General features: G+C 34.1%; 1 protein-coding gene and 1 long non-coding RNA gene across 2 annotated transcripts; both read right to left on the reverse strand.

Moving 5' to 3' along the window:
• Window positions 1–16,941: 16,941 nt before the first annotated feature.
• Window positions 16,942–20,728, reverse strand: LOC115983776. The gene is made up of 5 exons (XR_004090202.1): window positions 20,318–20,728; window positions 19,902–19,957; window positions 19,081–19,138; window positions 18,804–18,921; window positions 16,942–17,295 (listed from the first exon to the last, which is right to left on the reverse strand). It is a non-coding gene; the product is annotated as an uncharacterized LOC115983776 (long non-coding RNA).
• A 9,293-nt stretch (window positions 20,729–30,021) lies between these two features.
• Window positions 30,022–50,803, reverse strand: LOC115985939 (G-type lectin S-receptor-like serine/threonine-protein kinase CES101). The gene is made up of 9 exons (XM_031108823.1): window positions 50,701–50,803; window positions 48,882–50,056; window positions 45,988–46,020; window positions 31,821–31,925; window positions 31,537–31,727; window positions 31,236–31,446; window positions 30,874–31,111; window positions 30,566–30,716; window positions 30,022–30,475 (listed from the first exon to the last, which is right to left on the reverse strand). Exons 2-9 carry the CDS (start codon window positions 50,029–50,031, stop codon window positions 30,167–30,169), a joined length of 2,388 nt encoding a protein of 795 aa, XP_030964683.1. The 5' UTR covers window positions 50,032–50,056; window positions 50,701–50,803; the 3' UTR covers window positions 30,022–30,166.
• Between the last annotated feature and the right edge of the window lie 21,286 nt (window positions 50,804–72,089).

Genomic DNA, 72,089 nt, shown 5'->3' on the forward strand with positions numbered 1-72,089 from the left:
AACAGAGACTCACGGCTTGGCCTCGCGGGTGACTCGCGGCTGCAAGCCGCCAGACACAGCACACGTGCCAAGCATGCCGGAAGGTGAACAGTCATGCTAGCTGGAGCACTACAGGACAAAACAGGACAACTGGCCATACGGTTATCTCGCGACTGGATCTCACGACTTAGTCAAGCCGCGAGCCACCCCTGTTTTGTAAAACCTGACGTTTCACATTCCTCTCCCACTCCAGTATAAATACCCCTTTTACCCACAAATGTAAGAGAGCTTCCAGAGAGAATTTTGAGAGAGAAACCCTAAAGAAAAACAAGATTGATTCACCAACAATCTATACATTAGAGTCTCTTCAAATTCCTCAACTCTCTTCCTCTCCATTGTCAAATCCTTGAGAGGCATTTTACCAAACCTTGTTCTCACCATTTTCATTACTGTGAGAGAGCTGTTTGGATTTCTGGGAATCAGTTAGGAAGGAACCAATCTTCATTGGTTAATGCTACGGTCTAGTAGCGGAATCCGGGAAGCTAGAAAAGAAAAAGGTTCGGCGCAACCTCGTTGGAGCAAGAAGCTTGGAGGGCTTAGGTGCACTGGGTAGATTAGGCTTGGAGGGTCTATTGCTGTCCATGTATCCCAACTATATTTTCTAGTGGATTGTTTACCGCTTGGAGGGCGGCGGAGAGGTTTTACGCCGAGGGCTTCGGTTTCCTCTTCGATAACACATCGCGTGTTGTCTTTGTGTTTGCATCTTTCTTCCTCTTTATCTTTGCCTTTTTATTATCTGCTGTGGGTTGTGATTTTAATTTGGCTTAGATAGTTTTACCAATTCCATATTATAGCTTATGTTGAGTTTCCGCACACTAGTTGTTTGACATAATGCTTGAATTGGTTAAGTTGTAATTTGGGGGTCTAAACGTTCAAGGGTGTTTATACACATATTTGAACTTTCATATTTCATAAATTAAATTTAACTCAACAAAGTTTTACCATAATATTTAAATAATTTATAATTAATTTTAAACTAAATTTTTTTACAATCTCTTTTAATCATATGTCAAACAATTTAGAAAAAGAAACATATAACAAACATGAATATAAAAATAACTTAATTTAATTTTTTAAAGCCACCGTTATAAAAAAATATATATAATACCAAATCACTATTATAAAAATATTCACTATCATCATATATAAATTATAAATTAAAAATTAAAGTAAAATAGTATAGATGCAACTTCCAATGTCCAAGCTGGAAAACAGTTTCTGTCTTAAAATAAAATATAAATTAAAAAAAAAAAAACCATTATACACTAGTAGTAGATATAGTCTAGGGATGGCCATACTTATTAGGTAATGGATATCCAACTCTATCTGATCTAAATATTTCTAGTAATACCCGATTCTTCATAGGTAGAAGGTAATCAGGTAGGTTTTGGATATTACCTGAATTTTTCGGGTAGGGTTTGGATATTACCCATTTAACTAATTACTCTACCCAAACTCAACTCAGCTTAATTATTATGGGTAAACCCCAACCCATCCAATTACCCAATAATCAAAATTACCAAATTGTCCCTAAACTTGAAAATGACCAAAGTACTCCTAAAATCCTCTAAAATTGCTGAAATACACCCTAAACCTAATTTTGGTAATTTTTAAGTTTTGGGGTACTTTGGTCTTTTTTTAGATTTTGGGGGTATTTCAGTCTTTTTCTTTTTTGGTTTAGGGGGTATTTTTTTAAGGTTTCAAGGGTATTTTGGTCATTTTTAAGGTTTTGAGGGTACTTTGGTTATTTTTTAGGTTCCAGGGGTATTTCGGTCATAGGGTTAGGAGGTATTTTCTTAATTTTTAGTGGCTTTTGAGAATATTTGGTGATTTTAGAGATTTCAGGAGTATTTTGGTTATTTTAAAGGTTTCATGGGTATTGTGCTTATTTTAGAAATTTTGGGCATATTTTGGTCATTTTAGTGGTTTTTGAGCATATTTGGTGATTTTATAGAAATTGGGTTTGGGTTGGGTATGGATATCTATGGGTAAACAAATCAGGTAATAATTAGGAAAGATTTGCATTTTTGGTAGTATTACGGATTTGGTAAATTTGATATGGTGTTTGTATTTGGAGGTAAAATGGGTCAGGAATGGGCCAAAAATGCTATATTTTTTATTGGGTTTATTTGCACCAAAATTCTTTTTTTTTTTTTTTTGGTATTTCTAAACCATTTTTAAGTTTAATCATTAAACTAGTAGGGTTTTTTTTGTTCCTCAAATTCTTGAGGGGCTAGTATGTAAATTGCGAGATTATTTATGAGTTAGTATGTAAATATCAAGGTAATAATCAAAAGTATTTAACTAGAAATTTTCAAAATACACAGAGGATCTCTTTGGAACCCTTGCTTTGGGCACGCAAGTCTGGATTCCAGCCTACACAACCTCAATGTTGTGGGCGCAGGTTATATAGCCTACGTACATAAGCTAGAGATTTTGGAGCTCTATATGAAGATTTTCTTGTGGAAAATAAAGGTTCCACATCGAATGAGAACAAGTTTGCACTCCCTCTTTATCCATATAAAAGGCCTTAGAAGAACAATAATTATTTAAAAAAAAAAAAAAACAAACTAATTCCTAAACACACAAATACTTTAATTACATTCTCTCACCAAACTCAAACACATTACACTCTCTCACTAGAAGAACAATTATTAATTCCACTACAAGAACTACATTAGTAATGCCCAATGGTCTTCCCATTCAATAATATTATGCCATTCGGAACATGTTTTTGAGTCACATCATACTCATAAACTCTAGCCATATGAATAAATAAAAAGAAAAATCCTTAACCTTCACCCTCATTGCCCGTGACTCCACCACCACACATTAGGCCTTTTAATGGTCCGTAGGCTCTAAAACCATCAAGAAGTGAACATCTAAAATACGTACAAATAATAATTTCTTATAAACTAATCAAAGAGTTCATTGATTTAATTTTAAAGTTTCAAATATTTGTGATTAAAAAGACACAACAGTATAACGTCTGTCTGCCATAGATTGAGATCAGGTGCAATACCTACCTAAGGTATTGCACCTGATGCAATTCCTATGGAGGGTTGAGATTGATAGTTGCAAAAAGCAACTTTCAATCTCAACCTTTGATTAAAAAAGTTAAGAAAAAAATTGAAGTAAAGTAAAAAGTAAAACTTAAAAATGTAAAAAGTAAAAAAAAAATTGTGAGACATAGTAGGGTGAATTGCATCGAATCCTAATCCGTCTGCCACATCAGTATCTAAGTTGAGTTAGTAGCATTGACAGTGTTAGTGCAGATTTGAAAAAAAAAATTACATTTTGTTTCTTCATTTGGATTTTCTAAATGGCACTAAATAATATTTCTCAGCCATCCAAATAATATTGCACAATTAGGCTCATATATATATATATATATATATAATAAAAGAAAATCATACCCTTTAACGGGCACCCTTATTAGAAATGGCAAGTCATTCACTGTATAAACTTTAGGTTGTTTATTAGGAATTTTTGCCATAATTTTTATCCTTCTGTTAACATGTAATAGGCTGTGGGCTTTAGGCCCACCTTGTTTACTTGTATAGCACATATACTTGTACTCCACACTTTGCCTCCTATATAAAGGCACTCATGTATATTTTATTTCGTATGAAATACAATACTATAGATTCAGTATTTCTAACATGATATCAGAGCCACAGCTCTAATCCTCTAGTGTGCTGCACTTAAGCAGTCTTGTCTTCTTGGGTGTCATCCACTGCAGCCATCGTTGTCAAAATCACTACTATCTTCGCCACGACTACAATACATCAAGGACCACTGCTTGCCCCACCACCGCTTCTGCATCTCCAATCAAGGTTGCACCACCAGAAAGGACTCTCTCCGATCTACTCAAGTGCGAAAAATTGTCTCCATCAAACCACCCACGCACCCTCACGCGCCACTGAAAGTCTCGACAGTATCATCACGCATCACCACGCGCCGCCACTCTTCAACACGCACCTCCACGTGCTTCCACGCACTGACACGCGCTAGATTTGTATCTGTTGACATCATCGATTATGTCATCTACACCACGTCAGCCCTAGTGACGTCATCACTGCCACGTCATTGCTTATGTCATCCACAGGTAAACCGCTTACATCATATGATTACATCATCCACTAGTCAACTGCTTACGTCATCCTTTGACCAACCGCCATTGACTGTTCTACATTGACTTTTCTTGTTGACTTTGACCTTGTTGATCGTTGACTTTTTGTCAGAGTTGACTTTTTACAGTCTAGACGCTCCTGTAGATTTAATTTTTGCAATCCATTTTTGTATATTTTACTTCTAAATGAAGAATAAGGATAGGTCTTCTTTTTATTTCAACAATCGTCGTTGACAATCCAACAAACACTTTTGCAATTTTTGCAAATGTTTTGGCCATAATATTGAGACTTGCTATCAACGCAACAAATCAGCTGCTTCCATTTCTGCTGCTACTGTTGCTAACACTAAGAGTATCCAACCAATGACTCCCGTCTCCGCAAAGTCCAAGTCTTCTAGATCCACTCTCACCATTTCCACAGTTAACCTTCAAAACATCATCGCTAATACCATTCGTATGGTTGGTAATGCATCTTATTCCTTTTCTCTCTCAGTTACATCTAGTATGTCTCTTTCCTCTTGGCTTATGGATTCTGCTTGTTGCATCCTTGTGTTTCTCAACCTGAACCTGCACCACACCCTCTTAATATTCGCATAACTAATGGTTCCATAATGTTTGGTCATAATATAAGTTCTATCTCGACCTCCAACCTCTCAGTTCCTGGGGTCTTTAATGTTTCTAACCTTTCTTACAATTTATTTTCTGTGGGCTAATTAGTTGAGTTGGGTTATCGCATTACCTTTGATTATTCTGGGTGTATTATGTAGGATCCGAGGATGGGACAGGAACTTGGGACCAGTCCCAGAGTTGGGCGTATGTTTCCCGTGGACAACCTTCGTCTTCCACCTATTGCTCCTGCTTCTGTTGTTGCTGTAGCTGCTGTAGTTTCTTCTATTCCTTCCCTTACACTTTGGCATGCCCTACTTGGTCATGCATCTTCCTCTCGAGTATAACACTTGGCTTTTAGAGGTTTATTAGGTTCATTGTCCACTAAAAATTTTGATTGTGTTTCATGTCAGTTAGGAAAACAACTAGTTTTGCCTTTCAATACTAGTGAATCAATGTTCACAGATATCTTTGACCTAATTCATTTTGATGTCTAAGGGCCTTCCTTTGTCTCTAGTATTGGTGGATCTCGATATTTTGTTGTCTTTGTTGATGATTATTCCCGCTATAGCTGGATTTTTCATATGAAACATCGTTCTGAATTATTGCAAGTATATTATAATTTTGCAAAAATGGTTGAAACTCAGTTTTCCCAAATGAATTAAAATTTTTCGATTTGATAATGCTTTTGAATACACTCAATATGCTTTCCAAGCTATTTTGCATTCCTATGGCACTATTCATCAACTAATTTGTCCAAGTACCTCTTAGTAAAATGGTAGAGCCACACGAAAACTTCATCATATTCTTGACATTGTTCATGCTCTCCTTCTCTCTACCAAAGTTCCTGCTCCTTTTTGGGGCGAAGTTGCTTTTCATGCTATTAATCGCATTCCCAGTCCTGTCATCCAAAATCACACTTCATATGAGCGTCTTTTTAGGTCACGTCCAAACTATCACTACCTTCGCTCCTTTGGCTTTGCCTGTTTCGTTCTTCTTCAGCCACATGAGCATAACAAACTTGAGCTTCAGTCTAGACTTTATTGTTTTCTTGGCTATGGCAAAACTCAAAAGGGGTATCGGTGTTATGATCCAGTCTCTCATCGTCTTCGTATCTTTCGCAAATGTTGTCTATTGGGAACATCGCTCTTTTATCAAGCTCTCTCACTTTCGTGCCTCCCTGTCTACCTCCTTTGTCTTAGATTTTTTTCCAGATGAGCCACATATTCCTTCTATAGTTGCTCCTAATCCTTTTATAGACTTCTTTATCTGAACACCAGATATTTTTTATGCCTCTCCTAGAGCACCCTCTAATGAATAGGTAGAAGATAAATAGGTTGAAGACGAGCCACCCAACCCTGAGCTTGGGTCCCCTGCTCCTGCTCCGCCTAAAGATCTTGCACAGGACATTCCACCTCGTCACTCAACTCGGGTAAGATCCATTCCTGCACATTTACTTGACTATCACTGTTACACTGCTCTTGCTACACTACACGAGCCTCACACCTATCGTGAGACCTCCACTGACCTTTTATGGCAGATTGCAATGAAAGAGGAACTTAATGCATTATCTAAAAACCATACTTAGGATTTGGTGACTCTCCCACCTTGGAAATCTGTGATTGGTTGTAAGTGGATCTACAAGATCAAGACTCACTCTGATGGGTCCATTGAACGATATAAAGCTCCTCTTATTGCAAAAGGTTTTATTTTCTCAGTTAGCAGTTTGAGATGAAAGATCTTGGACATCTCAGCTACTCCTTAGGTCTTGAAATCATTTATTTTACAAATGTACTTTATATTACTCAAGCCAAGTATGCTTATGAACTTTTGTCTTGAGCTAGACTCACTGATAGCAAGAATTTTGACACTCTAGTTGAACTTAATGCACATCTGACTCCTTTAGGGGGAAAACCATTGTCTAATCCCTCTCTTTACAGACGCTTGGTTAGAAGCCTAGTTTATCTCACTATCACTCGTTTAGACATTTCCTATGTTGTTTGCTAGTATCTGTCTGCTCCACGATCGACTCTCTATGCTGCTATTCTGCGCATTCTTCGACATCTGAAGGGCACTCTCTTCCATGTCCTTTTCTACTTTGCTCATTCTCCTTTTGTTCTCCATGCATTCTCTGATGCTGATTGGGCAGGAGACCCCACTGATCACAGGTCCACCACTGGCTATTTCTTTCTTCTTGGTTCATCTTTGATTTCTTAGCGAAGCAAGAAATAAACCCTTGTGGCCCACTCTAGTACTGAAGCAGAATATCATGCCTTTACTGATACCACATCTAAGCTCCTTTGGCTACGATGGCTTCTTAAAGACTTAGGTGTGTCCACATCCTTTACTACTCCTCTTTATTGTGACAACCAGAGTGTCATTCATATTGCTCATAATGATGTCTTCCATGAACGGACTAAACACATCAAGATTGATTGTTATTTTATCCGTTATCATCTTATCTATGGTGCTCTCAAGCTATTCTTGGTCTCCTCTAAAGATCAACTTGCAGATATCTTCACCAAGTCACATCCTACGGGACGCCTTTGTGCTTTGGTTGACAACCTCTAGTTGGTCTCACACCCACCTTGAGTTTTTGGGGGGCTGTTAACGTATAATAGGCTGTGGGCTTTAGGCACACCTTGTTTACTTGTATAGCACATATACTTGTACTACACACTCTGCTTCCTATATAAAGGCACTTATGTATATTTTATTCCACGTGAAATACAACACTATTGATTCAATATTTTTAACACCTTCCAATAGAAAATGCCAGTTTTTTAGGCAAAGGTAACTGTATACTTTCATTATTCAACATATATAATATTTCTGACATGGTAGGGTAATCCATTGTAGCATCTTCCACGCATATGAGACTGACATGAATGCATCTTAATACTTGATATTCGACACATGAATCCCTTATTTTTGGATCAACTAACTCTAACACTTTACCTTCTTGACATAAATCCCATGCCTACAAAAATAAAATAGTTACTTAATATGTTGACAATGCAAAACTATCAAAATATATGATCCAAAGATGTGTGTGTATATGTTTATACACACACATTACATACATATCCTACTAGTTTGAGTGCATGATCGGCATCATAGAAGTTGTTGTTTTTTCTACCACACACAATTTCAAGCATTAAGACCCCAAAGCTATAGACATCAGATTTTATAGAGAACAGACCCTCCATAGCATACTCAGGGGGCATGTAACCACTCCACCAAAATAGAAGACAAACATTTTCATATGAAAATGAATTGATGAGCTTATAAGAGCAATAATGTTTAGCACTTTTAACTCTATGTAAAAATATTTTATGAATGATATGTAGTTAAATTACTATGTACCAACAATTCTATTAGTATTTGCTTCCAGATTCTTTTGGTTCGAAAATTCTTGCCATGCCAAAATCAGAAATCTTTGGACTCATACTTTCATCAAGGAGTATGTTATTGGTTTTTAAATCTCTATGAATTATTTTCAATCTTGAATACTTATGGAGATAGATCATTCCTTGAGCAATTCCTTCAATTATGTTGAAACGCTTCTTCCAATCTAGTAGCTTACTTCTATTTGAATCTGGCAATATAAAATTTATACATGATCATTCATCTACTTTATATAAAGTATTACTGATAAGTATATACATTCTCTAAAGAAAACAAATGAAGCCTAAAGATAAATAATTGAATGTTTTCTAAACCAAAGAGAAAGTAGTCCAAGCTTTTGTTGGGCGTGTATTCATAGATTAACATCTTTTCTTCTCAAAAAATGCAACAATCTAGAAGCTTAACAAGATTCATGTGTTGGAATTTAGATATGAGTATCAACTCATTCTTGAACTCAATTAGTCCTTGCCTTGAATTGTTTTTGATAGACATTTTATAGCTATTTTTTGTTCTATTTGCAGTGTTTACTGATGAGTTCAGAAAAATCATTAAGGCCATCCATTAATATGGATGACCTTGCATCATATTAGTAGACCATCATGAAAAAAGATGTAACCACTCAAGCACATTTAACACATTAAGATGGAAATTGTTACACATAGGGAAATAATTACCTGCAATCGATCAACTCTATTTTTCTTGCAAGTATAAACTAGTAAACATACTAAGAAGGTTTTGACGATATAATATAGAGAATATCTGAAATTGGGGAGTCGCTCTGAAGAAAACCGGCTTCTAAGGAGGGGGTGTATAAGAGCTTATAAACATATGGTTAATCTTCTACTTAATCCATGTGGGACACTAGAATTATAACAAAATCATACATAGATTTTTGTTGTGGTGAACTATTCTCAAGTTGGTTGTCTCTAAAGACCCCACTTTGCCATAACACCTGTTTTAATTTGTAGATCCGTTAGAGTACACTTCATTGAAGATGAAATTGCCCGAATCCAATAAAGTTGCAACAGTGTTATTGGTAGGTTGAGCCGAAGACCATAGCGTTATAGAATTCCCGCCTTGGCGCCTGATTTTCAATGCTCCAGCGTTGTTGTCAAAAGTAAGCGGGTCGGAGTAATTAGCAATACGAATGCCTGTATACCATATATATTGAGTGAGAACTCCAAAGCGAACCTCCAGTGGGAGAAACAAGCCAACTTGAGGAGTTGAGCGTATTACCTGATTTGAGTATGGCCTATATTATTTGCTGTTAGATCACTGATATGAGGAGTCCCCAAGGTCAAGGTCCTCAAGGATGAAAAGAAGAGCAAGAACAAAAATTTGACAAGGTGTATGTTGGTGGCCATGATTGACCACTGAATTCCTCCAGTTATAACTGATATGGAAATGCAAATAAAAAAGTATTTCTGATTTCAAATTTAAGTTGGGTGTTTCTATGGGAGAATCTTTGTGCAATCGGATTATTTCTTTGCTCTATGTTTATTTGTGCAGCCAGGTGGGTAAAAGTATACCCGTATAAATAAACTTTTAAAAATTAAATAATAATAAAGTAAACCACTTAAGATTTCAAATCACAGTCGCGTCCCACTTAACATGTTGGTAACAAAATTTATGTTTTTGAAAGAAAGATGTACAAAAGTAAAGGAGATTTTAACTTTAGGTTGTACTAGATATGTAAACGTACATTGAAAACATACAAGGTACAATATTATACACATTTGTAAAATGTATATAATATTGTATAATTTTTGCAAATTGTAAACATTTTATGTGTTTATTGTTAGAGGAAGTACAGAATTGGTGAAGAAAGAGAATGTGGAGTCTTTGAAATCTGAGAAAGAAGAAGTCTAATGGTTACTTCCCCAATGGTAACTTAAATAGAATCAAAACGGTGTCGTGTGGTTTAATGAATGAAATAGGAGGAAACAGGTTTTAGTGAAACGGTGCGTTTCCAGATTAATACAAATGCTGTCGTTTTGATTCTATCTTCCTCAGAGTTCCAGCTTCCAGCTTCAAGACTCATTCTGTTCTTCCAAGAGTTCAAGGTAGAGAGGAAGTTACAGGCTTCAATCATAATAGTCTTCCGTGAATTCAGGAGATGGTTATTGGGTTGTTACAATACAGTTAGAATTGATCTTCTAGAAGATTTAGATCTTTATGTATTTCTAGGCTCTATAAATAAGAGCTCTGTGTTATGTATTGCTCTTTGAGCTTGTATAATACAATTTTCTAAGTTTCCAGAAATTCTCTCTCTCTCTCTCTCTCTCTCTCTCTCTCTGTTATTGATTTTTCGCCATTGTTAAACATCTTCAAGCTCCAAATCTTTCATTGTATCAGAGCCAAGATCCATGGCTTCAACTACACCTACAGAATCTTCTCAATCTACTTTAATTCCATCATCCTCTACTCACACAACTCCATCTCCATCTCCGTTACTGTTACTCTCCAATATATCAAACTTAATGTCCATCAAGTTGGATTACACCAACTACATACCATGGAGACACCAACTAATCACGATATTGGAAGCATACTCATTGATTGAGCACATTGATGGTACAACTCTAAAACCATCTCCTTTCATACTTGGTGCTATAGGAATTCCAACTTCAGTTGTGAATCTTGAGTTCAATCTTGGGATATCAAAGATAAGGCCTTGCTTTCTTTGATCAATTCTACTCTCACTCCTCAAGTTTTCTCACTTGTTGTTGGTATCATAAGCTCAAGGGAGGTCTGGAATACTCTTGAACAGAGGTTCACCTCCATTTCAAGAGCTAACATACTGAATCTCAAACTTGAGCTTTAAAGTCTCAAGAAAGGAAGTGATTTTGTAAATAGTTTTTGTGTAGAAGATTAAAATTGCTCATGACATTCTTCTTGCAGTTGGAGTGGTTGTTGACAATGAAAAATTGATTTGCATTGTTCTCAGAGGACTTCCTAGGGATTTTGCTCATTTCTGTTCTGCAATTCGCACTAGAAGTGATCCTATCACTTATGAGCAACTAGCTATTATGTTGCAAAGTGAAGAACAAGCAATTATGGAGCACTTAGATTCAATTCCTCACTCTTTGCCCATGTTTTCCTCTAATAGCAAACCAAATGGAAATTCTCAGAATCCATCTCAGACTCATGGGTCTGGAAAAGGAAGAGGCAAAAACAGCTTCAATAGAGGAAGAGGTGGAGGTAGATTTAACTCTAATGGAGGTCAACAGTTCAAATCTCAGGCACCTCAAGGTTTTTCTCCTCATAACAATCAGAGTCATACACCTGCTCATGCTCCTAAGGCTGATCGTCCTACATGCTAGATTTGTTGGAAATCTGGACATTCTGCTTTGGACTGTTACCACAGAATGAATTTTTCTTATCAGGGAAAGAATCCCCCAGCTAAACTAACTGCCATGGCTAGTGCTACTAATGCTACTATCACTAATAATCAGGATCCTTGGCTTGTTGACTCTGGCACATCAGATCATCTTACTGCCAATCTTAACAACCTTGCAACTTAATCTCAATACAAAGGACCTGAACAAGTCATTGTGGGCAATGGTCAGGCTCTACCAATCAATCACATAGGTAACACTACCCTTCCCACTAAATATCACAACTTCATACTTAAAGATGTCTTACATGTCCCTAGAATAGCCATGAATCTCCTTTCTGTTCATAAGTTTTGTCTTCACAATAATTGTTCTTGCCACTTTGATGCAAATGAACTTAAAATTCAAGATATACCTACAAGGAGACTCCTCTACAGGGGCTTGAGTAAAAATGGAGTTTATCCAATTTACCCAAAGAACTTCCTCAAGCCAATTGTCTTCTAGTCTACTTCAGTACCATAACCTTCTTAGTCAACTCAATTCTCTTGTTTTCCTGCTGCTTTACATGTAAATAAGGTTAATAAATGGCGGTTGTAGCATCATAGGATAGGACACCCCAGTAATAAAGTGCTTACCACAACACTATCTTCTGTTTATGCATCTTGTATTTTACCAATCAGTGATTCTGTTACACATTGTAAGCATTGTCTCAATGGAAAAATGCATCAATTACCTTTTGATAAATCTGATTTTAAAGCTTCTAAACCACTTGAATTGATTCACTCTGATGTTTGGGGTTCGGCACCCACTACTTCCATTAATGATTTTCAATATTATGTTCTATTTGTTGATGATTACTCCAAATTTACCTGGCTTTTCCTTTTGAAGTTCAAGTCTGATGTTTTTGAAGTGTTTAAGTACTTTAAAGCTACAATAGAAAATCAACTTGACTCCAAAATAAAAATTTTGAGAACTGATAAAGGTGGTGAATTTACTTCTAATATGTTTAAAAGATTTTGTTCGTCCAATGGTATTATCCAGCATTTCACCTATCCTCATACTCCTCAGCAAAATGAGGTAGCTAAGAGGAAACATAGGCATTTAGTTGAGTGTGCTTTAACTATGTTATCACACTCTCAACTACCATCCTCATACTGGTCCTATGCCATATCTACAGCAGTCCATATTATTAACAAGCTTCCTACACTCAATCTTAAAAATCAGACTCTTTGGGAGTTGTTATTCCTCACCAAACCTGACATTTCTCATTTAAGGACCTTTGGTTGTATCTGCTTCCCTTTGCTTAGACCATACAATTCCAATAAACTTCAACCTTATACCACTTCTTGCATATTTCTTGGATACCCTGCTTATACCAAAGGTTACATATGTTTGAATCCTGTTACCTCACGGATATACATATCCAGACATGTCTTATTCAATGTACAGGAATTTCTTCCTTCACTGTCTTTATCCATTAATTCCACTACACCACCTGTGTCTACCTAGTCCCCTACATCTTCCTTCCTTTTTCTTGTGTCAGATAACTACATCCCTACCTCATCCATCCCATCTCAATCTAGTCTTTCTACACCTACCACTACTGCTCCTACTCCTAATGACCCTGTACCTACTCCTATTGAACCTGTCATTGCACCTGTCACTGAACCAGCCACTGCACCTGTCATTGAACCAATCACTGAACCTGTTGCTAATACTACTGTATCTCAACCTACTCAATCCCTATCCAATCCTACACCTGTTCCTCCTGTTTGCTCTTCTGTTCCACAGGTGGCTTCTATGTTTCAGGTTCCTTCTATTACCAATACACACTCTATGGTTACAAGGTCTAAGGTTGGCATTTTTAAGCCTAAAGCACTTGCTGCTCAGGCAAGTTCTGATGAGCCTTAGCCAGTGGTCAAGTCTACAAAGCCCTTCAAGCCTTCATCAAAGGGCTTGAAACCTGATTACACCTTAACTGAACCTCCCTCTTACAAGATTGCAGTCCAATATCCTTAGTGGTGTGCTGCAATGGCTGAGGAATTTGCTGCTTTGGAAAGACAAGGGACTTGGTCTTTAGTCCCTCCTTCTCCTTCTCAGAATGTAGTTGGCTGCAAGTGGGTATTCAAGCTTAAACTCAATAGTGATGGCAGTATCAATAGGTATAAGGCTAAATTGGTTGCCAAGGGCTTTCATCAACAATATGGTGTGGATTTTGAGGAGACATTTAGCCTTGTTGTTAAACCTCCCATAGTCAGAATTATCCTCTAACTTGATGTTCAATTTGACTAGCCTTTGAGACAGTTGGATGTTAGGAATGCTTTTCTTCATGGTTTCTTAAAGGAAGAAGTTTATATGGTGCAGCCTCTAGGGTATGTTGATCCATCATGTCCTAATTATGTGTGCAAACTTTGGAAGTCTCTCTATGGGCTTAAACAGGCACCTAGGGCCTAGTTTGAAAGATTTTCCACCCAACTTTTGCATATGGGGTTTCAACCTTCTCTTGCTGATTCCTCCTTATTCATTCTTCATCATGGCAAACTTGTGGTTTATCTCTTGGTCTACGTAGATGACATAGTAATCTCTGGGAACAATCCCAGGTTCTTGGATTCTTTAATTGCTCAATTAAGTGCTGCCTTTGAGCTTAAGGATTTGGGTCCTCTTCACTACTTTCTTGGGCTTCAAATCACCAGATCATCCAATGGATTGTTTCTTACTCAAACTAAATATGCTTAGGATTTTCTTCTTAAACTTCAAATGCAATCTTCCAAACCTGCCAGATCTCCTTGTGCTCCTCATCTTAGATTGGTTCCCAATGAGGGCTCTTTACTTTCTAATCCCCATGAATATCGAAGCTTAGTTGGCTTTCTACATTATTTGACTTTCACCAGACCTGATTTGAGCTTTGCTATGCACCAAGTTTGTCAATTTATGTCTTTCTCTACAGACATTCATCTTACTGCTACTAAGCGCATCCTCAGATACATTTATGGCACTCTCAATTTTGGCATTCTTCTTCAATCTAGTCCTATCTCTCTCTCTGCCTTTTCTGACTCAGATTGGGCAGGTGATCCTTTTGATATGCGCTCTACTACTGGCTTTATTGCCTACCTTGGGTACAACCCCATTACCTGGAGTGCTAAGAAACAAGATACTATTTCCAGATCTTCTACTAAATCTGAGTACCGTGACTTAGCATCTATTGCTGCTGAGCTGTGTTGGCTTCGTCAAGTGTTCAAAGATCTTGGCATCTTCCTTTCTTCTACTCGCAAGCTTTGGTGTGATAATGTATCTGCCTTGGCAATTGCCTCTAATCCTGTTTTCCATGCCCGCACCAAACATTTGGAGGTTGATTACCATTTTGTACGTGAAAAAGTTTTGCGCAAGGATCTTCAGGTTAAGTATATTGCTACTGGGGATCAACTCGCTGACTTTTTCACTAAAAGCCTTTCTACCTCTCAGTTTGTCTTTCTCAGGTCCAAAATCATAGTGTCTATTGACCCCATGGTTTTGAGGGGGGATATTAGAGGAAGTACAGAATTGGTGAAGACAGAGAATGTGGAGTCTTTGAAATCTAAGAAAGAAGAAGTCTAACGGCTACTTCCCCAACAGTAACTTAAATAGAATCAAAACGGTGTCCTGTGGTTTAATGAATGAAATAAAAGGAAACAGGTTTTAGTGAAATGGTGCATTTCAAGACTAATACAAACACTATCATTTTGATTCTATCTTCCTCAGAGTTCCAGCTTCCAGCTTCAAGACTCATTCTGTTCTTCCAAGAGTTCAAGGCAGAGAGGAAGTTACAGGCTTCGATCATAATAGCCTTCCGTGAATTTAGGAGATGGTTATTGGGTTGTTACAATATAGTTAGAATTGATCTTCTAGAAGATTTAGATCTTTATGTATTCTCAGGCTCTATAAATAAGAGCTATGTGTTATGTATTGCTCTTTGAGCTTGTATAAGACAATTTTCTAAGTTTCCAGAAATTCTCTCTTCCTTTCTTTCTTTCTCTCTCTCTCTCTCTCACTCTTTTTGTTATTGATTTTTTGCCATTGTTAAACATCTTCAAGCTCCAAATCTTTCATTTATAATGTAAGTTTATGTTGTTATTACAATATAAACGAAGGATTTTCTAAAAATAAAAATTATGACGACTACCTAATACCTAGTAATACGTTGTGGACTTGGCAAGCATAATTCTATTCCTATGATAGGAGATGGAAGGGTACCAAAAATTAATAAAAGAATATAAAATTATAAATTAATACCTTTTATTAAAAATACAAAACAAAACAAAAAAAACCAAAAGTAAATGCTAATAAATTGTAATCACTGATATTTCGTTTAAAAATTTAATTGATATGAAATTCTATATACTATTAGATACATGAATTAAAATTTTAACGTTGAAGTTGAATCTCCATTGAGATTTTGGAGCTGCATGCATGTGGATTTGAAATATTCGGAATATTAGAAGCAGAAGCAAATGAGGACTGAAGTGTACTCCAAATTTCTTGGGAGGAATTGAGACCAACAGTAAGGGCAGGATTCGCCGCGGGCGCGGGGGGTTGGGGGGATGCCCCCGACGCCCCAAAAATTCTCACGTACTATTACTATATATAGTACAAGTGACAATTATTTGCATACACAAGGACAATCAGCCTTTTAACATACATATATTACTGTGTATTATTTATTTTTTATTTATTTATTTTTTTTGAAGGGGGTACTGTGTATTAGTTCATCACAAGAAAACCCATTTCACATTCCCACGGCCCATTGCAACTATTTTAATAGAATAATGGGTCCCACCTTATAATAACTAGCGTTTGACCCACGCAATGCACGGGATCATTTTATAATTTAGGCTCACCTTTACATCACTCACACCATAAAACTCCTTTGATAGGTTTGACCTTTGTGTTGCAAAAATAATACCCCATCTGTTGTTAACATTAACAATCTTGGCTTTGCATGTCACCAATTAATTTGATCTATCTGTGACAAAATTGTATATATGTTAAGATTATGCTATTCCTTTTTATTTATTTAACAGATTAACAGCATTCCTAATACTTGAACAACTTGGACTTCAAAAAAGTAAAAAAGTAAGAGACCAAGCACAATAGATTAATAGGTTTCCTGATATTTAATTTTCCAAAAGTTGGCGATTTCCTATAATGGTTTGCATTTTGATTTTCTCAACATCAAATATTTGCCTTGTTCATGGCCTTCAGTTGTTATTTGTTAATGGCTTTGAAATTAGAAGCTTTTTAATGTAGCACCTATAAAAATGCATACTCATAGCATTCTCAATTTTCATCAATCTTATTCCCAAAATAAGGCTGCACTGAACAGTACGGCACTCTAACAAAGAAAAATGAATTACAATCTACAATTATAACTAAGTTCAAAATTAAAATCACATATATTAAAAAACTTAAATTCATGTTGATATAAGAGTCTTAGGATGCTCAGATTACAAAACCATAGCCTAAATACAGAAAATTAAATCTCTCATAATCTGAAATAAAACAGAAAATTAAGTAAATAAGAAAAGGGTACGGAGAATAGAACTTGGTGCATAATTCTTAAGCATTTTTTATGCTTCCAAGTCTTCTATTTTAGCAACTATTTTTCTATGATGGAAGAAAGTTATCCATCCAGCCCTTTAGGAGGTCCTTTGGGCTTAATTTCCTTTGTGACTTTTGGAATGTCAATGTCAAAGTTGATGTAGAGCTTTGTTGCCCATGTGAATGACAATCGATAGTTACCTACAAATATTTTAAATAAATTAGGCATTAACATTTGTCATGTTTTCATTTAAAGTATATGAGAATAATATCTAATAATATTTAAAAGAAACACTCAGACGATCAAATAGTTAAACTTAGAGGTGAGAAAAACATAACTTTCATTTCACAAAAATGATATAACTCTCATGCTCAACACATATTGCAAAGATCAAAACCACATCTATATTTCATACCCAACTGACAAAACACAAAGTAGCAAGGCACAGATTAATTAAGTTTAAATATAACTTAAGAAACCAAAATGCTCTAAACCAACAATACTCAAACTAAAGCAATTAACAACATTAATGGATTAGGAAATCTAAATAAAAATCATAATACTCTGTTGTTTCATATTGAGTAGAAAAGAAAGGGAAAGCATAACTTTTTTGGATGGACTTTTCGCTCTAGGTTAATACCATTGCTGGAGAAGTGTGTGACTCCAATAGGAGTGGAGTTCTCTGTCTCTTCTTTTGTGGTTCTTGTTCCAAAAGACAAAGACCTCTTTTTTTCATTTAGTAGCTATTGTGGCTCTTGATGTTTTAACTTTTAAGGGTAGAGGCAATTAAACAAAAGAATTGGAGAAATGAAGAGTTGTTTATTTGAGAAGGGGAAGAGCCGAAAAAGGAGAAAGGGAGAGAGAGAGAGTTATTAATTTAAGAGATTAAAAGAATCAATCAAGGAATTTAGACAGATGACTCCAATTTCAGATTTGAATTGAATAATAAATTGACATATGCATTCAAATTTACATAAATAAACCCACACTCATACTCAAATTAATAACCAACCCCCCATTCTCCTCCAAACAAATCACACAAACGATGCTTCAAAGGAAATTAATGACCAAAGCCTTAATTATATTTTGCATCCAAATTCAAAACCAAAGCCTTAATCATATGTTAGCAGCAAATTTGGAAATAAAATTTAAAACTTTAACTATAATATTTTGAAAGTTAAGATGGTGGCTTGAAGTTGTAAAATAGGGTGACACTGGTTTGACAGTGGTAAATTTCCTTAGATCTCTCTCTCAAGGAATTTTAATGATCTTGATTAAACCCTATAATCAACACAATAAGAAATAGAGAAAGCAGAAAGGTAAAGGAAACATTAACAAAAGACATTTTAGTTAAACATTAAAGAAAACCACAAAATAAATTAGAAAACAAATAGAAAGCCAGAGGTTATATAGTCCAAAGGAAAGCATCCAGAGGAGGAGCATAACACCATCAATTAACTATGCAATCAAAGTAACAGTATTTGAATAGGAAAAGCAATCATGGGAAAACAATGAACTGGGAATTGCAAAAACTACTGGCAAACACAGTATTTGAAGAAGGGAAAAAAATATGTTATGGCCTTGGGTATATATTGTTGAAGAAAATTCAAATAAGATATATGTAAAGAAACATCTAGAAGAAGTCCTATATTCAAATAGAAAAAATAACAAAATAACTCACATTAGAAATGTGTAAAAGAATAATTACCTGTTTAGTGACAGATTGTTGTACAGAGAGAAGTGGCATCCAGCAGCATAGATGTGGTTGATAACATAGTATGCAGATTGTAAAATTAATCACATAATAGCCCTGAACTGTTTCAATCCTAAAATCCAAAACAAAAACAAATAAACCAAAAAAAAAAAAATTCTAACCCAAATACCTAAATCAATCAATCCAACCAAATATCAAAACATAAAGAATATTTAACACTCAATTAAAAAGAAAATTACTGGTGACTGTTCAAATAAAATGGAAACTATACCTGGTAGTACTGTTTTTACTCAGATTGCTTCCAAGGATTTGCCTTTTCACCTACAAACCTAGAAAAGAAAAGTTAAAGAAAAAACCTTTAATTTTTTATTACACAGATTTGGAATAGAAATCAATCAATGACAAATGAAATTCACAACTGAATCCAAGAGAGAGTTAAATAAATAAACGCTGAATGGAACGATTGGAAACTCTTGGCCATGAATGCTCATTCAAGAAGCGTAAAAGAAATTGAAAAGATCAAAAATACTTTGCTCTCTATGTGATTGAAAAATCTTAACGGGTTCGTTATCTCAACTGAAGGCTTTTTTCTTCCTTTTCTTCTTTTAAAATATGGCAGCCATTGGCTAGAGAGACACAAAGACCTAAACTGAAACCAATCCAAACAAATATAAAAACACTTGATCAAATTTAATGCATAAACTGAAATGACCTAAATCGAAACCACTTCAAATAAAATATCAAATTATGATCATATTTAATGAACAAACTAAAAAAATGAAGAGAGAAACTTATCAATAGTGGTTCTGACATGATGATGGTGGGAGGATTGTTGTTAATGGGAAGTCTGCCTAATACTGACTTTGTTCTCTTTTTCTTCTTCTTCTTCTTCTTTTTTTTTTTTTTTTTTTTTTTTTTAGTAATAACCAATTTGTTAGTAACAAACGAAAAGGAAATTCATTTAGAAATAAATGCAATAGAAGATGGTTAATTGACAATCACAACTCCTTATCAATCCAACATGAGATCAAAACATGCATAACAGGGAAAAACAGTAATACATAAAGAAACAATAATTATAGCAGCAATTACATGACAAATTCCAACTCTTTTCGCCCTCCACCTGTTCTTTTATGCAACCAAACTCTCTGTATAAGGCCAATTTTTCAACAAATCCATTAGAAACAGATCAATATCAAGAAAATCATAAAATATGAATAATCCAAATAGGAAATAAGCCAGAGAACCATATCAGGGAGGTACCAAAACTTTATCACAACAAAACTAAATAATTTTATTCCCTTCTAAATTAATTTAAAAAAAAAAATCTAAGATTTCTGAATTGAAATTTATTTTCTTTCCCTCATTTTCTCAAAACCTAATAAACGAAATCCCCATCACAACCAATCAAAAACCATATCTAAAAACTCGAAACTTTTAATTTTCACACACTTTCTCAGAACCCAAATAGAAAACAAACACACACGGAGAGATAGAGAGAGCAATACCTTAGTACAATGTCGTTGTCTAGGGTTTGTTTTGGGTTTTCTTCTGTAGTAGTGGTAGGGTTGAAGTTGAGTTGGTCTGATGAATCGGTCGCCATTGTATGAGAGAATCGGAGATTGCGTGAGAATGGCACCTCTGATCGCTTACTTCTTTCTCATCTAAGTTTTGGATTTTGATCTTGGGGGAAGGATTTGGTTTTGATTTTTGGGTTTCTGAGAAGAGAGACTAGTTACGGGTTTCTCTCCTTTCTCCTTGAAATGTGTCGCCATTGTTGGGATCTCTTGCTCTCGCTCTCGCTCTCGGTCTCACTGTGTGTTAGGGTCTTCGATGCACCTCATATCTCTCTCCTTTCTCCGTGTACCACTCTCTCTTTCTTTTTTATTTTGTTTTAAGTGGTTAGTTTCTTTTTATACCCAGAGGCTCCAAACAGAGTTTTAACATTGTGAAAGATTGTAATTTATCGCTTTTTATATGGTAAATGTGGTAGCATTTGCAGGGGCCTTTTTTCCTAACGTGGCAGCACCTCGTTAAAGGCTTCTGCTATTATATATAGTATTAGATATTATAATAAAATAAAACCACTTGTACAGCCTACTTCTACACCACTATTTTGCCAAATAGAATTATGAAAAAAAAAAAAAATTACTTTCACTCACTAGTCACTAAAGCACTTCAAAAAAGTCAAGGAACATAAATTTTAATGCAACTTCTTATCACAATTGTTACATGACAAAGTGTGATTGTTAAAGAAAAAAATGGTGAGTTTATGTGTTAATATTGGTTAACCATTCACAATCTCCCATATCAGAGTTTTGACCAAAAAAGTTGTGAAATAATTTGTAATCTAGAACTACTCATAACACCTCTGTTTCATATAACAAATTTTTCTTTCCTTACCAACATGTTTTAGTCTCAAACCCAAGTTTTTTTACAAACCCAAATTTTAATTGTGGATGACAATTACATTTGCATATAGTTGTTTATTTATTTTGTTATTAATATCAATTAATACCTTTTCAATTTAATTTAACTCTCAATCTTGACTTTTGATCTTCCCCCCCTTAATGTAAAATCTTAGCTCCACCACTGGTAGGATCTCATCATAGACAGAGAGAGGATGATGTTGTAAAAGTTTTAAGCAAACAAACACGTTACTTTTTGAATGAAAGAAACTAAATACATTAGCTTCTTAATGAAAATCTCAAATCCATGAGGGGTTCCCTAAATTCATAAGGTGATAGGTTTCTAGAATCCACTAGAGAGAAGCAAAGTTTGAAATTTTATTAATTTGATAACTAAATTGCATTGGAGGCTATAGTGCGTTTAAATATAAAATTAAAAAATTTACGGCAGCTAGGAAAATGCTTTAAAAACCCTAATTCATGCTAATTGTTAAGAATATAAAGTGTGAGAAAGACTGAATAGTCTATATATTGATGTGTGTATAATAATGTACAATAGATGGCCTTATATAGGCTAGATATGTGTGCAGTACAAGTAAAATGAGTAAACTACAAGTACAGTATACTGGGCTAAGCCCAATGGGCTAAACTAGTCTAAGCTATACACTAACATCCCCCCTCAAACTCGAGGTGGCAAGGAGGAAGCCAACTGGAGTTTGGATATAAGATCTCGAAAACGACTAGGCGGGTGAGTCTTGGTAAAGATATCAGCAGGCTAGTCAGCAGAGGAGATGGAGAATAACTTGAGATTTCCTTTCTTAAGATGCTAGCGAGTGATGTGGCAGTCAATCTCAATATGCTTAGTGCGTTCATGGAAGATATCATTATGAGCAATGTAGATAGCACTACGATCGTCACAATAAAGAGGAGTGGCAATGAGCTGTGGAGCATCCATGTCAGCCAAGAGCCAGCGAAGCCAAACGAGCTCACAAGTGGTGTCGGCAAGGGCACGATACTCAGCCTCAGTACTGGAACGAGAAACCACATCCTGCTTCTTGCTGCGCCACGAGACCAGAGAAGTACCTAACAGGAAACAGAAACCTATGATAGAGCATCGATCAGTCGGATCACCTGCCCAGTCAGTATCTGAATAAGCATGAAGCTCGAGAGAAGATCGAGAGGAGTAATGCAAACCATGATAAAGTGTGCCTTTGACATATCGGAGAATCCGAAGAACAGCAGCATAGTGGACAGAACGAGGTGCATCCATGAACTTACTAACCATACCCACAGCATGTGAAATATCCAGACGAGTAACAGTGAGATAGATCAAACTGCCAACCAACTGACGATAGCGAGTAGCATCGGATATAGGTTCACCGTCCAAGGGTGTGAGCTTTGCATTGTATTCCAAAGGAGTGGAAACAGTCTTGTTATCGGTGACACCGGCTTTGGAGAGAAGATCAGAAGCATATTTAGCCTAGGAAAGATAGTATCCATCAGAGGATGAGGTAACCTCAAGCTCAAGAAAATAGCTGAGAGTCCCTAGATCTTTCATCTCAAAATGCTGACTAAGGAAGTGCTGAAGAGAGCGGATACCTGCAGAATCATCTCCAGTAATAATCATATCATCAACATAAAGAAGAATAAGAGTGATACCAGTAGAGGATCTTCGAACAAAGAGAGCAGTGTCATGAGGACTCGAAGTGAAACCCTGCTAAGCAACAACTGAGCTAAACTTTTCAAACCAAGCTCGAGGAGCCTGCTTGAGGCCATAAAGAGCACGATGAAGGCGGCAAACTTGATTGCCTGAGTGTGGATAGCCAGGGGGTGGTTGCATGTACACTTCTTCATGGAGGTCTCCATTGAGGAAAGCATTCTTCACATCCATTTGATAAAGAGGCCAACGGCTAACAACAGCCACAACAATGAGACATCTAACAGATGTAAGACGAGCAACAGGAGCAAATGTTTCCTCATAGTCAATACCATACTCCTGAGTAAAGGCCTTGGCAACTAGGCGAGCCTTGTATCGTTCAACAGATCCATCAGCCTTGGTCTTGATCTTGTAAACCCACCTACAACCTACTACAGACTGACCAGGAGGCAAATCAACCATATCCCAAGTGTGATTTTTATGAAGGGCATCTAGTTCTTCATTCATAGCTTGCTGCCAAAGAGGGTCAGTATGAGCCTCACGATAGGTGTGAGGTTCATAGAGAGTGGCAAGAGCAAAAGAGCAATGATAATCAGTGAGATAAGGGGGAGGAATGCTTACCCGAGTGGAACGACAAAGTTCAGGACCAATAGGAATGCCGGAGACAGAACTGGAGATGAGTCGTCTGGAGAGGCAGTCGATGTTGAAGAATCCTCCACAAGTTCAGGATAGAGAGGGAGGAAAAGATCAGTAAAAATGGGAGACTCTGAGGAAGAAGATGCAGGAAACTGCTGAAGACTCTTGAAAGGACGATGTTCCCAAAACTCAACATGACGGGAGACATGAAGGCGACGAGAAATGGGATCATAGCAGCGAAACCCTTTTTGAGACACACCATAACTAAGGAAACAACAGAGACGAGTACGAGGTTGGAGCTTTGTTTGTTCATGAGGAGGAAGAGAGACAAAGCAAGCACAACCAAAAACCCGAAGAGAGGAGTAGTCAGGAGTTTGACCATAGAGAAGCTCAATGGTGATTTGTTGTGTGTAGTTGGTGAAGGAATACGATTAATGGTGTGCACAGCAGCGAGTGCGGCCTCACCCCAAAAGCGCTCGGGAAGAGAGGCAGAAATGAGAAGGGTGCGGACAACATCAAGAATGTGACGATGTTTTCGTTCTGCACGACCATTTTGTTGAGAGGTGTAAGGACAAGACCGCTGAGGAAGAGTACCATGTCTGTCTAAAAAGGATAGGAAAGATTTATCATTATATTCTTGAGCATTATCTGATCGAAAGACTTTAACAGTGCGATTGAACTGTGTTTCAATCATTTTATGAAATGTTTGGTAAATAGACACAAGTTCATACCTATGGTGAAGCAGATAAATCCAAGTATACCGAGAAAAATCATCCACAAATATGACAAAATATTTAGATCCCCCCTCAGTGGGAGCAGGTGCAGGACCCCAAATATCAAAATGTATAAGATCAAAAGGGGCAGAAGAAAAGGAGTCACTTTTATTAAAGCGCAATTTTGTTTGTTTGCCAAAATGACAGGAAGTACAATAAAATTTTTGAAACTGAACTGAACCTAAATGACCTTGAGAAGCTAACAATTGAAGACGAGATAAGGATGGATGACCAAGACAAGCATGCCATAGATCAGGTGAGGAGGTGGTAGTGGTAGCAGCTGCATAAACAACTTGTGAAGGAATCTTCAAGTCATGAACCTCAAACATGCGACCAACCTTACGGCCTGTCCCAAGCACTTGACCCGTCCGAGGATCCTGCACATCCACACCATGATTAGTAGATAGAAGATCTACGCCTAATTAGCAAAGTTGACCAACAGAAAGCAAATTGAGGGATAACTTTGGAATATGAAAAGTGTTACTAAGGGATAAACAAGGAGAAGAGATTGTTCCTTTATGACTAACAGGCATAGAAGTTCCATCAGCAGTGTAAATGGTGATTGGATGTTCTAAGAGTGCTTTATCAGAAAATTGGGATTCATCAAGAGTCATATGGTTACAACATGCAGTATCAAAAAACCAAGGTTGTTTACCTGAGGTGACAGAAAGGGCAGTGGAAGTGCGGGATAAAACCTGTTGAACAACTGCCTCAATATCAGCTGTAGTAAGTGAGGAAGCCAAAGATGGACCTGTAGGAACTGATGGATCTGAAGGACATACAGCAGCTGCCTGAGGAAGAGAAGCTTTATTCTGCTCTTGCACAAATTTATGTAGCTTACGACAAACAGAGATTTCATGGCCTTTGGCATGGCAAAACTTGCAGTGAGTACCTTTGGAAGACTGAGAGGTGGGACGCCCGAAGTTTATTCGCGGAGGAGCAGTGAATGCAACAATGGGAGGCTGTGGTGAGGGTGTAGCCAATACATGATCAGATGATGTCATGTGATAAGTAGGCCGACGATTCTCCTCAGAAATGAGCTCCTTTACTGCAGCATCAAGAGAAGGAGCAGGAGACCGGCTAAGTAGAGAAGCCCTAGTAGGCTCAAAATCCTCACGTAAACCCATCATGAAGTGCATAAATCTACGACGATCCTGATATTTGACAAAGAGCTCAATGTACTTAGAACACACCAGTGGAGGATCTGCAGCAGAGAGTTGTTCCCACATAGTAGAAGTCTGAGAATAAAAATTAGAAATAGACTGACCTGTCTCTTGGCGCATTTGATAAAGTTTTGATTCAATGTGAAACTCCAAGCTTGAATCATTAGTGCAGTTATAACGATCGGCCAAAAATTTCCAAGCAACCTCAGCAGTTTCAAGACGAGGAAGAAGATTATGAATGGAGGGAATAGAGGTATTGATAAACCAAGACAAGATCTTACTTTGAATACTCTCCCATTCCTCTAGACGTTCTTCATAATCATCTGTTATAACAGCAGTCTTGGAAGACTCTTCAGCAGCTGTGGCTTTGGACTTAGGGTTTGGTACTGGCTTAGGAATTGAACCAGTCACATATCTCCACAGTTTATGACCCTTGAGAAAGACAGTCATATTCTGAGACCATGCATGATAGCTAGTAGGACCATCCAACATGATGGTGATAGGACGTATGATATCTCGTTCACTTTGTTAAGCCATAATGAAGAAAATGACCAAAAAGTGAGATTTAGATACCTCAAATGCAGAAACGGAGCCCAAAATCAGAATCTATGCGAAAAACTGAGCAAGACAGGTCCTGTTGAAAAATTTTGACTTGGTCAACGGTCAACGGTCAAGTCAACGGTCAGGTCAAAGTCAACGTTCACGGTCAGGTCTGGTCAAGTCAATGGTCAACGGATGACGTGTGCTGACGTGGCAGTGTGACGTCACACTAGGGCTGACGTGGCAGTTCGTGAAACGAAGTTGGCGTGTGGGGCGCGTGTGAGCGCGTGGGGCGCGTGGAGGACGTTTGGTCTGGCGCGTGGGGCGCGTGAGTGAGAGTGACGGCGCGTGGTAGCACGTGGAGCGCGTTCTCGTGAGGCAGAAACTTCAGGCGACGCGTGGAGGCACGTGTGAAGTGTTTTCTGGCCATTTTTGGTTGGGTTTTGCTCGGGATTGTCTGTTCTGTCACTCAATGCCTTTTCTTTGACAGTTGGATGAGCAGAACAATGAGATCCGAGAGTTGCTGGGACTGTGGGCGTGATGGCGGTGACTTGCTTCTGACAGTGGCTACTAGATGAAGGCGAGGGCAGCGGAAGAACACCAGAGATGTCCACAGGAACCAGAAAGTCAGAGGAATGACTCTAATACCATGTTAAGAATATAAAGTGTGAGAAAGACTAAATAGTCTGTATATTGATGTATGTATAATAATGTACAATAGAGAGCCTTATATAGGCTAGATATGTGTGCAGTACAAGTAAAAGGAGTAAACTACAAGTACAGTATACTAGGCTAAGCCCAATGGGCTAAACTAGTCTAAGCTATACACTAACACTAATCACATAACTAGGTGGCAAAATAGTAAATTTTACCAAAAATAGAAAAATTGAGATAATTTCGAAAATTGAAACTACTTTCTTTAAGAGATGTCTCAAAACAAATAAGACTTTATTTTGACTTTTAAACTAAAACTTATTAAAGAAAACAAATGTTACTAAAAATGATAAAATCATTGTTTTGGGGCCTATCAAAAGACTGTTTCCCTTTAGCCCTCCAAATTTCATGCAATTCTGATATTGTTGCCCCGATGAGTTTTACTGACACCCCCAATGAGTTTCAGTGCTCTCGCTACTCTAGGAAGGCCTATATTGTCTGTTCCACATCAGAGTAGGAAACTCATAAGAATTTGATCTTGATGAGTCAAAGAAAGGAAGGCATAACTTGTGATGAATCCAAGAAAGGAAGGTATCTCAAGTCTACTATATAAGCAAGCATATAGCACATTTTCCAAGACTACAGGAGAGTTATGTATTTATACACAAATCTAAAAATTTTCAAACTCTCTTAAAACATCAACTGAGACCTATATTTATACAAAAGATTCGGTGATCAAAGTGAGGCAAATCTTTGAGATATTTTCCTGGAGTCATGAATAGGGAGTTCATGTTCAAAAAATCAAGAATAGAATTTGTGGATCTTGAAGCTATGTGTGGTCATATCATGAGTAAATACTACATGAGGTAGTATTAGATTTGGGGTTAAATTTTTTATATAAACCACATGAGGTAGTATTACATGTACAAAATTTATGTGTTGCCTTGAGGATTGATAAATCTCCATAAGGTTTTTACTAAGAAACGGTTTGTTTCATCAATTTTTCTGTGTCATTAGTTTGGTATCTATATGTGATCTATGTATATGTATATGTGATGTTATTCAACTCAGATGCAAAGCATAATTAATTACTGGGCTAAGAATTGGTTAACTTTATTACTATTGGGACCTAAAACCCTAACAAGACTACTAAGGTTACCAGTGGGGAAACCGGGGTACCCATGTCCCAAGTTTATCCCTAATAAAACCTCTTAGTTTGCTTTTCTTGGATTCTCTTTGGAGTTAATTAATGTTTAATCAACAAAAGTGTGAAAGCGTGAGATCCAAGACACTGAAGATAAATGGGATTCCTAGTGCGCCTAAGAGGTTTTGCACCAAGGTAATTTTTTATTTATTTTTACATGTTTTGGTCATAGATGAAGGATTTTTCACGGAGATTGGATTTCATTTCGAAAATTAAAAGAATTGCAGGGTTACACAGATGATCCAAATAGAAATATAAAGACAATTGTCCAGGAATGCAGTATACTCTATCTTTACCCTAGCGTTAAGTTTACTCTAGGATTGAATAGAATAGGAGAAGCAGAAGGGAAAATTCGTCATTTTAAGACTGCACCGAATATTGTGAGCCCAATAACAGTTATAGAGGGCATGAGTTCGCATCTTCTGGGGCAGGTTGGCCGTATCTATTCTTTATTAGGAGCAGTATGCTTTTCACTCGACCTTCTTAAAACTTGAAACAGTGAAGTCGGTAAATGATAAAATAAAAATAATATTTTTCTTTGGAAAACTAGGCTTTTGGATGACAATTTCGTGATTGACCCCAAAGACGGTCAATTTTTTGTCTATTTTTTCATGTGGAATTATGACTAAGATAACATAACATGAACTCCTTCGTGGAAAAGTACCATAGGAAAATACGAAGATAAATGAGGGCCCCAGCTTCAATATAATAATGATTATTACAATAAGGACATAAGAACAAAAATTAATTGAAGATTTTATAATGTTCTAGCTGTTCCCCCCCACCCCCCCCTCCCCTCCCCCCCATATATATATATATATAGCAGGTTCTTTTTTACCCAAAAGAGCGCACAACAAAGATAATCTCGGCAATAGAATAGATTACATAATACTGTACTCCCAAATTAATTCTACCCTTTCGTTACAGAATCAGCAGATCTCCAAAGGTGAATTTATTTCCTCCTGACAAACATACAAGATAATTAACGAAAGAAAATTGAACCATTTATCAGGCATCCATATCTAAAATGGACAACCTGTTCACCATATAAACTTCCGTTCTTTATTATTACTTTTTTTTTTTTTTTTAATACAATATAGAAATTGTACTTTAGCATAATTTAAATGTATATGTGGGTGAAATTCACTATTAGAGACTTGAACTCCGACCTTTGCCATCCATATCCCACAAGCACTTATATTTATAGAGGGATTATCGCGTCAAGGGTACGTGGTGATGGTTGTTTATTATTAATATTTGCTACAATTGTTTTCCCTGTAATAGAAATCTTTAGATTCGTATACTTTGATTAAGGAGTGGAGCATGTTTTTGGCTTTTAAATCTCTATAGATTACTTTCAATCTTGAATATAAAACTGTACTCCCAAATTAATTCTACCCTTTCGTTACAAGAATCAGCAGATCTCCAAAGGTGAATTTATTTCCTCCTGACAAACATACAAGATAATTAACGAAAGAAAATTGAACCATTTATCAGGCATCCATATCTAAAATGGACAACCTGTTCACCATATAAACTTCCGTTCTTTATTATTACTTTTTTTTTTTTTTTTAATACAATATAGAAATTGTACTTTAGCATAATTTAAATGTATATGTGGGTGAAATTCACTATTAGAGACTTGAACTCCGACCTTTGCCATCCATATCCCACAAGCACTTATATTTATAGAGGGATTATCGCGTCAAGGGTACGTGGTGATGGTTGTTTATTATTAATATTTGCTACAATTGTTTTCCCTGTAATAGAAATCTTTAGATTCGTATACTTTGATTAAGGAGTGGAGCATGTTTTTGGCTTTTAAATCTCTATAGATTACTTTCAATCTTGAATATTTATGGACATATATCAATCCTTGAACAATTCCTTAAATAATGTTAAAACATTTCTTCCAATTGTAGCTTGCTTCTATTTGAATCTGGCTAATATAAAAATTTATGTATAATCAATAATCTACTTTATATAAAGTAATGTAGATTAATATATAAATCTTTTGGAGAGAAAAAAAAAAAAAAAAAAAAGCATAACAAGATTGAATGTTTTACAAACCTAATCAAAATAGTCTTAAGTTTTTGTTTGGCATATATTCATAGACCACTATCATTTCTTCTCCAAAATGTAACAAAATAAAAGCATAACAAGATATGAGTGTCAACTCATTCTTAAACTCAATTAATTCTTGTCCTGAATTTCTTGATAGTCACATTTTGGCTATTTCTCAACCAGTTGGCTGTTACTTGTCATCTCACGGTTACTCCACACCTAATACACATGCAACATAACAAAAGAAAATCATTCTCTCTATCGTGGATCCATATCAGAAATGGATATTTCATTTGCCGTATGAACTGTAGATTCTTTCTTAGCAATAGTTGCCCCAACTGGTTTCCTTCCATTAGAAAAGGCTGGTTTTTTAGGCAAAGGCAATTGTGTACTTTCATTTGTCAACATAGATAGCATATCTGACATGGTAGGGCGATCAACAGCACCTTCTTCCACACATAAGAGGCTGACATGAATGCATCTTAGCACTTGATTTGCAACAAATGAATCACTAATTGTTGGATCAACTAGGTCAAGTCCTTTATCTTCTTTCCACAAGTCCCATGCCTAAAAAAAAGGTAATAGTTATTTAAAATGTTGGATACACAGAACTATGAAAATGTAGATGATCCAAAGTTTTATATTTGTATTACATACATATCCAACTAGATTGAGCACAAGGTCAGACTGATTGAAGCTGTTGTTTCTTCTACCACTCACGATTTCAAGCATCAAGACACCAAAGCTATAGACATCAGATTTTATAGAGAACACACCCTCCATAGCGTACTCAGGAGACATGTAACCACTACACCAAAACATGAAACAAATATTTGCATTTCACATATGAATGAATGAGCTTATAAGAGTGGAAATGTTTAATTAGCAGCCAAATAAATGCAAGTTGTTAACTTTTTTTTTTCTTTTTTTCTTTTTTTCACATGAAGGATGTGTAGTTAACTTACTATGTCCCAACAATTCTATTAGTATTTGCTTCTAGTTCATTTTGTTTGAAAATTCTTGCCATGCCAAAATCAGAGATCTTCGGATTCATACTTTCATCAAGGAGTATGTTGCCAGCTTTTAAATCTCTATGAATTACTTTTAACCTTGAATACTTATGGAGATAGATCAATCCTTGAGCGATTCCTTCGATTATGTTGAAACGTTTATTCCAATCTAGTAACTTGCTTCTATTTGAATCTGGTCAATATAAAAAGATATAAATGGTCAATAATATACTTTATATAAAGTACAACAGATAATTATATATATTCATTGTGAAAAAAATAAAGTCTTCAGAAAAAAATTTAAATGCTTTTCAAACCAAATAAGAAGTAGTCCAAGCTTTTATTGGGCATGTATTCATAGATTAACATCCTTTCTTCTCCAAAAATGCAACAACCCAGAAGCTTAACAAGATTAGTGTGTTGGAGTTTAGATATGAGTATCAACTCATTCTTAAACTCAATTATTCCTTGCCCTGAAATTCTTGATAGTCGCTTTACGGCTATTTCTTGACCTGTTGGTAGTTTTCCCTGTTGTGATGATCAAATAAGGTATAAGCCAATGTTAGATATAAGTTAGTTTAAACATCTCTCTTCATAGTTTTTTTTTTTAGAGATTACCTTGTAAACAGGTCCAAATCCCCCCTCTCCAAGCTTGCTTTCTAATGAGAAATTGTTTGTGGCGGTTGTTATACATTCGTAACTAAATACGCTTACATTATGTGCTTTCTTTCTATTATTTGGAATTCCATTTTCTCCAATAGATATCTCTGAACTAAGCAATTTTTTGTCATCATTTGTGTCATTAATACCTGTATAAATTTACATAAATTCATAACTTCCATTTGGGTAACAAATAATCAAGAAATAATCCAACGTGTACAATCTATATGTGAACCATCTACCTTGAAGTACAATTATTCTCCTTCTATGTAGATAACACAATATACAGAAAAAAATTACATGCAGTGCAATGGCGCCGATGGCAATCCATAGCCACTTAGTTTTTCCTGCATTTAGTCATAAGTATATAGGCATCAATAATTATTTGAAAAACCCTCTCTCTCTCTCTCTCTCTCTCTCTCTCTCTCCTTGTGATTTTGAAAATTATATATTACTAGTTTATAACCTTATGTTTTATGTACAAATACAATTAAAGATAATCGCAGTTAACACGTACATACACATATGTAATATATTTGTCTCTACCTAATTAGAGACGGACCGTTCATATTCATAGTTTTGTGTTCATATTCATAGTTTTGTATAAATGACTTATAAATTTGAATTATTTTAGTTATACAAAACAATGGCTCATAAAAGTAAAATTGTTTAAACTATCTCTTATTTTAATTTTATATATAGATTTAGATATATGAATAATTTTTTTATAATTTTTTTATATTAGACTTCTCTTTTTCTACACTAAATTAACGCACTAAGCACAAAATTTAAAAAACTTAGATAGGACATGTGGCCGAAAATTAGACTATAATTAAACTTTAGCCATATATACATATATATACACACACAAACACACACACACACACACACATTATTGGATGAGAAACATATCAGATATGAGAGTATGAAATAATACTCTCATTGAAGTTTTTACTGATTTACTCATATATTTCGACTTTTTGTTTTATATAGAATTGTGGCAACACTTAGAATTCTTTTAAATTTGTTAGGGACAGATTCATGTAATTGGCTAATCCTTTGACAAAATGTACTTTACTTGTAATTTGGTAGATCTAGGATGGGTTTAGTACTTCAAGAAACAAGTGTTCAAGTTAAGTATTGAAGTCATGCAAGTCTGACCAAGAAACAAGTGAAGGAAGTGCTATTCATTAAAACTCGATAGCAATCTTGACAGAAAGACTTCTATCGAGATTAATGTTGAAGCTTGACACAAGCTGTATCTGTTGAGAATTACGAAATTAGGTTTTCCAGATCTAATTACACACATATCTATGAGTATTTGTGTAGGGTTTCTTTTCTCACAACCCTAGACATATATAAGGATTATTTTAAGAGTTGTCATAAGAGATGCAAGGTAATGCAAAGTGATAATATATGCATATTGTGACCAGAGGCAAAAATTTCTCTAACTCATCATTCTTTCTGTAGAAGCTACTGCGTCTTTACACCAAGGGTTTTGTGACCAAGGAGTTTCCTAATCTTCATTGTTGATGAATTAAAGAACTTTGCAGTCAACATCCTCAAGTTGGTGTGTTAGTCACGTATTGGGATCCGTGTATAATTGGTTAGTCACGTATTGGAATTCGTCCATTGAACGAAGAGATTGCCACTACAATACAAGTCCAATTGGGTATTGGTGTAAGGGTTCAACTGTAAGTTGGTATTGGGTACTAGGATTCCTTTTACTTGTAACCGCTTGTGATTGATAATAGTAGATTCTTGGGAGTGGTGACCTTAAATTCACTCGGTGGGGTTTTGCCTTGGTGGTTTTTCTCATTCGTAAACAAATCACCTGTGTCAAAGTTATTTTCCGCTACATTTAGTATAATTGGTGACTTGTTTGTGCTACCACACTATTGCATGTAATTTGAAAAATTAATTAACTTGGGTAATTAATTAATTTGCAAAGGAGTCAATTCATTTTAACCCAACAGGTGGTATCAGAGCGGGCACACTTTGATTAGGTTTTAATCTTTGCTATGTGATCCATTGACCCCTATTTGTCATGGAAAGAGGACAGTCTTTTATTATACCTCCTTTATTTAATGACAATAACTATGCATACTGGAAAGTACGAATGAGAACTTTCTTGCAGTCTTTAGATGAGAATGTGTGGCAAACTGTGGAGATTGGTGAGACTAAGTCAAAGGAAGCGCCGGCTGATTGGGATGATCCAAAGATCAAAGCGACAAACTTCAATAGTAGAGCATTGAATGCCATTTTCAGTGTGTTCATGAATGAGGAGTTTAAGAAAATATTCTCAACTAAAACTGCAAAGGAAGCACGAACCATTCTCTAGACGACCTAAGAAGGGACTAAGGCTGTCAAGGATTCAAAGCTCCAAAGGCTCACTACTAGCTTTGTGGAGATAAAGATGGAGGAGGATGAGTCATTTGATAAGTTCTATGCCAAGCTGAAGGACATAGTCAACTCAGCCTTTAATCTTAGGAAAACTATTCCTGAACCCAAAGTTATGAGAAAGGTGTTGAGGTCTCTGCCTGAAAGATTCCATGCGAAGATCACTGCCATTGAAGAATCAAAAGATATTGACTCCATTCCTTCGATAGAGCTGATTGGCAACTTGCAAACCTATGAATTGGGTTTGACTAGACTTGGAAAGGAATCAAAAGTAAGAGTATGGCATTGAAGGCCAAGAGTAATGAGACCGATGAGTCTTTAGATGATGAAGATTCCAAGATGAAGTCCTACATCACTAGGTAGTTCAAGAAGTTCATGAAGAATGTCAATGGGAAAGGTTTTGATAAAGACCATAAGTAATCCAGTTCTTCACAATTCAGAAGCCAAGATAGAGGAAAGAAGGATGCTAAGGAAGGCAGTCAGTATACTATTCCCTTTGGACCAAAGTGCTTTGGATGTCAAGGTTTTGAACACATGAAACAAGAATGTCCAACATATCTCAAGTCAATTGGGAAAAGTAAGGCTCTTGCTGCTACCTTAAGTGCTTTCACTAACACAATGGATCCTACTGAGGGGATCGTAGAAGCAGTAGATGAAGAAAAGGACTTGGTAGAATCAAAATTTGAGAAAATGGATGATCAAGATGACATCCATACAGCCTATGCTAAGTTGTTCAAGGTTTCCGAGAAGCATGAGAAATTGTATAGGTTGGCCACTAAGAAGCTGAGTGATGTAGAACTAGATTGAGAGCTCTCTACCAAGGTTGATGAAGCCAACCAAGTCATTGGAGTACTGCGATTTGAGAACAATTTCTTGGTTGAAAGAACCAAGAAGTTTGAAGCGGAGCTGTTTCAAGTCAGAGCTCAATTGGAGAGGACTTTTAGTGCAAAGCACGATAAGATGCTAAGTTTTCAAAAAGCTGCTTCTGACAAAATCGATTTGGGGTACGATTTCTCTTCTCCTAATATTGCCTCCTCTAGTACAACTGTGTTTTTCTCACCTGCTGATAATTTTAATTTTGAGAACAATGAATTTGAAACTGAAATAGCTAGTGAGAACTTAGATAAGGACAAATCTATTCTTGGAGCACCCTCTAAGGTTGAAAAGAAAGAGATTAGAAACCCTAGCACTAAGAAGGCAAACAACAAAAAGTCTCAACAAAAGAAGCCGCATTTCAATCATCACTATGGAGCTTCAGGGTATACTCGTCCAAATTGCTATAAGTGGTTAGCCACTCAATAAAGCAATAGTATGGTCTCATCTGGAAGTCAGAATCATTTTTCATCCTCTCTTACTCCTCTTGGAGATCTTCTCAAGGCCCTTATGCTCCTTTTGAACTTGAACGGTTTCAATTATTTCCCCTCTCCTCAGGATCAAAGGTTCGCGCATAGGAAAGGTTCTTCCAAGATGTGGAAGGAAAAATGCTCAAAGTGATTTAGTCACATTCTCTCTCACTCTCTTATGTTTGCATTACTTATTTGTTTTGCTTTTAACTTTTGAGCCAGTCTAGTTTTATGCTTTGTGTGTTTCTTTATGTTTTTGTTTGGTTGCTTTTCAGTTTTTGCTTTATTTGTTTTTCATAAAAAAAAAAAAAAAAAAATCAGAAAAATAGAAAAACAGTGTGTGTATGTGTATATTGGTACTTGTGTAACTTGGATGGCTATTGAAACAAAGTTTTCTAAACTTCGTATCTCTTGTAGCTTAGATGAGCATCTCAATGCACAACTAAGCAAGTGAGCTTTGTGGCTCATGTTTGTGATGAGTACGATTAAGATTATCTCTTATATCTTTACACTCATACTAGAAATCCTAAGAGAAAGGCATAAATAATCATCTCACCACTAAAGCCCACCAATCATGTATAACATCTGTGTGCTTCGGCATAGCAAAATTGTGATATTTTTGGCTTACATAATTGGGTATTTCTTCTCTCTCTTATATGCCCATGCATGATATGTTCAGAAAGTAAAATATGCAAAGAAAAATAAAAGCAAAAAGATCAAAACGCTTTTAAAAATGGTTACAAGCATGTTTCTAGGAGATGTGGGAGTTATAGGAAGTACCTCGAAGGTTATAGTCCTCATCAAGTAGTTATGATTGTGTGTGAATGTATTTGATTCTCTCTAATCTCAAATCTTCATAATATGAGACACTTATGCACTCTTGCAATGTTTTACACACAACACGCAAAAATTATTTGCTACTTTTGATACATGTGTAGGTACAATGTGATTTGGCCATCACAAGAAATACGTGTTAATATATACTCACTAAACTATCTTAACTTATTTTTGAAATATAAAATTGGTTAGACTTGTTTTGTTTGTGTGTGTGTGAGTGCTTTTTTTTTTTTTTTTTAGATCTATGGATACTTAACATGTTGGTTGGATCTTTGTTTGAGTAGCTTGCTTGTTGCATTCATCTCTTTGTGTTTTGCTCCCTTGAAAAACCTCTTTTTTGCATCCTTGATAGCTTCTTAATACGATCTCGAGATTTCTGGGTTTCTCCTCGATAGATTCTCAACAAATTCTTCGATCCATCGAGCCATTTTTCAGAACCTTCTGTCTACCCGATATATTCTCAATACTCGATCCATTGAAGTGAGTTTTATCGTCGAAAAATCCTCGATAGCACCTCGATAGATTCATTTTTGTTGAGAATTAGTGCTGAACAGATACTTTGATCCATCGAGCTGCGTTTTCTATAAATAGTTGAGGCACGAATTAGATTTCATTTTTTCACTCTTCTCTCTCAAAGGATCTAATTCTCTCTCGCCCTAAACCTCTTTCTCTCACTCAAATCTCCTCACTCACTCCTATTTCAGCCTAGATAAAGTCTCAATCCATTGGTAAGTGTTCTTAAACCGTCACTTTTCATGCATTCATTCATTTTAGACCTAGGTTTTGGGTTTTTTGAAATTTTTTTGGGGTTTTTGAGATTTTTGTGAAATTTCTGGGTTGGGTTGTGTTGATTTGATGTTATATGCTTATGCATTGCATTCTCATTGCATTATAATGATGTTTCATGCATTTTAGGCTTGTGTGCTTGATTAAAATTGTGAGTGCTATTAGTTTAAATTGGGTTTCTACCCATGATATTTTTAAATTTTGCACGTCACATGTTCATGCATAAGTTTTTTTTTTTTTTTGGTTGTGATGTGTTCTCTCTCTCTCTCTCTCTCAGATAGACTGCACTATGACACCCAAAGTGCGTAAATCCACTTCGACTCAGAATCCTCTTGGTTCCGGGTCTTCTTCTTCCTCTGATCCTATTCCCCCTCTTCATGTTTGGTTTCGTGATAAGAAGGCTCAAAAGGACTTTTTGGTGAACTTCTAGAAATGTGGCGTTCATTTGGAACGCCAAGTTATTCTGTTGGATTTTTCTGACACTCCTCTCCCTGCTGTCATTCGGACTCGGGGCTGGGAATCTCTTCTTAAGAGAACCTTGAGGTGTCCTATCATGTTTATATAGGAGTTTTACTCCAATATACACGGTATCGATACCTCTATACCTCAGTTTTCTATGACATTCTGAGGTACACGTATCGTAGTTGCCCCGGATCTTATATCTAAGGTACTACATGTTTCGAGGGTAGCGCATCTTGACTACCCCGGCTGTGAGTGTCTTCAGACTGTGTCCAGAGACAAGCTTCTCTCTCACTTCAGTGAGACTCCTTCCTCATAAGGTGGTAAGCTAAACACCCCATGCTCGAGCTTTGCAAAAGGCCCGAGGTTCCTTAACATGGTGATGACATTCACTCTTACTCCTTTGTCTCACTATAACTCTATCATTGAGTCTCATGCTCACTTTCTTTTGTCTCTTCTAAAGGACCTCTCTATAGACTTTCCCTCTCACTTCATCACATCTATTCTAGATATGTATCAGGATACGACTTCATGTGATAAGCTTATCTTTCTTTCGGCTATCATGCGTATCCTTCGACACTTCATCATTAACATTCCTGACTCTCCTTTCTTTACCACCATGGGTACCATCAACGCTGGTTCTGTTCAGCAAAGTGAGAACCAGCTTCAACCGATGCGGCCAAGGACGGAGACAGATGATCTTGCTGCTTCTACAGTTCCTCCCTCCTTCTCGGCTCCTTCCACCTTTGCTCCTTCGGCAACTGGTGTGACCCTGGAGGCCATCATGGTACAGTTTCAACACATGTATGCTCGTTTTGACTCTCTTATCGATGAGATGTGTTAGATGAACACTCGAGTCAGTCGCATCGCCCTGTCAATAGGCTCGCCTTGGTGGTTTCGCTCATTCTCTATCTCTTTCTCCAGAGGCTTCAGCTGATGAGGATGATGATGCTGGTGATGATGTGGATGATGCTAGCTCTTCCAGTGATGTTGAGATGACAACCTCTTAGTGACTTGCCTTTTGTCATTCATGACAAAAAAGGGAAGTAGTTTTGGGTTTGAAAGTAGTCTTGTACTTAGGGGGAGAGTTAGTATAGGACATTTTTTTATGGAGGGAGTGTTTATAATTTTTGAGGGATGTAGTGAGGTTTGCATGTACTTTTCTTTTCTTTCTTTATATTAGCCCCTTGTATACCAATCTTGTGTCCATTTATTTTATAACATACATTGTACCTTATTTTCATATAAATGATGATGAAGTATGTTTTTCTTCACCTACCTCTACATATGTTCTTTCTTTTCTATCTTTATACACATGTTTATTTATGTATGCAATCTTTATTTCTGTTTCACACATGATGCGTTGATAAGTTTTGTTTAAGTGTTTCAGAAAGACAGGTTGTGAAAGTCTACCATGCCATGAACTCTCTTCTTACAAAGTTTTTCAAGAGTTTATGTTAGGGTTGACTTTATTTTGTATTTCAACAAGTGATTATGAGTTTAGTGATTTCAGACTTCTCTCATGATTCATTTGTTTATTATGATTTGTCACGGATTGCCAAAGGGGGAGATTGTTAGGGACATATTTATGTAATTGGCTAATCCTTTGACGAAATGCACTTTACATGTAATTGAATAGATCTAGGATGAGTTTAGTACTTCAAGAAACAAGTGTTCAAGTTAAGTATTGAAGTCATGCGAGTCTAACCAAGAAACAAGTGAAGGAAGTGTTGTTCATTAAAACTTGACAACAATCTTGAAAGAAAGACTTCTATCGAGATTTAATGTTAAAGCTTGACAAAAGCTCGACACAAGCATTATCAGTTGAGAATTACGAAATCATGTTTTCCAGATCTGATTACATGCATATCCATGAGTATTTGTGTAGGGTTTCTTTTCTCACAACTCCAAACATATATAAAAATTATTTTAAGAGCCGTCACAAGAGATGTAAAGTGATGCAAAATGATAATACATGCATATTGTGACCAGAGGCAGAAATTGCTCTAGTTCATCATTCTCTCTGTAGAAGCTATTGAGTCTTTACGCCAAGGGTTTTGTGACCAAGATACTTCTTGATCTTCATTGTTGATGAACTGAAGAACTTTGCAGCCAACATTTTCCTCAAGTTGGTGTGTTAGTCATGTACTGGAATCCGTGCATCATTAGTTAGTCACGTACTAGAATTCGTTTATTGAACGGAGAGATGCCGCTATAATACAAGTTCAATTAGGTATTGGGGTAAGGGTTCAACTGTAGGTTGGTATTGGGTATTGGGATTCATTGAATAGTTGAATTCTCTAGGATTAGAAAAAAAAAATTACTCTCAAATATAAAATTCATAAAATAGTATCATTCTTTTATTAAAACAAATGAAAAAGTCAAACACCGAAAGATACCTCTCATATCATTTAAATTGTGGTAATTATCCAAATCAAACCTTTTGTTAGGTAGAGTACTGTTCTTCTTCTTTCAATAATTTATTTATTTATTTTTTTTTTTGGGTTACCAGATGTGCATCATTTAATGTTTGTTACCAGAAGTTAAAGTACCAAATTATTGTTATTATTATTATTATTGTGGCGACATTATTTCTTTTAATTTTTTGTTAGAGTATTAAATAAATTAACTTGTTATATTTTAGGTTTGGAGAGTTTGCTTTGGAAAATTTGTTAGTTGCAAGAGGTTTAGTGGTGGCAAACCATGACAAAGTACAAAAGTTTTATTAAGTTCAAGAAAATGACCCAAGTTCAAGTCAAGAAAGACACAAGTTCAACACATGAAAAATAATGATTATTATTATTATTACTATTATTGGAATCTCGAGTTCATCTCGATTGATCAAGATTGGAAAAATTAGTAACAAAAAAAAGTCCATAACTTATTTGTTTCAAGCCCGATTTGTGATCCATTTGTTACTCCATTACAAGGAAATTATAAGCCATCTATAGAAAGGCTTTGGAGACAGATTTTTTTTTTCTTTATTTTTTGGTATAGCTAGGGTATTCATAATGGAGTTCTCTCAGTTCCACCAAATCGGGGACATTCAAAGTAGATGTGAAAATCAATTGGGGAAGAAGTTGAAGTCATACTTCCAATCACAAACTTGCTACTGTGAATCAAATCTTCAAGAGTTTGTTGGATTCAGTCAGAGGTTTTGGTCATAAACACTACTATGTCATTCGTGAAGGACTTCACTAATATAAGAGTTTAGAGGTTCGAAAGCAGAAGATTTCTATTGTAAGTCATCTACGAGTTATAGAGTCTAGGTAAAGAATTTACTTAGTGTTAGGTTCTAAATGTTTAGAACAATTGGCAAATCGTGAACACAAACTTGTTTAGATATAGATCTTAGACTCTATAGGTATTATTAAACAATGCTCAAGGTGATTCAAGTCAAGATTTAAGAACATACAAGTTGCAAGAAAAAGATTTCATAATCTGTCTGGTTCGATCGATCAAGAGACAGGCTCGACCGATCGAAATTTGTATTTGAAGAATTTTAATAAAGCCCAAATAGCAGCTCAAGCCCATTAAGGATTAGGGTTTCTAATCTACTTCTCCCAATATATAAAGGAATCCCTAAGCACATTTTTATAAGACTTTTAGAGAGAGAAGAGTGTGCCTCTTTTGTATTTAGGGTTTTGTACCTAAAAAGCTCTCTCTCATATCTTCTACCGGTGTTATTACTTGAAGAATCTCAAGATCCGGTATTGTAGAAATTGTTGCTTTCTCTAGTCATCAAAGGTCCTGATGATCTAAACCTTCAAGGGTGGTCTTGGAGTTACAAACAGGAGAGTTTGTGTTGCTAAACCTTTGAGTGGGATCTCAAAGTCACAAACGTGGGTGTTTGTGTTTTGCAAAATCCAAGAAAGAAGAAGTCTGTGGTCTCGGAGCTTGCAGGTGATTGTGTTAGTAAGTTTCTACTGGTGGGTAGCAATTGGATGTTAGTGGTCTAAGTCGCTATTGTAAAACTTCGATTCTTTCATAGTGGATTCAGTTTTACCTTGAGGATAGCTAGGTTAAATCCTCCCTAGGTTTTTACTGGTTTGGTTTCCTGGGTCATCATATCTTTGTGTTCTTTATATTCCGCACTTTACATTGATATGATTATATGATTGTGTTAACCTAGATCTGAAATTTGGACTAAGTAATCACTTGGCTAATTTACTAGGTTAATCCAATTGTGTTTTAAGGAGTCTAAAAATGTACACTTAGATTATAAACTTCTCTCAATATAGTGGATTTTCATTTGAGAAGGTTACCACCCCCCCCCCCCTCATTGGTTTTTACTTTGGGAAAAATTCCTCAGTTGTTTTTCCTAGGTCACCAAACTTGGGTTATGTTATTTCAATTGCATTTATAATTTTAAACAAAATTGGTGTTGATTGTTTAACCAAAGCCTTAAGCATAATTTGATTAACGAATTACTTGGCGTAAAACTAGTTAATCAATACAACTGAGGTCTAAAAACCCTATCAATTGGTATTATACTAGGTATACTCAGATTGGAATTTATTTTCTTGAATGTGATGCTTGACCCTTGTTTAATGGATCGTGGATGCTCTTTGACTATATCCCCACTCTTTGATGGTTCAAGCTATGCTTATTGGAATGTGCACATGAGAGTATTCTTAAAATCACAAGGTGAGGATGTGTTATGACAGGCTGGACTCCACCTGAAGAGCTCTATGATCAATGGAAAAAAAAAAAAAAAAAAAAGTGGCTAAGGCTGAACTTAATAGTAAAAGCTTGAATGCAATATTTATTGTCGTGTTTCAAGAAAAGTTTAGGCAATTTTCTAATGTAGAAATTACTAAAGAAGCCTGGACCATCTTAGAAACCACATATGAGGGAACTTCGTCTATTAAGAACTCAAAACTTTCAAATGTTTACCTCTAGGTTTGAAGAGCTTAGGATCTAAGAAGATGAAAATTTTGATGAATTTTATATCAAGCTAAATGACATAGTCAACTCTAACTTCAACCTAGGTGAGAGGTATTCTAAATGCAAAATTGTAAGGAAAATCCTTAGGTCCTTATTTGAAAGATTTAAGCCTAGATTCACCGAAAGTAGATGGCATGTGGAGGTAGAATCCTTCTAGACTTATGGGATGACATTACCCTAGGGAGGAAGAGAGTGATGATGTGGAAAATCTTCATATTACCAATGTAGGGAATTAATATGAAATTCCCAAACCTGTGAGAAACAAAATAGAGAAAACACACGTCCAAGAAAAATAATCACACACACAAGATAGTATTTACGTGGTTCGCAAATTTGCCTACGTCCGTGGAGTTGTAGGGATTTCACTATTATCAGGGAAAAATACAAAGTGCGGCAGAAAATCTCCCATTAAAAACCACGCAACATTATTTCTGGTCGGGTCGTCATTCGAATCAAACACAACTAGGCTCCACAAAGCCCAACAACCAACTAGATGGCATATGGAGGAATAGCCTAGTGCATGGCTAACCTTAGTGGGAAAATGAAGATTTAACATAGGTGGGTTTTATTTAAGCAAATCATAAGCACGTTTCCAAGCATGAAATATGGGAATACTTCTAGGAATTGGAGTAGGATCACTTGAAAGAGGGGATACTGAAACCTCTATTTCCTATCATGGGAGGGAGTCCACAAGCTTGGCTCATACATGTTTAATTAGAGTTTATTTAAGGGAGAATTCTTTAAAAAAAAAAAAAAGAGTTTTAATTTAAGTCCTTTAAATTATGTTCTTGCTTATAAATTGCATTTATGTTCAAGTTCGTTAAAATATGTTCTTACCTATAACTTCCCTTTACATTCAAGTTCTTTAAATTATGTTCATCCTTGCTTTCAATTCATGTCTTTTACCTTTAAGCTCTCCTCATTTTCCTTGTTATCATTCTCATGGGTACAAGGGTTCAAGGGAGCTACCTCTCTAGCTAGCACCTTGAACCTTAGATTACCAAAAAATAAGAAGTTTGGGTAAACAAACTTCCAAAATTGTGTTTCCAAAAAGATAAAAAAGACCCAAATGACCATCCTTCACCACCCCCCCCCCCCCTTAAAATTGGTCTTTACAAGGAATAAAATGCAATCAATGCCATTTTCAAAATCCTTTTCCAAAAGGAGGTTAAGTTTAGGTTTTTTCCTTACATAAAAATGAATAAAAACCATGGTTTTCACTAAAACCATGGAAACCCATTTCTTAAAAACCTTTTTAAAAAATGATTTTGACCTAAGTTTTGGGCATTTTCTTTCAAAAACATGGGATTTCATTTTTCCTAAAATAAAATGATTTTATTCCTAAACTCCTATTCTTTCAAAACCCCTTTTTCAACTAAGCTTTTTTGCCTTAAAAGATGAACAAAACCACAGTTTTCTTTAAAACCATGAAAACCCTTTTCTTAAAAACCTTTCTTTTTTAATGATTTTAGATCCAAATCTTGGGAATTTTCTTTCTGAAAATATTGGAAATTCTTTTTCCTAAAACAAGTTTTCCAAAATGTCGTTGAAACCAATATGGCTTCAAAAATTCTTTTTCCCAAATTAAGTTTGTACTCATCTTGTTTCTAAATGGTTTTAATTTCAAGAATTTATTTTTTCAAAACCCACATTCTTCATATGAGTTTCCCTTAAAAGTGAGTAAATCCATGAATTTTTATATCAAAACCATGGAAATCCATTTTAAACGCAAACCCTATTTTACTCATAGGTCTAGATTTCAACTTTGGGTATGATTTTCTAAAAGGCATGGTAACAAGTTTTCAAAATGGTTTTTGAATCTTAAATTTTTGCTACTTTTAAGGCTTATAAAAGTTCTTTTTACTCTCCAAAAACACATTTTCTTAAAATTAGCACTTTTTTATGCTTTCTCATCAAAGAAAAAAAAAATATATATATATATATATATATGTATTTTTTTCCCCCAAAAGGTCAAGAGATTTTTCCAAAAGAAAACACTCATCTTTTTGAAAGAAAATAAAAAGAGTTCTTTTTTACATAAATTTTTTTGAATCGTTTGATTACACATTTTTGTTGAGATTTGTGTCTATGATTCACATCCATTGAATCAATAGACTCCTATCAAGCAAACATGTTCCCCCTTCCCCTCCCCATACACTAACCAATTTTGGGTTTGTTGTGTTTTGCATGAGAATGAGCTCAGAAAATAAGTTTGCATATTGATTAAAAGTGCATATGATGACATCATTCCTCTCTTCTCTTTTAGCTTCTTTAAAGTTATATTTCACACAATATATATATGGTAAATATTATACTCATAGGTTAGTTATACATATTTAATTTAGTTTTCACATGCTTCTTACATATATTCACTTGTTATTTAATGTATAAACAAATACTCACATGATATGTATATATATTATTTGAACAAAAATATTTCAAAAAACCGAAATGCTAAGTATTTAATTTTAATTTTTTTCCCTAAAATGTGTACATTGTGGTCAAATTGAAATGAGATACAATCCTTTGGATAGGTGGTGTGGGGTGCTGAGCACCTTCCCCACCCGTAACTGAACTTCCGAGTCCAAAATCTTAGGTTTGAGACGTTGTTTTACCTTAATTAATTAATAACTAGTGAATCGGCTTTTTTAATTAAATAGGTAAAACAAATTAGACAAATAGGTGATTAATCACACCTTAATCCAATGGTTGGTTTTGACTCGTTTAAAAAAAAAAAAAAACAAACAAACAAACTCACACACCCACACACACACCCTTCACCTAAAAACACATGCACACATACGACACCAAGCACCATTGTGGAAATGCTCCAAGGGACGGACCCGAGAGGGTCTTGTACCCGCGTCGAAGGGCATCCACAATAGTTTGAACCTTAGACTTGTTGCTGTAAATCAAATCTATAAGAGGTTTTGGGAGTTGATATGAGGTTTCGGTCAAGAACACTTATACATCATCTGTGAAGGCATTCATACATGAATAGTTCAAAGATTTTGAAGTAGTAAAAGGTTTCTGTTGTAAGTCACCTATGGGTTGTAGAGTCTAGATAAATGTTTTACTTAGACTGTAACTTCTCTCAATATAGTGGATTGTCTTTTGGGAAGGTTTTCCTCGAGTAGTTTTTAATTTGGGACAATTTGTTCCATTAGTTTTCCTTGTGGGTTATGTTATTTCCGATGCATTTACTATTTTACATAATATTGGTGTTGATTGTTTAACCAAAGCCTTAACCATAATTTAATTAACTAATTACTTGGTTGAAAATTGGTTAAGTGGTATTGCAGGGGTCTAAAAACCCTAACAAACACTTTCTTGAATTGTAGAAGAACAGATATTGGAAACAAAATCTAAAGAAATCACACACACACACACACACAAAAAAAAAAAAGTTAAGAAAATCTATAACACTTAAAAGACTACATTTTCTTAAAAAATGTTCTTTTTTTTTGGGGGGGCGGGGGGTGTTGTCATAGCAATCAGCTTCATTTATTTCAAAAAAAAAAAAAAATTATAAATAAAAAACCTAACCTTCATCTCAACTGAATTAGACCTACAAACTAGTATTTTTTTTAATTCATTTTAAAAATAGAGTGAAAACGAAATTAAAGAAAGCACGAACCTGACTGAGTAGTTGAATTCTCTCGGATTGGAACTGGAAGGAAAAAAAGGATAAAACCTTAAATAAAAATTCATAAAACACTATCATACTTTTATTAATTAAAAATAAAATTATAACAGACAAACACATATAGATCAGATACATCTCATATCATTTAAATTGTGGTAATTGCCCAAATAAAACCTTTGTTAGGTCGTCTACTGTTCTTCTTTCAATTGTTTTTTTTTTTTTTTTTTTGGTGATAGTCAATCATTTAATGTTTGATACCAAAAGTTAAAATACAAAACTTTTTTTTTTTTTCCATTTTAAACATTTAAATTTGTATAAATGTTTTTAAAAATTATTAATAACGTGGCTGTTGTTTATTAAATTCTACGTCGACTCTTCGTTCCAAACTTGAAATATTTATGTTATTCTTGTCAAGATATTTAACTGAATATCTTGAAAAAAGAATAACATAAATGTTGTGGGATTGGCTCAGGGGTTGGTAGCGCGAATCAAACTTATCCGCTAGAGGTGTTAAGTTAGTTTCAGTATTTATATTTTTTTCAATTTGATTTCTATCAAGTCTTTTGCTTAGGAGTGTAGTGGGCAACTAAGTGTGTGTTTGGCTCCAACTTAAAAAACCAGTTTATTTTACTATTCAACTTACTTTTATTACTATTCATGGGTCCTATTGGACTTTTTGATACTATTTATGGGTCCTACTGTACTATTTCAGCTAACTTTTACATTTATTTATAATACTTTTAGTAAAGAGTTTTCAGTTTCAGAAAAATAAACGGATTCCAAAGAGACCGTAAGTCTTTATTTTATCTTTCAGACATTGTGGAGTCCTTTTAATTTTTATCTAGAAATTAGAAAAAATTTTGGTTGTCAAAGTTGGTGAAGCTCTGTTGTGTGGTTCAAGTTCAAAGAAACAAAAAGACCCCCAAAAAAAAAACATATGCCAAAGAGAGAGGTTACACCAAAGATGTGTGGCAAAAAACAATATTTTAATAACATTGTTAGCCATGTCATATTTTTCCATCCATCACTTAAAGGTAAGGATCTTTTAGACATAATACCAAAAGGTTAAGGACTAAATTAACACATTTGAACGGTTAAGGACCAAATTGACAAACAATATAAAGGTTAGAAACCAAATATGTAGTTTACCCAATTTATTATTATCATTATTATTATTATTATTATTTTGAGAAAGTGTAGTAGTTAATTTGGTTTGATATATCTAATAGGGAAGGGCTTGTGTCTAGTGAAAGTAATCACTGGACATGTCAAGATTTGGATACGTGTCAGCAATCCAACGTGTCCAGTGATAATTTTCACTGGACACAAGCTGCACCTGTCTAATATATCTGACCGATACTGCAATACAACTGGGTCTCGAAAATCTAATATTTCATATATCTATCTCTAATGCCCCCACAACCCTACCACAACAGTTATCTCATTTTCTAACAAAACACTTCCAATTACCTAGTAGATGTAAAGCTAAAGTTTCTTTAAAAGAAACATATGTGATCAAAAGGATCAATTTAAGAGATATTTTCCTATCAATTTGGATTTCTATACATCAACATCCTCCGTTGTAACAGAAAATCTGAAAACCGATCAGCTTAAAAAATAAATAAAAAAATAAATAAAAAAAATTCAGTATATATATCAGTTGCTGCTGGCTGGATTTTATTTTATTTATTTTTTAAACAAAATAATTAACTGATGGTCACTAATATGAAAGAGAGAGAGAGAGAGGGTATACCTTCCATGACATAAAACTCAAGAAAATTATGGTTTTGAGAGCAAGATTGAAGAAGAAGGTGAACATCAATGAGAATGAGAGATTGTGTGTGTTTGGGTTTTATGAAGTGCACGGTTTTGATTGTATTTATTTAACTATGATTAAACTGTTGTAGGCTTTCACTAAGGCAAATTTATCACATTATAGTGTTGAGAAATGTTATGTCCACAACATTTTCACAATACTATACTATCACAATAAATCCTATGTGGCAGGATTGTTATTTGCTATTACTAGTGGGCAAGAAAGTAATTTCAATAGTGGGTTGAAATTAAAAACTTGTCACAACCTACTAATTAAGATTTGTTGTGAAAATCTTGTAAACATATATGTTGTGAAAATGCATATCACTTCTCATATAGCGATACCACTTGTCATTATGAATTAACTCTCTAAATTTTTTTTTTTTTTTTTTAAAGATAATCAACTTCTGCTTTTATATAAATCATTAATTAGATATTAGATATTGAATATATTTTTTTTTAATTTTCAATTTATGGTTCTCTATCATTAATGCAACTCTAAAAACTTGAGGTAATAGGTTGGGACTCCAACTAATATACAACCATTTGAAGTCCACGCCTTACTAATATGAAAACTTCTATTTAGGCTATAAATGATGTGAGACAAACAGAGCCAACTCCTTTTAAATTTAATTCAAACAAGATTTATAAGTTGAGATCCATCTTAATTATTATTAAACTATTTTACATTTTCAAATTTGCTAATTTTCTTGATGAACAAGTATGTATTTTTTCACAATTTGCTTGATTAATTTATTTTGACAATATGTAGTAAACACTAAGATCAAGATATTTTACCCCTTAATGAGATAGAATGATTTTATATAATAAACTTATAAAAACTAGGTTCACCAATCATGGATTGTTAAAAGATGTATATAATTTTACTACAATTGACTATTTATGTTATCATCAATAAATTAAAAGTATTAATTTGATATGTTATGGACTTATTTACAAACTTTGAATAATTCAAACTTAAATCTACATACGTATATTTTCAACATTTATATATTATTATTTAAACTAGTTTATTGTTCATAGCATACGTAAAGAACTGGTAAACTTACCGGTCTCAGTCTGAGAAGGCTTTGGTGATAGAATATAGACTTGGTCTGAATTTTCCATATCGGTTGGTGTGAAGTTCGAAATAGTTGTCCAAAATCGGCATCCAGTCCAATTTCCAAGTAGAGTAGTATAAGCTACACAGCTACAGCTGGCCGAGCAATTAGCTTTACAATCAATCATGCCAAGATTTGGATCTGGAATAGTATAGCTCGCATCACCATTTACAAGATAACTACGATTAAGTTCAACTGTGTAACCAGGTTGCCTACACACTGACAGGTTCCACTTCTGACATCCTCCATCAATGTTATAGCCGTAACATTCATCTGTTCGGGCCATGGATTTTTGACCTTCATGTAATCTCCCCATATCTGTAAGGGTCCACTGCGATGGCTGAATTTGATTTTCAGAGTCGAAAGAGAAGGATTCTTCATCATCATTTGAAACAATGTTGAAATGATACATAGATGTTAGATTTGGTGAAATATTCTCAAATTGGTTTTCTCTCAAGACCCCACTTTTCCAATAAACCACCTGTCTTCGCCGAATGACCAATTGGCTTCCCTCCCATTCAAGACTAAAAGGTCCTGGAATAGGGAGGTCCCTTGTTAACCATGACCTGAGTGACCACGTTTGACCAGTTTTGTGGTTTATTCCTAATTTCATACCCGGTACAAGCGTGTTCCCTGGATTATCAAAACTTTGCCATAACACCCTCTTTGTAGAACCATTGGAGTACACTTCTTGGAAGATGAAATTGCCGGAATCCAATAAAGTAGCGACAGTGTTATTGGTAGGTTGAGTCGAAGAGTATAGTGTCATGAGGTTCCCAGCTTGGCCCATAATTATCAATGCTCCTGCTTTGTTCTCCAAACCAAGCACGTTGGAGTCGTTAGCACCTGAAATCCACAAGTAAGTCTTGCTGGGACCAGAAGTACTTGAAATCACCAAAAATGTGCAGTTACTTTCAAATAGACTAGACGACGTGAACGTCAAAGTGAACCTCCCTTCTGAAGAAACTAGCCTACTTGAGGAAGTGAGCATATCACCAGGTTTGAGAGTATCAGGTACTTGCTGAGCATGAGGAGTCCACAAGGATGAGAAGAAGAGCAGCAGGAACAGAAATTTGAGAAGTTGTACGTTGGTAGCCATGAATGATAACTGAATTCCCCTGTTGCTGAAATGGATGAAATGCAAATAAAAGAGTTATTTTAATATTAAATTTAATTAATTGGCGTTATTCTATGAGGAATTGCTTTATACTTAGGGTTGTATTTATTATACACAAATTGTTACGCGCAGTTTTACACATCAAACTATTTCTGAATTGAAACCGTGACTTAAAATTACAATTTCTAATTTGGAAATCATTTAGTTCAAAAATGGAGTGTGTGATAGCTTATGTGCAACAAGAATATAGTCCTACATCAAATTTAATAATACAAAAGAAGAAGAAGAAGAAGAAGCAGCACACAGTCTTTTATTCTCGCCTTCATTGGTAGAGACGAAAGGGTGAAAAAGAACACTTCTCATTGGTGTAACAAAAGTAAACATAAAGTGTGAAACATAGATAAAGTGTAAACAGATAGATAAAAACCAGTGAATCAGATTTTATTGTGCGTTTGGCAAGTTAGTAAAAACGCAAATCTGGAAGAGAAAAGCCCGTTTGTGAATTTGAACCAGGGAGTTACAACACCAAGACGCAGAAACAATCGAACCTCCCTTAAAAGTTTACATCTTCTTCATAAAATAACCTTACTTGTATTTTAAAAACCCAATCTTATCCCTCTTCAATATAAAGCAAAATTCAGCAACGGTTACCTGTAGAGAGCGGCGGAGAAGCAGTGGACTTCAGCAACGGTGCAGATTAAACCCACCACAAGGATACATGAGGAGAAAGGAGTACTGGAGGGTGAAGCTTGACAATTTCATGAGGTTTATTGCACTTCAGCGTCACTACTGATATTTTACATATGTGCATAACAGAGGGGAGACAGCTAAAAAAAAAAATTAATAAAAAAGTGAGTGGTTGAGTTGAGGGAAGGTGGGTGTGGGTGCGTATTTATCGTAAAATGCTAAAAGAGTTTTGCAAAAAAAAAAAAAAAAGTTATGGTAGCCACGTAGGATAAATCAAGTGTAAACTAATAACTATATTATAACTTAAGAATATAGTTATAGAATGCAACTAATAAGGGTATTTTTGGCAAGCAAAGCCTATAAAGGCTGACGATACCAACAGAACTGTCGGTCCCATAAAAGCTGACGGAGCTTTCAAACGATGATGTAACCATAAAAGCCGATGGACGTGTCTCCCCCATATTGACGGAAGATTCTTGAGCGACGGGTGACCATAGACCAACGGAGTGGAAAAGCCGATGAGTGCTACATGGCCTTACTTGGTCCTCACGAATACTCATATATGGAAACATCTTCCATATCACGTACAAAAACCCTACTACTCACCCATATCTCCCTTACATGGAAAGACACTTTAAACTCTCGAAAACTCTAATGCTAGATCTTCCCTACAAGGAAAAATCCTCATTCTTAAGGGATCTGGATTCGCTACTCTCCACTATATAAGTTTTAGGCCATATGTGAATCATGTTAGGAATATATGTCATCTAAAATTGGCTAATCCTTTGATAAAACGTGCTTTACTTGTAAATGGGTAGATCTAGGATATGTTTAATATTTCAAGGAACAAGAGTTCAAGTCCAAGTGTTAAACCCATGCAAATCTGTCCAAGAATCAAGTAAAGAAGTGTTGTATTTTAAAACTCGGTAGCTAGCTCAATAGATAGCATCTATCAAGATTTGAAAGGCAGTTTTAGCCCGATGCTTGACAGCTTCTCGACAAATAACCTATCTATTGAGATTTAAGAAAATCAGTTTTTCAAATTTGATTTCACACCAATCCATGTATACATGTTTAGGCTTTCTTTTCTCACAACCCTAAACATATATAGAGATTATTTTATGGGTCGTTACAGTAGATACAAGTCTGTAAAACTTGATGCAAAGTTTTTTCATAAGCATCTTGGGACCGGAGACATACGCCCTAGTTTATCTTTCTCTTTAAAAAGATGTTGCATTTGTATGTCGTAGGGTATTGTAACCAAGGAGTTTCGTGATCTTCATTGTATTAATGAATTGAAGAACTTTGTAGCTAACATCCTTCTCAAATTGGTGTGCTAGTCACATACTTGGATTTGTGCATCGATTGATTAGTCACGTACCGGGAGCCGTGCATTGAAAATGAGAGATTGTCATTATAGAACAAGTCCAATTGTGTATTGGGGTAAGGGTTCAACTGTAGGTTGGTATAAGATACTGTGATTCCTTTACTTGTAATCGCTTGTTGTGATAATAGTGGATTTTCAGAAGTGGTGATCTTAAATTCACCAGGTGGGGTTTTGTCTTGGAGGTTTTCCCCATTCGTAAATAAATTACCGTATCAACTTTATTTTTCCGCTGCATTTAGCTTAGTTGGTGATTTTTTTGTGCTACCACGCGTATTGCATGTTAATTAACTTAATTAATTCACTTGGCAAATTAATTGGTTAATTTATCACAAGGGGTCAATATATTTTTGGCCTATCAATAAGCAACAGGCCTCCTTTTTCTCAGGTACGCAAAAAATCCCTAGCTCTATCATTATAGAGTTTTTAGAGATTTCTCATTTACTAACTTGACTTTCGGAGGGTTTTTGGTCGATACTACACTAATGCCTTTTATTTGATCCTTGTGTTCTTGCTTTGCAGGTACCCATTAGTGTAATTTGGAGACAACAAGTCACTGACAATTTCACTGCATCATTAGCAACGATTATATACCTAAATCATAAATTTAAAAATATATATATAAATCATCTACACATTCACATTAAGTATTTCAAATTTTTAATTATATAAATTATAAACATCGAAATAATAACAAATATAATACCTAATTGATAAAATATTAATATATTATATAAGATAAATATATAAATTAAATAAATAGTAATATAACATTAATACGACTTTTTTTTTATTTAATTTTTTTATGAAGAGAGAGTGAAGAAAGAGAGAATAAAAAAAAAAAGAATTAAAATGGTTTAACAAGCTATAGTAGCCTTGCTCGAAGTATCTGGCCATTGTTCAAAAATTAGTTTGGATATGTGTTTTGTTGAGACTGATGAATGGGTGTTTTAAGGGAAAATCGGAGAATTTTTGCTAAGCAGACTCTTTGTTGAGCTTATTGTGAATACTCTAACCTTAAACTTAACAAAAGATAATAGGTAAATGCCATTCTGTCAAAAGAGCACTGATCATTTTTTATTTATTTATTTTTTCTATCAAATTAAATATAATATTTAAAGTTTCAAAGATAACAAATTAAACTATGATTTGTTGTGCCACGCCTTTAGATTGATTGAGAGAAAGAGGTAGTTGTGCCACGACTCTGCCCAACACTGTTTGACTCAAGCCACCGCACTCAACCCTCCACTGCATGCCAGAACTCGATAAAGAAGAGAAATCGAATCTTGGCATTGCGAAAGAAACAAGAAAAAGCAACTCAAAGTGTAAACAAACCTGAATTTGACTGGATTATGATCACAGAGAAGTTTCCTTTTGCATTAGAATCCTTAAATTTATCAAAATCTTTGTGATTTGAATGGGGATCTGATTGGTTTTATTACCACTACTCAAACAAAATTTCCTTGTTTGTTTGTTTTTATTTTATTTTTCTTCCTTAAATAATATTCGCATACCGATGTGACTATGCTCAAAATAATTGGGTGGAATGCCATTGAATCGGTTGTTAATGCGTCAACTATTAAAATTAACTAGTATGTAGCCTGTGCTACCGCATGAGAATGGATATATTATTAATCATGAGTTTATTCATGTTTAAAAGGCTCAGTTAAGTCTAAATTCATATTATTAACCAGAAAATTTCATTAACAAAACTTAGAAGTATATATATATATATATATAAAATAAAGTTATAAGAATTTGATATCATTATGTTTCTTTAAAAGAAAAAAGGGAAGAGAGGAGAAGAAATGGAAAGGAAAATTTATATTGTTAGATCTCTATATCTGAACCATGTCATACTATTTCAGAAAACAAAGTGTTTTAACTCATCATATTTCTTGGGTAAAACTCCATAGTGTTCCATTAAGCAACTGAGCATGCATTCAACTTCTCAAAAGATTTTCTCATAAAAAAAAAAAAAAATACTCAATAGATGATGAGAAGAAAACAATAGCCTATTTGACATCACTACATTATAGTCATGATACAAATTCTTACGCAAAATTCAATAGACATTATAAGGAAAATTTTGATGCATTCAAGCAAATATATAACTGATCCAAACAGCCACAATACAATTATATACACTATATTGACTTGGTCGAAAAATTAAAATAACTAAAAACATAGTAATCAAAGATGAAATGAGCAACCTTTCCAAGCTCTGCAATTTGTTTCATAGCGATAGACACAACACAATTATTGATAAAACATGAATATTCAAATAAAATTTAACCTTTTGCATGTTTAACTTAGTTCTGTCTCTTTGTTACAACAGGAATGAAAGAAAATGGAAAAATATAACTATAAAAAATTCATGTTTCCTCAGTTTCTTTTATATATAAAGTGTGTGAGGACACCATTTTTGCTGATACAAATTTAATATTATGCTTTATATTCATTGTAAGTCTTGTAAGTCTCAGAACATATCTACCAAGAGGGACATGGTAGTCTCTAAATTTGTGAGAATGTCCTTGCAAATCAAAATGGGAAATTGCTATTAACGTACAAAATGCAATAAATCCATCTACTTTCAAGCTGCAAATTCCCTCTCAAACTTTGATTTCGACATTAAATCCTGAGTTTGGCATCTGGATGAAGCTGCAAACAAAGAAAAGAAGAAGTTCAATATTGTTTACCTAAGAAAGAAGGAAAAAAAGAAGCCTGGAACTGGGAAAACAATTCCAAAGGATAGATTAAGCAGTCTACATAATTCATTGAAATAATCCAATATTAAATCCTAATTTATGGTCAAGTGCAGATTTCTTCTTGGCATTCTCTATTCTTTAAAAAGACTTTTGAGAGAGGGCTTAGTTTTTTGTTCTTTTGAGTCAAAGTAGTGTAAATCTCATTCAAAACTCTAATGTGATTCTGATTGACAACAATAATCAAACACATTCAAGGCAACTCATCAAATGACAAAACACCCAACTCACATTTGCACCAAATCTAAGCTGCCTAAGTCACTGGCTTTTGATGAAAGAAAGTCCAAAACCTCAGCTGAAATTTTTTTACTACAAAGAGGCAAGTACTTTTAGCTAGAAAAAAAGAGAAGAAAATGGAAGTCTAAAACTCTTCCCAAACCTATATAAAAAAGAGGAAAAAAAAATGAAAGAAAATGTTTATCAAAGTATCCTTCACAGTAAAATATATATTAGTGCAAGGGCATGTTGTACAGCCCTTCATTTGTCCTACTTGCAGGAATGCTATGTATAAAATACAATATCACTCCAATTAAAATCAACTCCAACTATCTTTTATAGAATTTAAAAAATATATATCATATGTTACAATGGTGTCCTTCTAGAAACAAAATATAAAGCACATAGTATGACACAAAACATAGAAATTAGCAGAGATCAAAATACTTGCAGCAAGTAAACTATTTAATAGAATTTACAAATTTCAAATTTCTCAAATGAGCATTAAAACCAAATTATGCTCAAGTAGAAATTGTCCATCAAAAGAATAATGCCTGCTACAAAAAAGCTTACCATAGATATAGGATGGCAAGATGCAAAGAAATAAGTTTCAAAGAACAAAATGCCCATTGTTCCTAATTTCCTACTTCTTTGCCAAGTTTGCATTCTATTACATGTTGGAATATATATATTTTTTTTTTAAAAAATCAATAGAAAAGGGGAAAATCCCTAAACTTACCATTAAATTATGATATTCATTGTAACGCAATTACATGCCTCAATCACTGTGAGTTGTGAACTCTTAGACCTTTACATCACAACCCCAGGAAAAATAATTAAAAAAAGGAGCCCTCAAAGAACATAGGAAACCAAATTATAAAGAGGAGCAACATGTGAAAAATAACACCCAGTATGAATTTCAAATTAAATACATAGATAACTATCAAAATCAAATTTATAAATGATTGAATTATAGTATTTTTATGAACTGCATCAATAACTAATAAGCAGAATTTCGAAAAAAAAAAAATTGGTTCAATGAATGAAGCAAGTTAAATTATTGATAATGAGGAGATATTTGATAGAATTTTAATAACAATAATTAATAGCTCTTATGTGATTATTTAATATTTAAAAAGTCTATACTGACACACCACTTACAATTTCATTACAACCTAAACTAACTTGGATTTGGTTAATAACCCAAAACAAAATGAATTCTAACCCAAATACCTTAATCAAAACCAATCCAATATTACATTACATTACATTACTCCAGTATTTCAGAAACCAAACACAGCCAGCCCAACATGAATGATATGTAAGTAAGTATTAAGATAAAGAATCCAAGCTAGCTTGGAAAAAAAAATTCACAATCAGATTTTTTTTAGGGTAAAAAACAATGCTTTCAGTAAAAAATTGCGATAACAAAATGAAAAAACTACTCAATGAGGGAACATTGTTGCCACCACCATCATCATTATCGTCATACCCAACTACAGACATGTCTTCTTTACATTGAAACTCCATTCAAAATTAACACCCATTTATAACAAAAACTACTTCCTACTTTAATAATTAAAAATTTTCCTTCACCACTTTGGCAAGCTTTATAAATGCAAGAAACATCTAGAAATTCTACTAAAAAAGAGCTAATCATCACCAGCTATTTTACAATGCATGTTAAACCTCGCTTGAATCCTCTGACATTCAACCTGTCTTTGTCTTTTCTATACTTTCTTTCTTCAAAAATATATTGGACAATCCTGACTGTGAACAAATAAGTAAATCACAACCACAATAACTGAGCCAAACACCACATCATTTTTTCTCATATGCTCAATTTTTTTCAAAATTAGCACTCTTCTTCTTCCTAAATTCTGAGATCTCTTAGGTAACCCACTCAAGCATTGTTTTATTTTAATACTCTTCACATGTAAGCAATCACTCAAACTTGTTTTCATAACTCATGTTTGTGTCATAACTCATAGCTTTCTTAGCCCTGCAACCCATTAAAAAAAAAAACTTTACTGGTAGTAGCAATTTTTTTGGATATGGGTTCTCATTTAAACCAAAATACAAAACTCAAACAATATGATCCATACAAATAAAGAACTATAATAACTCTCTACATCGGAATGTTAAAGGTTGAGCATAAGGAAATAAATTCATAGCTATAAATAATTATAGATATAAACACATTCAAAACTTTGTTTTTTAAATAATTCAGTGACAGGAAATTACAAAAGGTCACAGATATAACAAAAATGGGACGATGATCATTTGACAATCCCAACTTTTTGTTACAAATCAAATAAAAGAAGGAAATTAAAAGGAAGCAAAAACTTACAAAAGGATTTAAGTTTGACAGCTTTTCAGCAGCAATTGCATGATGGTAATCTTGCCTACCATATCCACTTTGGGGTGTTTAAAAATTTTTTTCTACACCTACACATCAATAATACTATCAATGTTAACTTTGGAGCAAATAGCAGATCACTAATTTTGTTGGTCCATGATTGTAAGAATTTACAAATAAAATAAAAACTAAACTTCTAGCTTACTATTGTCATAAGGTAAGGAAGTATTTATAAAAATTTGAATTAATATCAATATCAATCGATTTTTTTTATTACTAATGTCATAAATGATGACATGGTTTGTCTTTATAAAGGATGGAAGAACATAATTCTTTAGAATGCAGCTCCTAATCTACAATTGAAAATATTAACTACAAAATAAGATCATTCTTATCTGATTAAAACCATTATGGAAGGAAAAAAGAATAATTGTTTATAATATTTAGCTTTCTGCATCAAATAGGGAAATAAACACCAGATAACAAATTTATTTTAGAAAGCAATAAAGCTTCTTTGAGAAATTCCATAAAACGTACTCTAAATTTTCTAGATTTAGCCTATCAACTACTCAAAACACATAGATTTTAGAAATATATATATTGGGCAGTGTTGGTGTAGTAATCTAAAGCATTTTCTTATCTTTCTTATTCTCTCTCTCTCTCTCCTTCACTCTCCTCTGTCTCCCTCACTTGCTAATCTGGCATCAAGCTACTACCCCAACTCTTATAACCTGCATTTAGTAGGTAAAATTTTCTGAGTTGTTTAATCAGTCATTGATGATCATAAAGAGGATCTCAAATGCAACATCAAACTCATAACATCAAGATTACATGAGAAAATACAATTCTCATGCAGTTGCAGATATCTCAATAACATGGCACTACACAGTACTAAACATTACCTCATATTTGTTCAGTCACAATGGCCTAATGCTTGTCATGCTGCTTTATCTCTTAAGCTTTATCTTACATCTAGCTTCCTAGACAGCTTCTACATCTGCTTGCCTTTTCTTCCACTCACCTTAAAATAAAATCAGAACTAAGAAACAATTGACCAAAAATTCAGTTCAAGCCTTTCTTCGAATAGTTTTATGGGAATTGAGAAACCAAGGAAAAAATTGATTTGAAAAAAAAAAAATAGATAATGGAAAATCCTTAAGAGAGAGAGGTTGAAGCATAGTCAATCTGTGTTTTCCATGCCCAAGAACAATAGAGACAGATTACATGTCACTACTTTCATTTTTGCAATAAATCTAATGAAACACACATGAACAATTTTTATCTGTTCTGAAAACCCATTTATCGATGAGGTTTACCAACAAAAAAATTGGGATTATTCAACTGACATGATTATCAATTTTCTTGTTAACCCTCTCATCAACATTTCTTCAAACATATGAAACCAAAAAGATACAAAAATTGGAATTATTGTTAGTAACAAAATTAATGGCAATGCAGGCAATCCATAGTAAAAGAGAGAAAAGAAAAAGCACTTAATATTTCAATATAAAACAAATATTGAAATCAATAGAAAAGAAAAAACACCAAATAAGAGATATAATAAAGGGGAAGAATTGACAATTTCTTCTTCTTCTTTGGACTTGGCTTCCCATTCAACACCATGAATTCATAAACAAAATTTAAAAAAAAAATGGCTTTAATTAATAGTAAACATCAAATACCAAATCAAATTCACATATAAACAAACAAATGTTTTCCAAGTTTCACACTATAACAAAGCAAAATGAAAAGAAGAAATCATAAAAGTACTGCCCATTTCATAGAGTAGAACGTTCACATACAAAATGATAGTTCCTTAATACAAATAAATTCAGCAAAGAAAGAACAGAATGAATGAATGAATCATAATTTCCCAAATCAAAAAAGGGAATAGTTTTATACAATTTGAAACAGTAATTGAATAGGAAAAAAAAAAAAACCATGCCTACCTTCTACTAAATCCATATATTTTTCGATAGGGATAAAAGTTTTGCTGTTGGTGATGAATCAACAACAAAACCGGTTTTCCAAATCAAAACCCCAGAAATAAAAAAATAAAAAAATAATAATAAAAAAAAACAAAACAAAACAAAAACAAAAACAAAAAAAAAACTATGAACGTAGATATTAGAAAACAGGGAAAGGCTTAGTGATTTCTATAATCCAAAATAGGGAAAAAAATCGAAAAATTGAGAAAACAAACATTTTCATGGAGAATCCAAAAGCCCAAAACAAAAAAGTATCAAAACCAAAATCAAATCTAAACCTATCCAACAAAAAAAACTCAATAAAAAGTAATGTTTCATTCCCAAATCTTAAAAAAAATGAAGGAAAACGTATCGGAGCTGGTTCCTATGATCTGATGGTGAAAGATATGTAGCCCATAGATTTTTCTTTCCCTATGTGCTTGCAACGGTGCTTTAAGTCTGAAGAGGGAACGGAGAACTCTCTCCTTCTCTCTTATTTGTCAGTTTTTGCCCTCTCCAAACCTAAATCATATATAACCCCAAATTTCAAAAAATCAAATCAAAACCTAATGTTACCCAAATACCTAAATAAAAATCAATCCAACCAAATTTCTCAAAACTAATTCATATTTCATACCCATACACTACAAGAAATCTGGGTTTAGGCGACGTTTGTAAAACGTCACTAAAAACCCAAAAAACGTCGCTATAGACACAAATGGCCTACAGCGACGTTTTTTTTTTGTGACGTTCGAAAACATCGCAATAGAGTAGTCGCTATATGTCTATTGCGACGTTTTGAAAAACGTCACTATATGGTACTCTTTATTGGCATTCAGAAACTTTTAGTGACGTTTTATAAAACGTCACTAAATAATATAACATTCTCGTACATAATATAAGAAAATACATTTAGCGACGTTTATAAAACGCCGCAATAATCACACCAATAGCGACGTTTCAAAAACGTCACAAAAGCATTTTCCTTTTGCTTTTTAGTGACGTTTTTAAAACGTCGCAAAACCTACTCATTATTTTAAAAAAAAATATATTAAAAATGCTATATAAAACTACTAAAAATTCAACAATAACTAAAATATGCTTGCATTAAGCTTGTAATAGATCAAATAGACCTATCATCATTATTCCACAATATCAAATGTCCAATGTTAATGAATCATGGTGCTTGAAAATTTAGTAACAATAAATATATAAATATATATATATATACACATATAAAGAGCATTTAGTTGAGATTATTTACACATTAGTGGGTAGTGAACTTTTTAAAAAAATTAATTTTAAGCTAGCTAAACCACAAAACTAATAACAAAAAAAATTCAAAATCTACACACTACAGAAAAATTGTAGGAAAAAAAAAAACCAAGATTTACAAACTTGTACATAAACTTACAATGATTTAGCCTTTGATGCTTAGGACTTTTTGCTCAAAAATCCAAATTTGAATAAGAGTTTTCTGTACCAAACTCCAACCAAAACAAGCAAACAAAAAAAATTAGCACAAAAGTTCCATGACCTATTACAGAAAAACTAAATCAAAGCAAATTCATAAGCCAAAATACAAAGACTCCATGACCCATTAAAGGAAAATCAAATCAAAGCAAACCCATAAGCCAAAACACAAAGACTTACACTTTAAAGAAACTTGAACACCAAAAAAGAGGGAAAACAGAATGGTAGTGGCAGTAGGTGGTGGCTAGAGAGGGAAGAACTCGTACATGAATGGGTTGGCGGTGGCAACGGCGGCGGCGGCAATGGTTGGCAATAGCTAAGTGTGAAGAAGTGATAAGGGTGGGAGGGGGGAGAATATGGAAGTGGGAAGGGAAGTTTGTTTGAGAAAGAAAAAGAGTGATAAGAAAGAAAAAGGACTGAAAAAACGTGTAAGGAAAGGAGACCAAAAAAAAAAAGGACAAAATGGGGGGAACTTTCCCACTTAGTGAAATTTTGAAAGGGAAACATATAGCGACGTTTTCAAAATGTCGCTATATCTTAATCCAAAACGTCGCTATATGTTTATCCAAAACAAAAAGAAGAAACGGTGTGAACTTTCCCACTCAGCGAAATTTTGAACCGGAGAAGGATAAAAATTTTGGCGAAACATATAGCGACGTTTCTGAAAACGTCGCTATATGTTTATACAAAACGTCACTATTTGTTTCCCCAAAATTTTTTTGAAAATATGGTGGGAGTTCTTTAAAAACTTTAGCGCCACTCAACGAAATTTTGAACTGGAAGAGGATAAAAATTTTGGCGAAACATATAGCGACGTTTTTGAAAACGTCGCTATATGTTTATACAAAACGTCGCTATTTGTTTCCCCAAAATTTTTTTGAAAATATGGTGGGAGTTCTTTAAAAACTTTAGCGACGTTTTTAGAAAACGTCGCTATAAACAAAAAATACGCCGCTAAAACAGTACTTTTTGCGGCGTTTTAAGAAACGCTGCTATTGTTTTGGGTTACAACGACGTTTTAAGAAAAACGTCGCGAAAGGATCACTCTTTAGCGGCGTTTTTTAAAAACGTCACAATTTACTATTTATAGTGGCGAATTTAAAAACGTCGCTAAAAAAAACGCCGCCTAAACCCAGATTTCTTGTAGTGATACCCAGATCTAAGAAAGAATGAAAAGAAGAAAAACTTACCGGTGGTTAAGATGGCATAACTTATTGAAGGTGATGCACAACGATGTAATTAAACATGATTAATTACAATTACAGAGAATTGTTAAAATTAGAGTTTCGAAATAAAAGTGGTACACATAAACTGAGACCGGAGCATCTAAATTGTATACATGAAGATGAAGTGCAACTCTAACACTTGTTATTCCAGACACAAGCTTCAATAAAATATATATTTTGCTTCTAAGCCAAAAGGGACAGCCAAAATAATTAGGAGTATAACCTGCAAGAAAGACACATATTTGCCAGTCTACTAAAAAAAAAACGCAAACCTTCTCAAGTACCTCCAAAAAATAGTAAAATAGCCAAAATTCAAGATAGCTAAAAAGAAACTCAAAAACATCCTTTACTATGATATAACCTTTATACAAACCCAAAATCTGATCAATGCACCAGATGAAGAGAGGGGGGAGATGTCAGAAGCTCTTCAAACCAAGAAATATCCTGCAAGAAGCTAAAATCAAGTAATTATTTTTCTTTGAAAAAAATTCTTACCCATGGTTACTCTTACAAAATACTATCAAAATGAGATCTCCTGCAAGAATTGCACAAGAAAAAAAAAAATCACCAACTCAACTAAAAGATATTCATCCTATTTTCATTTCTCCATTTTCTAGGCAACAAACAGGAATTTAACCAAAATAAGAAAGTATAAATATCACCCAAATAAAAAAATATAAAAGTTTCATTTTTATTTCATCCTATTTTCTCGACAACCAAACAATGTTTAAACAAAAGAAAATTCTTTGGTTCTTGGCAACCAAACAAAACTTAAGCAAAAGAAAAAAAGCCAAGAAAGAGTGTACCTTCCATGTAGGCGGAGTAGCGGAGAGATTGAACCGCAGAGGAGAAGTTGAGAGATCGGTAACTGAACACAGGAGGAGGAGTGGAGGAAGAAGCAGGGAAGGTTCTAGAAAGATACGGAGAAGAATTAAAAATCCTAGACCTAAGAGAAGAAGAAGCTCCGGAACTCCATTGGAGGAGTTGTTTATGGGCGAAGGGGAATTTTTTCGTTCTTGATACTAAAGTCGGCTTCATCTTCCTGCTTCTACTTCTTTTTTTTGGAAAAAATAAAAAAGAGAGAACTCTAATCTGAGATTTAGCGAAGGCGAGGGGCTCGTTTTTGAGAGAAATTAAGAGACATTCTCTTTGGAACTGAGACAATGAGTTTTTAGAGTGATTGAGATTAATGTGAAAAAAGAAAAAAACAAAAACGTGAAGAGCCAAAAGACAAAGAGAGTCGAGGTGGAGGAAAATTAGACTCTAATTTCATATTGAAATTGGTGTGGTTGTGAGAATCTAGACACATGTCACATAATTAGAGTTTTAATTTAGAATTGCAATCTGGACACATGGCACAAAATTAGAGTTCTAATTTGAAATTGCAATTTAAGTTTCTCTCTGCTTCACCTATTATTTTATATATAGAATAGGAAATAAAAAATATTGATGTAAAGACAGTAGTGAAGTGAAGCATAAAATAGAAATAGAGAAAAACATGAGAGAATTATGCGGTAAGTCCTGACGTCCTATATCCTCATAGAAAACTCTAGACAACTACATCTTTATTTACTTAAACCGATAACACATTACAAAATAATCTATATTTATAATAGAATTTGCATAAATTGAAAATATATATGTCTACTATCAATTTATTACTACGTATTTCGATTTTGAATTTCCCTTCAATATAATTGATTACTACATGTATTACATTCCTTGATTTTGTCTTTAATTTATTTAAAGTAAATCATACTCTCCAACTTCGGCATTCATGTTTTATTATTATAAATCTTAGATACTCACTCGAACAATGATTTGCCTTCTCGAAGTTCACATTTTGCAAAACATTTCGTTTATGGATTTTGTTAATGACTACCCTAAGGGTCTCACTAATTGAAGAATGAAAAAATGGAGGATAAAAGAGATTTTCGTTTTCCTGGTTTGTATTTTGTTGGGGGCGGAAAAGTGTTGTGATGAAAAAAAAAAAATTTTGGCTGAGAAGATAAATTGGAGGATAGAAAATCAAGTTTGTATGAATTTAAACTTTACATAATTTTTTTTTTTTTTTTTGAGATAGAACTAGTTATTTTAATATATATATATATATAATATATAAAATAGATACACACAATTATAATGCAATTCCGGATAAAAACGCACAATATATATATATATATAATGTCAAAAAAAAAAAAAAAAAAAAACACAATGAAGAAGAATATATAAAAAGATAAGTATGACTATCAAATATTAATTAACCACAACCATGTCCCAAAAAACTCAAACATATCCTTGAATTCAAAAAATGAAAAGGTAAAAAAGAAAGAAAAAAGAGATAGAATCAATGAAAGAAAGTAGGAGTGAGTAAAAAAAAAATGAAGAAAAGAAAAAGAGTCAAAAGTGAAGAGAAAAAAAAAAAAAAAGAGTAAGAATGAAAAAAGAAGCAAAGGCAAAGAACTAGCCGAGGACCAAATAGTCTTTTCACAATACATACAAGTTTTCTCTCTTATGTTCTCTCTATTTTGGAGACAATATGATTTGGTGGGCCCGGAGAGAAAAATAACCGGCCTCCACCCATTTTCTCTCCCCTTGCCCCCCCCCCCCCCCCGACCAAATGCTTTGCAACCATTTTTTCTCATATTTTCCTTTCCCTTTTTTCAAACCTCCCAAAAATCACCCCAACCAAACATCCATAAGAGTATTTGTTGGTGAATTAATTTACGAAAAAATTTATGTGAATACAAAAAAGCAATTAATAAATGATATCAAAATTTTCCTAAAATAATCAATTAATAAATGCTTTAAAGGCACTCTAAGCATAGATAAACATATAAATTCTTGGATAAAATTTAGTTACAATATGGCTACAACCTTACTCAATATTATTTTATTGGAGGTGAATTTTGACAAATCCACTGTTAGATTACATCTTCTTCTTATATCCTACATGCTTGCAAAATTTCTAGAAAATTAAAGATCAATATCTATGTCATCAATAAATTGTTTAAATTGCAAGTTTTTGTAGTTTAAAATTATGCATACAATATAATCTTATAGATCATATAGTATATAATATCCAATTGACACAAAATTTGACATGTGTATTATGAGCATAAAGAATAGTTAGATTTTCAAAATATGTAGTAAAATTTATCATATTGAGTAAGGTTGTAGTCTTAGGCTCCAACCAATTTTGTAACTAAACTTAGTCCTAAATTCCTTTGGGGAAGAGTTTTTAGGGAGAATATTGTCATCTTTTAGGACTTTAGATTCTATTATGAAAATTTCCTGGTTTGGGTCAATAAGAGAAAGAATTTTTAAACTTTAGTCAAAAAAAGTATGGTTTAATAATTTTACCGTGTGTTTGGTGGAATTAATAGGTAGGAATTGGTCATTTAGAGATTTTAATTCTAACATGTAGGACTTTAGATTCTATTATGAAAATTCCCTGGTTTGGGTCAATGAGAGAAAGAATTTTTAAACTTTAGTAAAAACAAAAAGTATGGTTTAATGATGTTACCGTGTGTTTGGTGGAGAATTAACAGGTAGGAATTGGTCATTTATGAGATTTTAATTCTAACATGTAGGACTTTAGATTCTATTATGAAAATTTCCTGATTTGGGTCAATGAGAGAAAGAATTTTTAAACTTTAGTCAAAAAAAGTATGGTTTAATAATTTTACCGTGTGTTTGGTGGAGAATTAATAGGTAGGAATTGGTCATTTATGAGATTTTAATTCTAACATGGAAGACTCTTTTCTCAAAAAAAAAAAAAAAAAAAAACATGGAAGACTCTTGGTTTGGATGAACATGAAAAAAAAATGTTTCAGATCTTGTACAGGATATATGGGCTCCATATCCTAACAAAAAATTACGCCAAATGAGATGTCATTATCATAAATTTTTATTAAACAATTATATCCCTTAATAATTTTCTATTAGATTAATATTTTGAGAATCTCATTGATAGATTATATGTTCTTTATATTTTCAACACACATACTAGGTTTTGTGCCCATATAATTTTATCTAATATTCAAACTAGAAGTCCATCATTTTTGCATAATTTTAAATATAAAAACTTGAAATTTAAACATTTGTTCGATAACATAGTTCTTGATCTCAGATCATCATGAAAATTTACAAGCATAAAGAGTATAGTATGAAAATTAAATCCAATAGTAGATTTGTTAACATTTTTATCCAATAAAAAAAATTAAGTGGTGTAACATAGTTTAGAGTTACACTAAGTATAATTTGAACTTATATAAAAATATTAGTAATGTAACATAACTTTTTTTTTTGAGAAATAAATACAACATGCTGCTAACCCCGCAACTCGAACTCTTTCCGCCCTAAACCCCCAAGCACTTTGTACATGGGGAGGTGCCAATTCAACTACAAGACCTTTGGCGTAATGTAACATAACTTAGAATTAGATTAAGTATAACTTGAACCCATATTCCTCGGAATTCTTTGCATTTAGCCTTTCACATCATCAAAACTTTGGATTTATGTCAGTATATTATTTCATCATTTTCATGTGTTAGTGGATATATGCATTTATTTATATGAATTAATAATCTATAGATGTTGCACAAAACATTTTTGTCTAAAGAAGTTACATGGTTGTCTCTCCCTCTATGATTGCATGAGAAGATACTAATTTTTCTTTTCTTTTCCTCTCTCTAAAATTTTGTTATTTTGAAGGGGAGAAAACTCACTCAAAATGCAAAGAGCCTTGTAACTCAATTAACATCTCTTGATATTTTCAACGGAAATATTTATGGTTCAAATCTTACCTCCCAAGTTTGAAATTATATATATATAATCAATGTTTGTTGTAAAATCTCTTTGAATTCTATGGTTTTTATTAATCTTTTTTTTTTTTTTAAGAAGAGAGCTATGACAAAGTTATACTCGACGTAATTTTAAGCATTATTAAAACCAATTAATATTTTTTTATTGGATAAGAATTAAAACAAATCTATTATTGAACTGCATCTTCTTCTTATATCCTTAACACTTGCAAAATTTCAAAATAATAAAAAATTAATAGTTGTGTTATCAATTAAATATATTTAAATTTCAAGTTTTTTTAATCAAATAGTATGTAACATCTGAATTTTGAGATGTATGTTAAAAACAGAAAATATGTAATCTTACGGTGAGATTACATATTACTTAGAGTTATTAGGTGATAACACAACTATCTTTGATGCAATATATCACTGAATAACTAATAAAAAGTTATTAAGTGATGTAATATTACTTAGAGTTACACAAGATGTAATTTGAACCCAAATATATATAACGAATCAAATATATAGATGTAATTTTTTGTTACTATTACACTACTCAATATATATATATATTTGGTTTACTATATTCAAAATTGCACCATTAGATTATACATATTTATTTTCCTTAACATACAAGCTGAATATTGTGTTAATCGAATGTAATTTATTATCTGATCAAATATTTACAAATAAAATAAGTATTGATCCCTGATAATTTTGATAATAATATAAAAGACAATTTAATATCTGATAAATATTTTATATTTTAAACTCATTTTGGTGATGTGTAATAAATAATTGAAATTAATTTCTTAAGTATAATTGATAACACAAAATAGAATCAAAATTAATTTTGCAAATATTATAACATATAATAGGTATTGTTCATAAATTATAAATAAAAACGAGTAGCGTACACGACAATCACTATCGGGTAGTTTAAATATAACTTTCAAAGACAACGAGTCTCTCCTCAATTGACCCAATTTTCCACAAATACTACTTTTTGTTTTCTTTAATCGAATTATTTACCTTACATCCTAGAGCCTTGAAGCACTCACTTCGACAAATCATATGTAAGGAAGGAAGGAAGAAAAATGAGGTACCGTTATGTAATATTATAATTCAACTTTTAAAACCGAATTCAATGTTAAATTGAACCTTCGACCAATGATATCATTCCTTATATTTTATTATAAAGTAAAGCTAGTGATACAACATGTTCACAATAATTTTACAATAAATTTTAGATGGTAAACTATTAGTTATAGGTAAAAAAAGTAATGAGCTTAGATGATAACCAATAATAGATTTTTTTTTTTTTTTTTTTTTTTGTTAAGAATACTAAGTATTTTTAACACACATACACGAAGAAAATGTTTTAAAGAAACTTATAGTGGTGTATATTCAAAAGGGCCTAACTTTTGGATACACAGCACAGACTTTAAATCTCTTTAACTCACACTCATTTTCCAATGTGGGATTACCTAAAATTTATCCTGAAAATATCATAAATATAACAATTTTCTTTGATATTTTATTAATTAGAAGAGTAAGATATGCATATCTAGTGGTAGTTGAGTCACGTTGATGTATATCTCACAGAACATGACAAGTCCCAACGACTTTGACATTAGTAATTTTCCTTTCTCATTTTCATATCATGCTACACTGGCCCAGCTGCACCAGTCCTGGGATTAAGAATTTAAGATCCTTTGAGCATCTACATCAGTGGGTGTAAACTTATCATCTATTTTGCATAAACAAAACTACTTTTTTATTTTACAGACGCAATTTTATTTTACCCACCCATTTTACACATTTATTCAATAAAATATTTATTCTTTTACAATTTTTTATTATTCCCTCCCTCACTGCCCCTCTCTCTCTCACAGACCCAACACTACCAACGATCACTCCACACCCAACCACCATCATCACCATCACAAACCCAACACTACCAACGATCTCTCCACACCCAGCCACCATCATCACCACCCAACTAGCATCATCAATGAAAACCAACCCATAAAACAATAAACACAAGATTTCGTCATTTCCTAAGCCATACACACAAAACAAAACAAACAAACAAAAACCAAACAAAAATTATAGAACCCAAAAGAGAGAAAGAGAGAGAGAGAGAGAGAGAGAGAGAGGGAAGAGAGCTTCACCATGAAACTCAAACCAATGCCACTGCTGCACCACCACAACAAACCCACGCTGCCAACAACAAACCCAAATCCAAACACAAACCATTGTGAAATTCATACCCATCAAACCCAAGACCCACAAAAAGTTGCTACCCACGGCCCCACAAACCCAATACCACCCACATCCCCACCCACCCAAAGCTGATCTTGAGAGAGAGAGAGAGAGAGAGAGAGAGAGAGAGAGCTTGATGATCAGCGTGGCGTGGTTTGATCAAATGAGGAAAGGGAGAGTGACCGAAACCTAGAGACAAAATGAGGAAAGGGAGAGTGAGGAGAAAAAAATGAGGAAAGGGAAAGGGAGAGTGACCGAAACCCTGAGACAAGGAGAGAGAAAAAAATCATTAAAATATTAAATGCAAGTGCTATAGTAATCGTGCATATATGCACGGTTACTGTAACAATTGTGCATTTATGCACAATTTTACACCCATTGATGTGGGTGTTTTTTTGGTCAAAATATGCAAAATGATACACTTTTTGTATTATGCAAGATTTTGCATCCACTGATGTGGGAGCTCTTATGATGTTTTAAGGTACTGTATCACATAAAGTTTTGCAAATCCTGGCCATTCTCTTTAGACTAAATTGTCTGGATTTCCTTAGGAAAAAAAATAGTCTAGCACGATTTTGATATGTCAACTTTCCACTAACAAAACTTTTATAATCACAACCTCATAATTTTTTTTTTTTCATAGATAAAAAGCCTAAAGAAGCACTCAATGCCAAAGTAAAGACATTTTAAAAAATAAATATCCCCCCTTTCCTCCTCCTTTAGGTAGTCCAATGACATTGTGTTTCTTTTTTTCACATTCATTTTGGATTTTATTAATTAAATTTAGAGCAAGTCCATCATGAATGTGAGAGGAGAGAGTAATAATAATTTCTCCTCATCTGCGAAGGTTAACCAAAGACATAGCTTTCTTCCCGATGTCCGCAGTGGTGATGAATGCTTCTCCCTCTCCAGCAAGGAAAATTATTAGGTACTTCCGGAGTACCATAAATGCTTACTTCCCCTTCTCACATAAATAGTGGGTCCCATCATGAATTTAATTAGTGGGATCCACCATTCATGTGAGAAGAGAGAGTATGCATTTATGGTACTCCGGGATTACATAATGATTTCCCAGCAAGGAAACTGTACTATTAACTAAAAATAAAAAGGATGAAAAATATTAATTAATATAGAAAGAATATAAAATTAGCAAGAAAAAAGTCTAGGGTTGACCTGAAATCCTAGTTTTTGGCCTTTGCCTATTCGGATCCAAGAATTGGAAATTAGCAACAAACCACCACACTTATGTAATTGGAAATTTATTAAGCAACACTTACCAATAAGCTAAATGGCACCATCGCATCTATACTCCCTAGCATAAAAAATCCCAGTTTAAGTATTCTTCACCAACCCGCTCCAATCAATCTTCACATCTGCACAAAAATGCGCCAGTTCTTGAAGCAACGTTAGCCAATCACCGGAGAGGGAGAAGCGTTCATTAATGGTGCCGTCACCAAGAAGCAAGTGGCAACTTTTTAGCGGAGGTAGATATCAGATCACCATGGAGGGGGAAGGGAGGTTGACGTTAAGTTCTTTCTCAGTTTTTCTTTTATTTTTTTATTTTTTTTTTTAGAAAAAAAAAATTTTGACTATTTTAAACATTTTTATTAATGGAAAGTTGAAATGTCAAAATCTTGACCATTTATTCTAAAATAAATGGTTAAGATTTAGAGAATTCTATGTAGTAAAGTATCTTAAGAATTTTATATATATATATATTTTTTCCTTTATAATAAAAAGTACCTTAAGAATTCTAAGGATACTAATTTGACGATTTGTATTCGTATTTAACCAAACATGCATTCCTTGATTTGGCAACAATTTTTATTTTTAAACTTGCAGCTTTTTTTTTTTTTTTTTGGTTAAATGCATTAAATGTGTGTAGTTTTTATTTTTAATCATTTTTCATAGTAAATTTAAAAGAATTTGGTTTTTTTTTTTTTCCTGCATCTACATTTATATGAGATTAAATTCTACAAGGATGTAATGTAAAATCCAAGTTTTATCTCTCAAATCCCAATATGCCACATTATCATATTACATATTAAAAAATAGAGACAACTACACTCAATCAATTTTAATACCAATTTGAAAATTCAACTAAACTGCGAGTTTATTGAGATGTTATTATGTGTGGTAAGATATATTGAGTTTTAAGTAAAAAATAAATATAAAAATATCTTATTGAATGGGGTAAAACATAAGTTTTACACCCTATGCCAAATCATCATTAATTTTTGGGCTAGACGTGGCTATAGGTTTACTTATAGCCGCGTTTTGAAAACGCAACTATAGGTTAAGTCAATAGCCATGTTTTTGAAAAACGCGGCTATAGATTAGATATAGCCGCATTTTTCGTGGTCATAGACCCGTGTGTTTTGTAGTGTTTGTTGGGCATATATTTATAGATTAACATCATTTCTTCTCCAAAAATGCAACAACCTAGAAGTTTAACAAAATTCATATGTTGGAGATTAGATATGAGTATCAACTCATTCTTGAACTCAATTACTTCTTGCCTTGAATTTTTTGATAGTCATTTTATAGCTATTTTTTGAACTGTTAGCCGTGTTCCCTGTTGTGATGATCAAAATAAGGTTTTGCCAGTATTAGTCATAATTTAATTTAAATATCTCTTCTTAGAAATTTTTTAGAGGTTATCATGTAAATAGTTCCAAAGCTCCCTTCTCCAAGCTTTCTTTCCAATGAGAAGTTATTTGTGGCTACTATGATAGATTCATAGCTAAATACACTTATATCCAGCCTCTTCTTTCTATCACTTAAAATTTAGGACCTCATTCTCATCGATAGGTCTATCTGAAATCACTAAATTAAGCAATTCTTTTTCTTCATCTGTTTCATTATTTCCGGTATAAATTTATTGAAAGTC

The sequence above is a fragment of the Quercus lobata genome, chromosome 4 (genome assembly GCF_001633185.2).
Source record: "Quercus lobata isolate SW786 chromosome 4, ValleyOak3.0 Primary Assembly, whole genome shotgun sequence".
Lineage (NCBI taxonomy): Eukaryota > Viridiplantae > Streptophyta > Magnoliopsida > Fagales > Fagaceae > Quercus > Quercus lobata.

Excerpts from the sequence above, each read along its gene's own strand:
- LOC115985939 (XM_031108823.1), bottom strand. The coding sequence starts at position 50,031 with ATGGCTACCAACGTACAACTTCTCAAATTTCTGTTCCTGCTGCTCTTC. Across the intron at positions 31,447-31,536 it reads GATTTGGACCTGTTTACAAG|GGAAAACTACCAACAGGTCA; the intron begins GTAATCTCTAAA and ends TCATCACAACAG. Across the intron at positions 30,717-30,873 it reads AATAGAATTGTTGGGACATA|TGGTTACATGTCTCCTGAGT; the intron begins GTAAGTTAACTA and ends GTTTTGGTGTAG.